The sequence below is a fragment of the Mandrillus leucophaeus genome, unplaced genomic scaffold, assembly GCF_000951045.1.
Source record: "Mandrillus leucophaeus isolate KB7577 unplaced genomic scaffold, Mleu.le_1.0 Scaffold2406, whole genome shotgun sequence".
NCBI lineage: Eukaryota > Metazoa > Chordata > Mammalia > Primates > Cercopithecidae > Mandrillus > Mandrillus leucophaeus.
Window position 1 is genome coordinate 1 of NW_012102484.1, and position 65,919 is coordinate 65,919.

Genomic DNA, 65,919 nt, shown 5'->3' on the forward strand with positions numbered 1-65,919 from the left:
AAAAAAAAAAAAAAAAATAGAAAGAAAAAGAAAAAGAATGTAATAGTCCATCCTCCCAGGCTTCAAGGAGCCATGCCTGGAGGGAGAATGGAGTGAGGACGCACAGTCTTCACCAGGTTATTGACACCCATTGTCATTTCCAGAAACTTCTAGTGCTGGGTTAGGCATTTGCAAAAATATTTTTAAATTTACTTATTTCATCATCCCAGAAGGAAAAGTGTTATTAACCACCTTTTACATTTAAGGCAACTGAAACTTAGACACCTGCCACAAAGTTTATAAGTAGCAGAGAGGTTTTGAAATCTGGTCTCCTTAATTCTTTAACTCATTATTTATGCCAGAGAACAGAAAAATGATCGTAATTCCTGTGTACGCTTGTTCATGAGAGCAACATTTTTACAGATAACACTTGTAATCTTTTGACTTCAAATTGAGATTTACAGTTTAGAAATGTTTCCATATACAGTATCTCATTGACCCTCTGTATGATAACCCCGTGTGGTAAGTAGTACAGCTGTTATTATCTTACTTTATAGATAAGGAAAATAATGATAAGGCCCTGTGATTTGTCCAAGTTTACATGGAATTTGTTATTCACTGTTTATATTAGATGGCGGTGTTTTCTAAAGCCAACAGAGAAAGTAGCAGGAAAAGTCTATTACACATAAGCAAAATGGTTGTGCAATATTCTTTGGATTAGAATAAGACCATTTCTGGACTTTGGCACAAAGTGATGCCATCATATTATTGTGCAGTTTTTCCTTTCTTTCCTGCTTTGATATGAAGCAAGAGAGACCTGGGAGTAGGGGCAAGCAAATAAAGCAGGCATTTATCTGACAAGAAAAGCTAGGAAGATTTAACAAGGTTATCCTTCTTCTTAGCTGACAGACAAGTATTTCCCAAGACAGCTCCGTAATTGAGTGGACAATGCATTTGATGGATTTGTGTATTGTGGTGTAAGTGAAGTGGCAGCTGATGGGCTTTCAGATAGGTAGATAAATGGGCTTTCAGATAGATCACCATTACAATCTCAGTTCAGACGTGTGATCTTGGAGGAGCTATAGAAATTATAAAAATGCTAGAAGAAAACCTCGGGATGACTCTCCAGGATAATGCTCTGGGAAAAGATTTTATTGCTAAGACCCCAAAAGCACAGGAAACAAAACCCAAAAATAGATAAATGAGACTAGATTAAACTAAAGAGTTTCTGTGAGGCAAGGGAAACACTCAACAGAGTGAAGAAACAACCCACAGTATGGGAATATGGCCATTGTAGAATGGCTGTTATTACAAAGACCAAAAATAACAGATGTTGGCAAGTATGTGGAGAGAAAAGAACTCTTATACATTCAGTAAACGGTGCTGGGAAAACTGGATGTCCGCATGCAGAAGAATGAAATTAGACCCTTTTATTACAACATATACAAAAATCAACTAAAAATGGATTAAACACTTACATGTAAGACCTGACACCATAAATCTACTAGAAGAAAACATATGGTATAACTCTATGATATTCGTCTATACAATTACTTTTTGGATATGATCCAAAAGTATAAGCAACGGAAGAAAAAATAGGTAAATGAAATTACATCAAACTGAAAAGCTTCTGGCACAGCAAAGGAAACAAAAGAATGAAGAGACAATCTGCAGAATGGGAGAAAGTATTTGCAAACTATACGTCTGATAAGGGGTTAATATCTAAAATATTTGAGGAACTCAAACAACTCAATAGTAAGAAAACAAATAACGTGATTTAAAAATGGGAAAAGGATCTGGATCGACATTTCTCAAAAGAAGACATACAAATGGCCAACAGGTATATGAAAAAGTGCTCAACATCACTAATAATCAGATAAATTCAAATTAAAACCACCACGAGATATCACCTCATACTCCTTAGGATGGCTATTATTAAAAGGACAAAAGATAACAATGTTGATGAGGATGTGGAGATAAGTGAACCCTTGCACACTGTTGGTGGGATTGTGAATTAGTACAGCCATTATGGAAAACAATATGGAGGTTTCTAAAAAAAAAAAAACTAAAAGCAGAACTACTACATCATCCGGCAATCTCACCACTGGGTGTATACCCAAAGGAAATGAAATCAGTATGTCTGAGAGATATCTTCCATGTTCTTTGCAGAAATATTCACAGTAGCCAAGATATAAAATCAATCTAGGCAGAATACATGGGAGAGTATATACAGAAAATGTGGTATGTATAAAAAGTGGAATACTATTCATCCTTGAAAAAGAAGAAAGTCCTGTCATTTGTGACAACATGGATGAACCTGGAGAACATTAAGTGAAAATAAGCCAGGCACAGAAATATGAGTACTGCATGATCTCACTCATATGTGTAATGAAAAGAAAAGTTGATATCATAGAAATAGAGAGCAGAATGGTGGGTACCAGAGGCTGGTGGGTTGTGGAGTAGTGGTTGGGGATATGCTGCTCAAAGGATACATAATTTTAGATCAGAGGAATAAGTTCAAGTGATCTATTTTTCAACATGGTGACTATAGTTAATAACAGTGTATTGTAATTTGAAAATTTCTAAGAAACAATCAATCAATGGAGTGAAGAGGTAACTCGCAGAATGTGAGAAAATGTTTGCAAACTATGCATCTACAAGAGATTAATGCCCAGAATATATAAGGAGCTCAAACTCAATAACCAAAAAAGACATAATCCCTTAAAAATGGACAAAAGTTCTGAATAGACATTTCTCAAAAGAAGGCAGACAAATGGCAAATGGGTATATTTTTAAACGCTCCATATCACTAATCGTTAGGGAAATGCAAATCAAAACCACAATATCACCTCACCCCAGTTACAAAGGCTATCATTAAAAAGACAAAAAATAGGCTGAAAGTCAGGATGGCTAATATGTACAAACACAGAGAGAATGAATAAGATCTAGTATTTGGCAGCACAATAGGGCAACTATAGTTAACAATAACTTATTGTATATTTAAAAATAACTAAGAGAGTAGAATTGGAGTGTTCCCAACACAAAGAAATAATAAAGGCTTGAAATGATAGATACCCCAATTATCCTGATTTGATCATTACATATTGTATGCCTGTATCAAAACATCACATGCACTCCATAAATATATGCAACTATTATTTACCCATAATAATTAAAAATTTTTAAATTAAAATTCAATAAAATAAAATATAATAAAGTGATCTTAAAATAAATTTGCCCGTGGTTAGATATTACTTATTTGTTACACTTTAATTGATGATTTCTATTATAATTTCATAGTACTTAGAATATATATATATATTAGAAAATATCATCTATAGGATTTTTGCTTTCATGAAGGTAATGATACTTTAAGCCTAAAACATTAGAATTTTCAATTATTTTCTCTAGTGTTTGGAAATAATTTTAATCCTCTGTTTAGTGCTCAAAAATGCTGTTCATTTGTGACTGATTAAACTTTCCAATAAAGTGATTTTATACTCTTTATGTTAAAGAAACAACAAATGCTGGTGAAGATGTGTAGAAGGGGAAACCTTATACATTGTTGATGGGAAAGTAAACTAGTATAGGCAATATGGACAACAGTACTGAGGTTCCTCAAAAAACTAAAAATAGAACTAGCATATGATCCAAAGCACTCACTACTGGGTATATTAAAAGGAAATGAAATCAGTATGTTGGAGAGATACCTGCACTCTCATTGTGATGGTTCAGTTTACGGGTCAGCTTGACTGGACTGAGGGATGCCAACATGGCTGTTGAAGCATTGTTCCCTGGGTGTGTCTGTGAGGGTGCTTCCAGGGGAGCTTGGTGTGTGAGACAGTGGACTGCAACACTTAAGATCCACTTTCAATGTGGGCAGGCACTGTCCTATTAGCTGGGAGCCTGGTTGGGACAAATAGGCAGAAGAGGAAGAACTCTCTGTCTCTGCTCATTCTATCTCCCTTCTGGAGCCAGATGCCTTTCCTCCTCCTGCCCTTGGGCATCAGACTGCAGTTTCTTCCACTTTTGCACTCTGGGACTTGCATCAACAGCCTCCTGTGGGCTCTTAGGCCTTTGGCCTCAGACTGGGGTCTGTACTGTCAGCTTCCCTAGTTCTGAGGCTTCCAGACTTGGAGTGAATCATGCTACCAGCTTCTTCGGTTCTCCAGCTTGCAGATGGCCTATTGTGGGACTTCTCCACCTCTATAATCAGCTGAACCAATTACACCTCATAAATCCTCTCTCATACATCCTATCGGTTCTGTCTCTCTGGAGAACCTTGACTAACACACCCATGTTTATTGCAGCACTATTCACAATAGCCAAGATATGGAATCAACCTAAGTGTCCATCAACAGATGAATGGATAAAGAAAATGTGGTGCATATGCACAATGGAGTACTATTCAGCCATAAAAAATAATGAGATCCTGTCATGTGTGACAACATGGATAAGCCTGTAGGACATTACATTAGGGGAAATAAGCCAGGCACAGAAAGACAAACTTTGCATGTTCTCACTTATTTGTGTGAGCTAAAAATTAAGTAATTGAAATGAAGATAGAGAGTAGAAGGGAGGCTGGGAAGGTTAGTGGGAATGTGGGGAGGAAATGGGGAAGGTTAATGGGTACAAAAAACAGAAAGAATGAATAAGGTCTAGTATTTGCTAGCACAACAGGGAGACTACAGTAAAAAAATAATTTAATCGTACTTCTAAAATAACCAAAAGAGCATAATTTGGTTGTTGTAATACAAAGATAAATGCTTGAGGTGATGGATACCCCATTTACTCTGATGTGATTATTACATACTGCATACCTATATTAGAACATCTCGTGTAACCCATAAATATATACACCTATTATGTAACCACAAAAATAAAAAAATAAAATAAATATAAATTTAAAAGCTGATGTTATAGAGGTAGAAATTAGAACAGTGGTTACCAGAGGCAGGGGAGGGGAGGAGGGAAGGAGAGATGGGAAGAGGTTGGTCATTGGGTACAAAGTTACAGTTATAGTTAGATAGGAGGAGGGTGACAATAGTCAACAATAATATGCTGTATAGTTCAAAATAGCTAGAAAAGATGATTTTGAATGTTCTCACTAAAAGAATAAGAGGGGGAATACTACAATCAATCTATGCCTATATATTTGATAACTTATATGAACCAATTTCTTAAACACACATGATAAAAAAACTAATTCAAAGAAAAGTAGATAATCTGAATAGCCTGACATGTATTAAAGAAACTGAATCTGTAATTTAAAACTTTTCAAAAAAGAGAACTCCAGGCCAGACAATTTCACTCATGAATTCTATCCAACATTTAAGTAAGATGTAATACAAATTTTACAGTCTCTTTCAGAAAATTAAGGAGAGAAAATGACCCCACTCATATTATGAGGATAGCATCATCCTAATACCAAACTCAGACAAAGATATTACAAGAAAAAAACTAAATAGCAATATCTCACATAAACATAGGTACAAATATTCTTACTAAGATATTAGCCAATCACCTCTAGCAATGTATCAAAAAGATAATAATACATCAAGATCAAGTGGAGTTTATCCCAGGTATTCAAAGTTGGTTCAACATTCAAAAATCAATCAATGTATTTTATTATATTGTCATACTAAATAAGAAACATCAGATGATCGTATGAATAAGTGCAGAAAAGGCATTCAACAAAATTCAATATTAATTAATGATAAAATTCCCAACATGTTAGGAATAGAAGGAAATTTCCTTATTCTAAAAAAGGGTATCCATGGAAAACCTACAGTGAACCACTGAGTAATTTTCCCCTAAAATCAGAAATAAGTCAAGGATGTCCTTTCTCGCCACTACTATTCACTGTTAGTCCTGGAAGTCCCAGCTAGTGCAATAACACGTGCACACACACACACACACACACACACACACACACACGCAAGCAGAGAGAGAGAGAAGTGAAAGGCATACATATTATAAGGGAGAAAAAATACCCCATTATGTTGAAAACCCCAAATAATGTACAATAAAACTCCTAAAGACCCTTCCAGAAGACTCCTAGACTTGATAAAGAACTTCAGTAAAGTTTCAGGACACAAAATCAATGTACAAAGCACAGTAGCATTTCTCTACACCAATATCATTCAAGCTAAGAACCAAATGAAGAACCCATTTACAACAACCACAAAAAATAAAACACCTGGGAATACGTTTAATCGAGGAGGTGAAAGATCTCTACAAGAGGAACTACAAAACACTGATGAAAAGATTGTGTATGACACAAATAAATGAAAAAGCATCCCATGCTCATGGATCAAAAGAATCAATATTATTAAAATGACCACACCGCTCACAGCAATTTACAGATTTAATGCAATCTCTATCAAATTACCAACACATTTTTTCACATAATTAAAAAAACGTAAAATTCATATGAAACCCAAAGAAGAGACTGAATAGCCAAACCAATCCTAAGCAAAAAGAACAAAGCTTGAAGTATTACATTCTGACTTTGAATTATACTACAAGGCTATAGCAACCAAAACATCATGATATTGGTATAAAAATAGACATATAGACCAATGGAACAGAATAGTGAACCCAGAAATAAAGTACCTATTAACAACTGATCTTCTGTAACATCGACGAAATTAAACAATAGGGAAAGAATACCCTATTCAATATATGGTGCTAGGAAAACGGGCTAGCCATATGCAGAAGAATGAAACTGGACCCCTATCTCTCACCATATACATGAATTAACTCGAGATGGATTAAAGATTTATATTTTAGACATGAAACTGTAAAATCCTGTAAGAAATTTTTCCTGTAGGAAAAATTCTTCTGGACATTGGCCTGGCTTAGGCAAAGAATTTATGACCAGGTCCTCCAAAGCAAATGCAACACAAACAAAAATAAACAGATGGGACTCAGTTAAGCTAAAAACCTTCCACACAGCAAAAGAAACAATCAACAGAGTAAACCTACCTAATGAGAAAAAATATTTCCAAATTATGTATCTAACAAAGGCTAATATCCAGAATCTGCAAGAAACTCCAACAACTCAACAAGAAAAAAAAGAAAAAACAAAAAAACAAGTAACGCCATTAAAAAGTAGGCAAAGGGCCACGAATGGGTGTTTTTTGAAAGACATACAAGTGGCCAACAAACATGTAAAAGATGCTCAATATCACTAATTATCAGAGAAATGCAAATTAAAACCACACAATACTATCTTACACCAGTCAGAATAGCTATTATTTAAAAATCAAAAAACAACAGATGTTGGTGAGGATGTGGAGAAAAAAGTAATGCTTATGCACTGTTAGTGGGAATGTAAATTATCACAACATTTATGGAAAAAAGTATGGAGATTTCGCAAAGAACTAAAAATAGAACTACCATTTGATCCAGCAATCTCACTACTGGGCATCTACCCATCTACATTTTACATATACATGGAATACTATGCAGCCATAAAAAATAATGAAGTCATGTGTTCCACAGTAACATGAGTGGAACTGGAGTACATTATCTTAAGTAATTCAGAAACAGAAAGTCAAATATCACGTATTCTCACTTGTAAGTGAGAGCTTAACAATGGGTACACATGGACATATAGAATAATAGACATTGGAGACTACAAAAGGTGGAGGGTGGGAAGTTGACAAGGGTTGAAAAATTACCTATTGGGTGCAATGTTCACTATTCAGGTGGATGGTACACTAAAAGCCCAGACTCCACTACGATGCAATATATGCATGTAAGAAATCTGCACTTGTACCCTCTAAATCCATTTTTAAAATGGAAAAAAAAATCACCGTAGGATACCACTTCATAGCCGCTGGAATGACTATTATAAGCAAACAAAGCAAAGAGCAAGCAAGTTTTCGTAGGGCCCTGGTGGGAGGTGTTTTCATCACTGGGGCAGGTCCCTCATGGGTGGTTTGGTGCCGCTCTCATAGTAATGAGTGAGTTCTCCCTCTGAATTCATGCAAGAGCTGGTTGTTTAAAAGACTGTGGCATGTCCTTTGAGCAGCTACAATTCATACATTGTTGATGATGGTCTAAAATAGTACAACTACTTTGGTAAAACTTGTTGCAGTTGTTTATGAAACTAAGCACTCACCTACTCTATGACCCAGCAGTTCCACTCCTAAGTATCTACCTTAGTGAAATGAAAATGAAAACATACCAAAAAAAACACTTTTACATGAATGTTCATAGCAACTTTATTCATAATTACCTGAAACTGGAAAGAGTCCAGGTGTCTATTCATAAAAGAAGAAATAAACAGAACAGGCAAAAATCTAATCTATAGTGGTAAAAAAATAATTCAAACTATGGGTTCCTCTGAGATGTATGTGCAGGAGTATAAGAGTACTTTCTGTAGTGATAGTAATATTTTATATCTTGATAAGGGTTTGGGTTACATAGGTATATGTATTTGTCAAAACTCAGTGAGTGTATATTTAATATTTTAAACATCAGTACATATATATTGTAACTTTAAAAAACTGTAAGCAAATATTGTACGCTACTTAATGATACAAATGTTGAAGTATTTTAGGGAGATATGTACTGATATCTGTAATGTATTATACTTTAAAATTCACTGAAAATAAGATTAACTGATGAATGGATAGATGGGAAGATTGGTGATAAAGCAAGTATAGAAATATCTTAATGGCAGAATCTAGATGTAAGTCTATGGGTTTTCTATGTGAAATGTTTTCAACTTTTCTATATGTTTAGAAATATTCATAATAAAATGTTGGGAAAATAATGAGTTACTACTCATTGTTTTAGGCACTTAGATATATGAGAGGTAACAGAGCGAGAGTTTCCCAGAGGAACTTATCCGAGGGAAGTAAATTAATATTTACACAGTTCCTACTACAAGCCAGGGGTAAAGGTAAGGATAACAATTTATTTTTATCTTCACAACAAGTGGGCACAGAAGGTATTATTATTGTAACTGGAAACTCATGACTAGCAGGTTAAGTGACTTGTCCAAGGCCAAAATCAATAAGTGGCAGTCAGGATTTCACACTGAACTCCTTCTGATTACAAAGCCTGTACTCTTTGTAGTATGTCAAGTTTTGCGGCTATCTTCACCCTGCCTCTTCACCCCGTATCTCTTTCCCTGCTCTTTTGTTTTTCCCTAGTACTTATCACCATTTGATATATTACATATTTGCTTATTTATTTTTAATTACTCTCTCTTGTCACTATAATGAGAATTCCAAGAGGGCCAGGAATTTTTGTCTGTTGTGCTTACAGTTTCATCTCCAGTGTCAAGAACAGAGCATCACTCTTGGTAGATGCTCATGGAATATTTGCTGAGTAAACTGAATTAATGCACAGTAACAGTTTGCTTGGAATAAGCAGAAGCAGGAGGGGTAATCCATCTGCAAAAAAAAAGCATAGTAAAAAGCTTGGCTGCAAGATGCAAAATAATTGGCTCCAGAAACCCAAAGTAGTTTGGTATAGCTAGGGCAGAATGTATGGAAAACATGAATCATATGCTAGAAGAGGAAGAAGGGATCAGATCATACAGAACCTTAAAAGCCATAAGGAAGGACTCTAGTCTTTCTCTGAAAGACACTGGGGAGGTTTAGAAGGATCTTAAAATGGGAGCAAAAGATAAGACTTGTATTTCAGAAAGGATGTTCTAGCTACAGCATGAGAAATTAATAGAAGAGGGCTCATGGTGGAAGCAAGGACATCAGTTATAACTTTAGCCATGGGACAGAAGAGTAGTCTCACTGCAAGAAGAGGCATTGTAGATAGAAAGCAGGGGATAGTTGGAGAAAAATATAGGAGGTTGAGTTGATAAGACTGGTTATGTAATATAAGGGAGAGGGAAAAATTAAATATGATGTTTATGGCTTGGGAAACTTAGTGGATGGTGGTGCCATTCAATGAAAATGGGAAAACAAGTGGAGAAGTAGGTTTAAAGTGAGTAGAAGTGATGAATTCAGGTTTGAATATGATATGTTTTATATTCTACAAAATATGCAAGTTGTGATATCAGTAGTCAATTGAATACACTGGTGAAGAGCTTTGCATAAATCTGGGCTAGAGACATAAATGTTGTTGGGAAACCTAGCTGTTTGGTCACTGAGGATAATTTAATAACTGTTTTTCATTTTAATAATGTTTCATTTAAAAAATACTACCTCTAATATTTGACCCCACCTCCAAAATAAATCTAGTATTCTTTGGTTGATGGCTATTTATTATTCCATGGGAATTATAAGAAGAATACAAACTGTTTGATAATAAAAAGCTATGGAATAGCAAGATTAAAATGTAGCAGATATAAGAATCTTAGGGATTTTTGTTACATTAGAAGGCTAACCTTTGGCAAACATATTACAATTGGGGATAGTTCTTTGATACTTACCTGATCAAATACAGCTCTTTATTCCATGGGTAAATATTTAACACTGGCCCAACCCCAATCATGTGGTTGTGACATTCTCCAACATCTTCAATATATTCATGCTTCAACGGCACTTTACTGAGGAGTTCAAATTCCTCAGGTGCCTTTTGAAGTACCTGTTCTGCTGCATAGAATCCATCTACTAGCAGTGTCCTGCCACCAGTTCCTTCATGTTTAAGACAATGAAACACTTGAATGCTAAAGAGAGAAAAGAAAATTCTTCTGTTCAGTGGAAGAGAGAACATATCAAAATTCTAGAAATTATATATAAAATGATTACTGAACCTACTTGTCCTTTTCTTTTCATTTCCTAATTGGAAATCTCATTTCCTAATTGTTTTCCCCTCATAGGCAGTTGTACTTTTTTGTGTTTTGAAATATTAATGCCACTAGAGGTTTCTTCTAAACATATCTAACATATATTGAAGCTTATATGTGCTGGGCCCTGGGAATACAGGCATGAATAATATATAACCTATATTTTCAAGAAGCTCATAGTCTAGTAAGAAGAGATAAAGTAAATAAATACCAAATAAAATATGATAGGTACTATAATAAAGTTGCATACAAGATATAGTGGGGTCATAAACAAAGGAGCGATCTGTTCTAGTGGGGTGTTGTATAAAGAAATGTTTTGGAGAATGGAAATTGTTTTGACTAATCTTAAAGAATGAGCAAAAATTGGAGAAGAAGGAGATTTGAGATGAGGAGAAGGCATTCCAGGCAGAGAGAAAGCATGACCAAAGATACCAATGTAAAACAAGGTATATTTAAGGAAGAGAGTAAGAAGTTCCTATTGGCATAGCACAGAGTACCACAAAATGATTTTAAACTGTGAAACTCTACAACCATATCAATATTTTAAGGAGTCCATTATGTTGATAGTGTGGAACATGGACTGGTGAGAAGCAGTGTGACAAAAAAACTTGGAAGACAACTTGAATAACTGAAATAGTAAAGAAAAATATTGAGAGCTTGAACTCAGAAAGGGGCATTATAGAGAAGAAGACACGCCTGAGAGATACTGAGGTAGAAGTAGCAGAATTTGATAACTGAAGGACAGGCAAGAATCTAGAATAACTCCAGGTTTCTCGCTTGGGCACCTGAAAAATGATAATGTTGTTCACTAAGACCGAGATTACAGGCAAATATGCTATTGAATGATAATAAGGAAGTATGAGAGGTTGAGGAAGGAGTCCAGTTTAGAGGCATGTTAGAACAGCTAATCATATATGTCTGAATATGTTAACAGGGAAAGGTAAGGTGACTATTAATTGACCAGAAAACTAAGGTAGAATTTTCAAATTAATGAGGGGAAATAAAATTAATAGTAATTTAGTCAAATAAGCAAAACTAAGAAAAAGTAAACAGCAAATTAAAATAAGAAATAAACAAAAAGATAGAGTAAAATCAAGGACAATCTAATGTAATATAAATACAATTAAAAAGAGAAAGGTAAGCCTGGCTATATTGAAATTTCTGTGAAACTTCTAGGTCAGGGTTTTTTAGTTACCAGTTAAGATGTTTAAGGAAGAGAGGTGGATTTTGTTACAAGTGATAGCTAAAGCCAAGAGCATGGAAGAGGTCATTTGGGGAGATCATTTCAGGTAAGAAAAGAGGGATAAGGAGAAAACCTTGAGGAAGGATAATATTTAGGAAATAGACAAAAGAAGTCAGCAAAGGAGGCTAAGGAAAAATGGTCAGATATATAGGAGGGAAACTAGGAAAGAAGGAATATTTAAGAAACTTAGTAGTGGTTAACAGTATGTCTCAGGAGTCAAGTAAGATGACAGTACACACTGGATATCACAATTAGTTAGTTGCTGCTGATGTTAGAGAGAGTAACTTTAATTGCGGTGAGGGGTGGGTTGGGAAAACTAGATGCCTATGGGTTTGAGGAGTAAATGGGAAGTGAGAATGAAAATATATTGAATGTAGCTATTATTCTTTTAATAATCTTAGCCATGAAGTGGAAGAGAAAAACATGGCTGTAGCTAGACAGAGGTAGAGTCCAAGGAAGTACAAAAATAGAGAATTAAGATATGGGAGGCTGGTAGGAAGGAGTCAATAGGTATGGAAAGGCTGAAGATAGAGGAGAGAGAAATCCCCAGGAAGCTGGAAAGGATGAGATCCAGAGCAAAGGTAGCTTTAGAGAGAGCAAAGCATATAACAATGAAGATGGTGATTAAAATGAATAAAATGATGAAAATTATACCTAATATTTATTGAACACTTAGTTTGTGTCAGGCAGTATGATCATATAATTTAATTCCTTAGCAATGCTAATGGATAGGTTTTATTACTAGTCCCATTTTACAGATGAGGAAACTGAAGCACAGAGAAATTAAGTTACTTGTTCAAGATCACAAATTTAATACATGTTCAGGCTGGGATGCAAATCTGGGTCTGGTTGATGACATAGCCTGAACTCTTAACTGCTATTACCACACTGCTAATCTACTTGGTCCTTGCCATTGATTACAAACAATTAAATTGAAGCCACCAACAGTTGTTTATCTCTGGTGTTGGTCATAAAGGGAAGAGCTAGTCAGTATTTGAACCTCAACCCCTGTACAGCTGCTTCTTATCCCATTTCCTCTTTTTTCCTTCTGTATCCACTAGAATGAGGATGCAGGGCTGTTGATCTCTCCATATATTGATAACATTCAGCAGGATATCTAAAAGCTGCTTTGTTCTTCCTTCCCTGAATCAAACATTCTTAAGTTACAAACCCTTAAAGGAAATCAGTGTAACCATGAGCAATTGCATATTATCATCCTCATATAGTCTCCATAAATCTATGTGCACTCATTTTACTCATATCTTTGTGTCTCAGGCTTCTCATCTATATGCAGAAGCGAGATGAACAACAACAGAATAACCACAGAGGTGCCTCTACTGGGAGCAAATGGTAGGAAAATTGAGTATAGTATGTATCATCTTTGGCTCAAAAGCATCTTATTCCATGTGAAAAAGTTATTCTTCCATCATTCCTCCTCTCCAACTTCTTGTAAATCAGATTCAAATTCTTCTTAATGCCATACTCAAAGCAGCTGTGTTTGCATGACGACACTTTTCCAATATGTTAATAACTAAATGCAAGAAATCTGTACAAATTTCAAAACTAATGGTTAGGCAATACTTTTTTGGGGGATAATTTATAATTACTTTGAAAAATGTAAAATTACATTTTAATAATTAACAAAATTAGGACTCCATTTATATAGTAAGATGAATTTTCCATCACTTAAAAATATTTTATTCCTAGGAGTCTGATATAGTTTGAATATTTATCCCCACCAAAATCTCATGTTGAATTGTAATCTCCAATGCTGGAAGTAGGGCCTGGTGGGAAGTGTTTGGGTCATAGAGGTGGATCCCTCATGGCTTGATGCTGTCTTCAGATAGTGAGTGAGTTCCTGTGACAGCTGGCTGTTTAAAAGTGTGTGGCACCTCCTCCATGACTCTCTCTCACTTGCTCCTGTTTTTGCCATGTGAACTGTTTGCTCCCCACTCACCTTCCACCATGATTGGAAGTTCCCTGAGGCCTCCCCAGAAGCAGATGCTGTTATGCTTTCTGTATAGCTTGCAGAACCATGAGACAATTAAATCTCTTTTTTTAATAAATTACCCAGTCTCAGGTATTTATTTATAGCAATGCAAGAATGGCCTAATACAGAATCTAAAATCTGAGTTAAGGTATTTCAAAATGATCATGTTTCTAGGGGAAGAGAAAGAAAGTCATACAAATCCCCAGCAGCAGATACGATCTTGGTTCAAATAGAATGGAAAATAATTAAGAAACCACTCAAGACTATCACATATAAAGACCTTACACTGTAAAAATCTAATCCACCTACCCACAGGGCTCTTGAAAATAGGTAGTGTCAGTGTGCCGATCCAGAGCTAGCTTGGTGTATGCAGTGTCACCTCTGGAAAAGTCTGAAGTGAAATACCACATCCTCCCATAAATGGTTTCTCTGTTAGATGAAATAAAGAAAGACCTGTTAGCTAAAATGTTCATTCTTGTCTTTCAAAACTCTTTCCAATACCTTCTTTAGTTACTCACAAATAACAATAGATTTTTTTGGTTCCAGAATTTCATCCATAAGGTGAAATTCAACTGTTTCATAAGGTGAAACAGTTGAACACGCTAGTCTTGACAATTCTGTCATTTATTAACATTCTAGAAAATTGGGGAGAAAACTGTGGAAGCATCATATTGTATTATGAAAGCTTAGAGAATTATCTCACTCTGATTATGTGCCCAGTTTTCATAGCCTTCATAAATTCAAGGTTCTTTTCTATGCTCACCATTCTTTCACAGAAAAAGATGATGTAGCTGCTTCTAGAAGTGATTTTTTTAACTTTATTTACTATTTTTATAGCTGTTGTCTTTCATTAGTACCATTTTTTCAATAATGGTGGTCATTTCCTAGTATTTGGTATAATCCAATTTGCAAGGATGACTGAAGAGTTCTCATATTCTTTATAAGACACAGAAGTGATTAATGTAGATCCTCACTCATCTTTTGGACATGGAGGAATAAGGAAAAGAGAACAGGATAGTTTCTGTTAGCAAGTATTTGGTGAGACTTGCTGTACCATTGTTGTTGTGCCTCTCCTTGAAGTATACATCATATATTTTGATTTTGTAATTATTTTCCTGGTGGGCTCAAATCTGACTAAAGGTCACTTTAATTCTTTAGCTTTCAAAGTTCATCTTATTTTCCGAACCCTTGAAATTCAAATAGGAAATGCTCTTCCTTTTGAACTATCATCCCTAAAGCTGTCTCAATTTATTGCTTACCAACACAGTTTCTTTCACTTGAAAATTCTCAAACTGTGATTCAAATTGAGGGCTCACAGATGCTGTTAATTATGCTCTACCAGCATAGGGCAGAAGACCCAGCATACTATCTACTACAGAATGAGCTATATCTGGATCTTATTAAGTAAAAGGAAAGTAACAATTATAATAAAGTAGGTTGACATCACACTTAATACTATAGAAGATTAATCTATATACCACCCAGAAGTGTGGAATGGTAATGAAAAGAACAATGTATTTAAGATTAGGAAACCTGGGCTATTTGAATTCAAGTTCTATTGTTTACTAGTAGAGTGCTCCTGGGCAAGACACTTGGTATATTGGAGTGTCAGTGCCTCATCAGCAAAACGGGGACAAAACACACTGATCAGGATTACTAATAATGCATGGGAATGTGCTGGCTGAATGCTATATAGCCTTCTAAGGCAGTGTTATTAACAGTCAGTCTCTGAATCAAGCCATAGGAATCCCAGAAGGTCAAATTGAACAGATGGGAAAATAGAGGACAGCGGGGGTTGAGTGTGTGTGTGTGTAATGGATACGCCTATGGTCACACAACTACTTGATGGTAGAACTCAGACTACTATCCAGTTCTCCTTACAGTCAGTGTTTTTTTCCAGTGTACAATAATACCTGTCACTTGGGATCACTGGATTAGAAACATATTACCAACGACTCTGTAGTCATCATTATATTTTACACGTAAGTGTATTTAGAGATTAGAAATCCAGACTTCAAATAAAGCACTGCAAGTGGGAGTCCCCTTATTCATGCTACAAAATATTCTGGATTGAAAACAAGGGTGACCATACCTGTTACATTTATTTATTGGTGCTCATGCTCTGGAAATTAATTATAGTACTGTGGATTTTTGGAAAGAAATGCATTACCTGATTAAGCTGATCCTTTCTGCCAACTTCTCTGTGTGCTCTTGAGTGGGAGGGACATTTTCTACAAATGCAATTCCATAGAGCAGAAAGTTTTGCAGAAACTTCTTCAGTCCCTCGTTGGTTTCTAAGAAGCTCTGGCAATCTACAGATGGAACTTGGGCTTGCTGGTAGATTTCAGCATTCCATAGTATTCTAGGCTGGATGACTTTTTGTTTCTGCCCTTCATAGCTGTTTTTCACCAGCCAATTCAAATCATATTTAGTCACATGACCATCTGGCCCTTTTAAGGGGAAAAATAAAAGGCACTGAAATAATAATTACAAATAATGTCAATATTTGTAATTGGTTACAAATTATAATTGGTTACAACTAGTTAAGAATCTTTTTCTTAGCAATCAGTTATCCAGTACTATATTGTTTATGAAACCAAATTAAAATGAGTGCCTAGAATGTTTCTGAGACAGAAATATGTGTGGTTTGAGTGGTATGCATGAATAAATGAATGAACAAATAAATCTTCCCAGAGGCTAAATAAATTTACAGAATTATAGTTACATAGTAAAAGACCTTCTGGAAAATCCATCAAGTCATCAAAGAATGATAATCCAAGTAGGCTTTTACAAATCTACTTGGCACTCTCTCCCCTTGCCCCAATCCCTGTCTTCCATCTATATAGGAACTGAGAATGTTTGAGGTAGAAGGGGCTAATCTTTATTTTAAAGATGGAGAAAAAGTCAGTGACTCACTCAGGATCACACAACTAAGTACTATAGGTGGTACTAGACCCTCAACTTCTTGCTGCTAGAAGTTCAATACTGCCTTCCTCTTCTACATGATATAGGACATTGCTGTCTAATTATATGACATCAACACAATACAGTAAAATGACTTTGTAAGTGGCTTCACCTGCTGTGCACCCCCCACCCCAAAAAAGTTGAAAACCAACCCCAAAATGCTTTAGAAAATCTTCAGGATAAGCAAAGGAAGCAGCAGAAGGAGTGAAAGGCTATGTTGACAACTTGTCTCTCCTTTTTACTTCTCTCTCTCTTTTCCTCCCTCCCCTTGATAAAAAAAAAGTATCACACTTTGGATAATTTGGAAAGCATAAAAAAGTATGAGGAAATTAAAAGTCACCATGTTTATCATTCTATCACCCAGATGAAACTATGATTGACATCCTGGCATCATTCCTTCCAGTTTTTCTATATATTCTCCTATTTTATGTAATTTATATATATATAAATATAGTTTATGTAATTTACATATATATAAAATTTGGGACTCTGCCATTGTCGCTTAACATTTTCACAATTTTTAAAATTAAATTTTATCATTTTAAAAATTCAACCTTCATTAAAATTAATTTTTAAAGCTTACAAAATGTACACTACCAAGATTTACCTAACCAATCTATTCTTCTGCGTATGTACATTTATTTTTAAAATTTTCCTATTATTTATTAGTGATCATCTTTAACCATATTTCTAATAATTTAGAAATAGAACGTGTATTACATTTCTTCAAAGTTTGTATCTTTGTATTTAGAAATTTCAAAGATATAAACTTTTAAGAGTTCTGATACACATAATCAAATTACTTTGTAGCAAGTCTACTTATCTTCATTCCATCCAACAGCACATATTGTGTCCATCAAAATGGAGTATTCTTATACTTAAAATATATTTTTTTCTAATTTGGTAACTAAAGTAGAACTGCTATCTTGTAATAATTTTAACTTATTTGCTTACTAATAAGGCTAATAAGAATACTTTTTATATTTGTTAGACATCTATGTTTCTTTAATGCAGGGGCTACCAAACTATGGTTTATGAGTCAAATCTGGTGCTTGGTTTTGTAATGCCTGTTTCAGAACACATCTGTCCATTTTGTTACATATTGTTTATAGCTCCATTCACTCACATAGCCCACAAAGTTTAAAAATATTTACCATCTGGCTCTTTACAGAAAATGTTTGCTGACTCCTGCTTTAATGATTTGTCCGTTCAGTCCTTTCTCACATTTTTCTATTGGAATACTTGTACTTTTCTTACAATTTAGCAATAGCACCTTACATATTAAGGATTTGTAGTCTTTGGCATACATTTTGCTAATATTTTGCCTGTTTTTAAATAAACCTTTCTATGGCATTTTTTTCTATCGTACATAAATTAGTAGTCAATGCATGCATTGTAAGCATGTTTTTCCTCCAATGCTTTTTCTTTTAACTTTTTTATTTGGAGATAATAGATTCATAGGATGTTGAAAAGAAATGTGTAGGAAAGTCCCATGAGCTCTTCCCCAAGACTTCCTTGATGTTAACATGTTATACAGCCACACTACAATACCCAAACCAAGAAAGTGGTATTGGTACAATCCATTGGGCTTATTCAGATTTAACCAGTTAAACATATGTTCATTTGTGTGCATAGCTCTTTGCAGTGTAATTACATGTGTAACTTTGTGTAACCACTACCACAATCAAGATACTCAACCATGACTCCTTCGTGTTACCCTTTTATAGCTATATCTGCCACCTCCTACCCCTGCATCTCTAACTTCTGGCAACCAATAATCTGTTCTCTATAATTATGTTATTTCATGACTGTTACATAAATGAAATAATGCAGATTGGCTTTTTCACTTCAGCATAATTTAACTGAGGTTCTTCCAAGTTGTGTGTCATTAGTTCGTTCCTTTTCATTGCTGTAAGTAGCATTTTATTATATGGATGGTTTATTTAACCATTCAACCATTGGGTAGTTTCCAATTCTTGGTTGTTACAAATAATGCTGATGTGAACATTAATGTACAGGGTTTTATGTGAACGTAAGTTTTCATTTATTTGGGATAAATGCCCAGAAGTGTGATTTCTGGGTTGCATGTCTGGTTTTTTTGTAAGAAATTACCAAACTGTTTTCTAGAGTGTACCATTTTACATTCCTATAAGCAATATATGAGTGATAGAATTTCTCTGCATCTTCTCTAGTATTTGGTGTAGTTGTTGTTTTTTAATTTAGTCATTCTGATAGGTATGTAGTGCAATCTCATTGTGATATTAACTTTCATTTCTCTAACAGCTAATAATGTTGAACATCTTTTCATACGTTTATTTGCCATCTGTATATCCTATTCAGGAAAATGTCTGAGCATATCTTTTATCCATTTTAAAATTGTATTGCTTGTTTTCTATGCTGAGTTTTAAGAGTTTAGTCCTAGTGCAAGTCAGGACCTTAAGATGTTCTCATATGTTCTTTTCTTGAAGTTTTATAGGTTTATGTTTTACATTTACGTCCACAATCTACTATGAGTTGGTTTTTATATAAGGTGTGAGACTTGGGTTGAGGTTCTTTTATTTTTTGATTATGGACATCCAATTGCTCCGGCACCAATTATTGAAAAGACTATCCTTCCTCCATTGAATGGCTTTTGCACTTTTGCCAAAGATAAGTTGACTATATTTCTGTGGATCTATTTCTGGGTTCTCTATTCTATTCCGTTGATCTATGTATCTGTCCCTCCACCAATACCACATTGTCTTGATTACTGCAGTCTTAACATCAGGAAGTGATTTCTTCCTACTTAATTCTTCATTTTAAAAATTGTGTTGGCTTTCCTAGGGCCTGTATATTTCCATTTAAATTTTAGAGGAAGCTTGTTTATAATTATTAAAAAATCTTGCTTATATTTTGACAGGAATTACATTAAAACTATACATCAATTTGGAGAAAACTGACATCATTACTATGTTGAGTCTTCCAATCCATGAACATGATTTGCTTCTCCATGTATTTATGTCTTCTTTGATTTCTTTCATCAGCATTTAATAATTTTTATAATATAGATCCTATACATATTTTGTTAGATGATACCTAAATATTTAAATTTATTTGAAGCTACTGAAATGGTCATTTTTCATTTCAGTTTCTGCATGTTTAAGTATATAGAAATATGATTGATTTTTGTGTGTTGATCTTGTGTCCTGTGACCTTACTGAACTTATTTATTAGTTTTCATAGTTTTATTACAGATTACTTGAGGTAGTTTATGTTAGGCTATCATGTATCTGCAAATAAAGAGTTTTGTGTACAAATTTTATTAATTTTTCTTGACTTACTGTAATATAATTTTCAGTACTATGATAAATAAGAGTGGTGAGAGCGGATGTTAAATAATAGTGGTAAGAGTGGGCATCCTTGCCATGTTCCCTGTCTTAGAGGGAAAGCATTCAGTCTCACCATTAAGTATAATGTTAGCTGTGGATTGTAACAATTTTATATGAAGATAAAAATGTTTCAAAAAATCCTTCCAAAACAAGAAAAAAAGAAAAATAACTATTAACCTATTTTTGAAAGGAACAAACCATTTTCCACAAAATAACTGTCCTTCAGAAGAGTACCCCCAAAGAAGATCAAGTCTCCTGTCCACTCACAAGTAAAGAAGAGTGTGGTCTCGTCCAGACGAATGTTCTTTGGCTTGATACATAAATCCACACTGGCAGTATCCAGGCTGCGCTGGTGAGTCTTAGAGTTGTAGCACGATGCTGAGCGGCAGTGGTCTCGAAGCCAGACATAATCAAAGCGCATCACGGTATTAGCATATTTCAGCTCTAGGGAAAAGATCACGTTCATCAGAAATCAGCATCCAGAAAACTTCCTTCTAAAAGTCTTCTACCAAGAAATAAGCAAGAGCAATAAGGGTTGAGGGGAGGGACTTGCCCCTTACCAGATATTAAAATATACTGTAGAACTTCTATAATTAAAATGGTGTAATGTTGTATTTAAATAGATAAAATGATGGAAGAGTAGAAAAAGCCCAGAAATATACCCAAATGCATATGGAAATCTGATATGTAATAAAGTGACAGCAAAAGTCATTGAGGAAAAGATGAATTTTTAAATAAATGGTGTTGGGACAACTAGATAGAACTTGGGAAAAGATAAATTTGTGTCTATATGTCATGTTGTCAGAAGGTCATCAAGATAAACTCAAAATATATAAGTACTAAATTTAGAATATGAAACCATTCAAGTATCAAAAGAAGGAAGCATAGGTGTGTAGAGGATATATAGGAGGTGATATGGTTTGGCTCTGTGTCTCCACCCAAATTTTATGTTGAATTATAATCCCCAATGTTAGGGGAGGGACCTAGTGGGAGGTGATCGGATCATGGGGGTGAATTCCCCTTTGCTGTTCTCCTGAAAGTGACTGAGCTCTCACAAGATCTGGTTGTTTAAAAGTGTGTGGCACTTTCGCCTTCACTTTCTCCTGCTTTGCCATGGTAAGATGTGCTTGCTTCCCCTCACTTTCCACCATGATTGTAAGTTTCCTGAGGCCTCCCAGCCATGCTTCCTGTACAGCCTGCAGAACTGTGAGTCAATTAAACCTCTTTTCTTCATAAAGTACCCAGTTTCAGGTAGTTCTTTATAGCCAAGTGAGAACAAACAAACACAGAAAATTGTTACCAGGGAAGTGGGGCATTGCTATAAAGATACATGAAAATGTGGAAGCAACTTTGGAACTGGGTAACAGGCAGAGATTGGAACAGTTTGGAGGGCTCAGAAGAAGACAGAATGGTGAGGGAAAGTTAGGAACTTCCTAGAGACTTCTTGAATAGTTTTGACCAAAATGCTGATAGTGATGTGAACAGTGAAGTCCATACTGAGGTGGTCTCAGATGGAGATGAGGAACTTATTGGGAACTGGAGTAATGGTCACTCTCGCTATGCTTTATCAGAGACTGGCAGCATTGTGGCCCTGCTCTAGGGATTTGTGGAACTTTCAACTTGAGAGAGATGATTTAGGGTATCTGGCAGAAGAAATGTCTAATCAGCAAAGTGTTCAAGATGTGGCCTGGCTGCTTCTAACAGTGTACGCTCATATGCATTTGCAAAGAGATGGTCTGAAATTGGAACTTATAGTTAAAAGGGAAACAGTATAAAAGGTTGGAAAATTTGCAGTGAGACCATGTGGTGGGAAACAAACCATTTTCTGGAAGGAATTCAAGGCTGCAGAAATTTCCATAAGCAAAGAGAAGCCAAATGTTAATATCCAAGACAATGGGGGGAAATGTCTCCAGGGCATGTCAGAGACCTTTGCAGCAGCCCCTCCTATTACAGGCCCTGAGGCCAAGAGGGAAAAAAGAGTTTTGTGGGCCATGCCTAGGGCCCTACTGCTCTATGTAGCCTTGGGACACGGCCCCCATGTCCCTTGGCTCTATGTCTCAGCTGCTTCAGCTCTAGCCATGGCTAAAAGGGACCAAGGAACAGCTTGGGCCATTGCTTCAGAGGATGCAAGCCCCAAGCCTTGGTGGCTTCCATGTGTTATTGGGCCTATGGGTGCCCAGAAGACAAGAGTTGAGGCTTGGGAGCCTCTGCATAGATTTCAGAGGATGGATGGAAATGCCTGGATATCCAGGCAGAAGTCTACTGCAGGGGCAGAGCCCTCATGAAGAACCTCTCCTAGGGCAGTGTGGAGGAGAAATGTGGGGTTGAAGGCCCCACACAGAGTCCCCACTAGGGCACTGCCTAGTGGAACTATGAGAAGAGGGCCACCGTCCTCCAGACCCCAGAATGGTAGATCCACCAATAACTTGCACTGTGCACCTGGAAAAGCCACAGCCACTCAATGCCAGCCTGTGAAAGCACTCCCAGACGCTGTACCCTGCAAAGCCAGAGGGGCATAGCTGCCCAAGGCCATGGGAACCCACCCCTTGAATCAGCATGCCCTGGATGTGAGACATGGTATCAAAGGAGATTATTTTGGAGCTTTAAGATTTAATGACTGCCCTGTTGGGTTTTGAACTTTCATGGGGCCTGTAGCCCCTTGGCTTTGGCCAATTTCTCCCATTTGGAATGGGAGCATTTACCCAATGCCTGTACCCCCATTGTATCTTGGAAGTAACAAACTTGTTTCTGATTTTACAAGCTCATAGGTGGAAGAGACTAGCCTTGTCTCAGATGAGACTTTGAACTTGAACTTCTGAGTTAGTGCTGGAGTGAGTTAAGACTTTAGGAGACTGTTGGAAGATGTGATTGGTTTTGAAATGTGAAAAGACATAAGATTTGGGAGGGGCTAGGAGTGAAATGGTGGAATGATATGGTTTGTCTCTTTGTCCCCACCCAAATCTCATGTTGAATTGTAATCCCCAATGTTGGGGGAGGGACCTGGTGGGAGGTGATTGGATCATGGGGGCAAATTCCCCCCTTGCTGCTCTCATGATAGTGAGTTCTCATGAGATCTGGTTGTTTAAAAGTGTGTAGCACTTCCCCCTTTGCTGTCTCTCTCCCCTGCTCCACCATGCTTGCTTCCCCTTTACCGTCTACCAAGATTTTAAGTTTCCTGAGGCCTCCTAGCCATGCTTCCTGTACAGCCTATGGAATTGTGAGTTAATTAAATTTCTTTTCTTCATAAATTAACCATTCTCTGGGAGTTCTTTATGGCAGTGTGAGAACAGACTAATACAGGAGGTCCTTGTACTATTTTAGCAACTAACCTTCTGTTAATTTGAAGTTATAGCAAAATTAAAAAATTACAAAAAAACAAAGACTTTCTATACATTAGGTTACTCATTTAGAAAAGGTAAATAAAGTGTGTGACCCAATTTACAAAAGAAAAGAAAAAATAAGTTATGTCTTCATATAATTCAAAAAAATAAATTTCTGATGGATTAAAGTACAAAAAATTAAAACTGTGAAACATTAAATATTGACAACCTTGAGGTAAGAAAGGTTGTTTTAATATGACACAAAAGGCATAGAGATAAATTTGTCTATATTAAAATAAATACCTTCTGTTCTGCAAACAATATAAAAGCAAAGTTAAAAGACAAGTAACAGGAAAAAGTATTTGTAACATAAAAGGATTAATATCCAGCATATAGAATAAACCTCTGAGATCATTAAAGATAAAAACCCAACAGAAAAATAGGTAAAGGATATCACTAAGGAAAGTCACCAGAAGTGACCGGTATACATATGAACTGCCCCCAGCCTTGTTAATAATCAAAGAAATGGGTATTTAAACCAAAATGTGATACCATTTTATACCAATCAGAGCAACAAAAATTTTAAAGGCTGATTAAAATGTGTTTTAAAGGATGTGGGGAAAAATGCATACTTGCAAACATTGGTAGTAGGAGTAAATATTGTTAAAGTTATACTATATGGCATCAGCAAGTTTCTATGAAAATAATTTAAAATGTGCATATTTGACCTAGAAATTCACCTCTCAGTATTTACCTTTTTTACTCTTGTACTTTATTTATTTATTTTATCTTTTAATATATATTTTTTTATTTCATAGCTTCTGGGGCTCAAGTGGTTTTTGGTTACATGGATGAATTGTATATTAGCGAAGTCAGAGATTTCAGTGCACCCATCACCTGAGTAGTAGTGTACACTGAAACTGATAGGTAGTTTTTTATTCCTTATCCCCCTCCTTCCCTCTCCCCTTCTGAGTCTCCAATGTCCATTATACCACTCTGTATGCCTTTGCATAACATAGCTTAGCTCCCACTTATAAGTAAGAACATACTGTATTTGGTTTTTTATTCCTGAGTTACTTCACTTAGAATAATGGTCTCAAGCTCCATCCAAGTTGCTGCAAAATACATTATTTCATTCTTTATTATGGCTGAGTAGTATTCCATGGTGTATATATACATTTTCTTTATCTACTTATTGGTTGATGGGTACTGAGGTTGGTTCCATATCTTTGCCATTGTAAATTGTGCTGTGATGAACATACACATACAGGTGTCTTTTTGATATAATGATTTCTTTTCCTTTGGGCAAATAGTAGTTCACCTCTCAGTATTTATCTTATAGAAAGTGTCACACATGTGGAGCAGCATATAAGGATATTCATAATAGTGATGGTTATAATAGTAAAAATAATTAGAAAAAAGACTAAATGTCTATCAGTGGGGAAGTGGAAGAATCGCTGAATAAACTGTGGTTTATCCACATTTTAAGATATTAAGCAATAGTTTTTAAAAACTGCTATACCTGTACCTCTCACATTCACTTTCATTGGTATTATCATTCTCATTTTAAGGACAACTAATTAAAGCTCAGAGATGCTAAGTAACTTTGTAAGAATATAATCATTAGGTGGTAGAGCTAGGACATGAACCCAAGTCGTGCAACCCCACAGCCTAGTACACTAATGTGTCTCAAAGTACAGCCTTGGGAGTCTGGAGGTGAGACTTCTTTTAGAAAAACACAATGAGGAGCTTGGCAAATTCTCTCCCCCAAAAGTATTGATAAAACTGGCCAAAATTTAAAAAGAACCATTTTAAGACTCAGGAAATTGTCCAAAGGTATACAGCAAATTGAGAAGTATTTATTCTATTTTTAATTTCTTTAGTAATAATACTGTTTCCTGTAATTGCTATACCAATCTACATTCCCACCAACAGTGTACAAAAGTTCCTTTTTCTCCACACCCTTTCCAACACCTGTTATCTCTTGTCTTTTTGACAATAGGTATTCTAATGGGTGTCAGGTGGTATATCAGAGTAGTTTTGATTTGTATTTCTCTTATAATTAGTGATGTTGAGCATCTTATCATATAGGTGTTGGTCATTTGTATGTCTTCTTTGGGGAAATGTCTATTCAGATTCATTGACCATTTTTTAATTGGGTTATGTGTTCTGTTGCTATTGAGTTGTATGAATTCTTTATAAATTTTTGGATATTAATCCCTTATCACAAATACAGTTTGCAAATATTTTTTCCTAATCCCCAGGATATCTTTTCATTTTGTTGATTGTTTTCCTTTGCTGTGCATAAGCTGGTTAGTTTGATGCTGTCTCATTTATTTATTTTGGTTTCTGTAGCCTAAGCAGTTGGTGTGAGATCCAAAAAAATAATTGCCAAGGCCAATGTCAAGGAGCTTTACAACATGTTTTCTTCTAGGAGTTTTATGGTTTCAGGTCTTATCCTTGTTTAAGTCTTTATCCATTTTGAGCTGATTTGTGTGTAGGATGATAAAGGTCCAATTTCATTCTTTTGCCTTCTGAGTATATGCCCAAAGGAAATGAAAGTACTACCTCATAAAGATACCTGCACTTCCATGTTCATTGCAGCATTATTCATGAAAGCCAAGGTATGGAAACAACCTAAATGTCTGTTGATGGATGAATGTAAAAAAAACTGTGGTATATATAGACAATGGAATATCATTCAGCTTTTTAAAAAGGAGATCTTGCCATTTGTCATAATATGGATGAACCTGGAGGACATTATGCTAAGTGAAATAAACCAGATACAGAAAAAAAATTTGCATGATCTCACTTGTATCTGGAATCTTAAAAAAAAGTCAATTAAATATATAGAGAGAATAAAACAGTGGTTACCAGGGCCAAGGGTAGGGGCATGGGTGAGGAAATGGGAGATGTATGGCTAAGGACACAAAGTAGCAGATATGTAGAATGAACAGATCTAGATATCTGTTACACAACAACATGAAGACTATAGTTTATAATAGTGCAATGTGTTTTGGATTTTTTCTAAATGAGTTAATTGTAGCTGTTCTTGCCACAAAAAATGGGTAACTATGTGAGATGATTGATATGTTAATTGCTTCATTATAGTAACAATTTTACTATCTATATGTATCTCATAATATCATGTCATATATTTTAAACATACACAATGCAATTTCTTTTAAAAAGCAAGTATTTATTTACAAAAAACTACTGAACCTTGGGTAAAAACAGTGGGAATCTGTGGTGTATTTTAGCATGGGGTGCTCCCACTCCTATTCCTCCACCCCTAGCTTCAATCAGCAGTAGTTCCACGAAGGTGGGCTAAACCAAGAAAACCGGCAGCTTTGCTGTCAAAGATGACTAACGTGATTTGGAGCAGAGCATTCATAAAACCCCTATGCACCTGGGTGTTATCAAAAACAATTACGGAAGCCATACTGGTTGGAGCAAACAACAGACCCGAAGAACAGCCAGAAATCTAACCAGGCTATATAGGGAGTGAGAAAGCTATAATGGGCCTTGAAAAGCTCCCACACATCCCTAGTATTTGGAAGGTTGCATATGCATGCACTGCTGTGTGCACACTGAAGAGAGACTGGAAATGGCCCTAGTTATGTACATGTCTCTGGATGAAAATGAGGGTTTTTGTAGGAAACATGAGAATGACAGAAAGTAAAAACCAGGACAAACTTCTTGGGTTAGTCTGTTTGCATCATTATAGAGAAGTATCTGGGGCTAGGTAACTCGTAAAGAAAAGAGGTTTATTTGGCTCATGGTTCTGCAGGCTGTACAGAAAGCATAGTGCTGGCATCTGCTTCTGGTGAGGGCCTCAGGAAGCTCATAATCATGGCAGAAGGTGAAGGGGAGCTAGCACGACACATAGTGAGAGAGGGAGCGAGAGAGAGGGAAGAAGTGCCAGGCTCTTTTAAACAATTGGATCTTGTCTGAACTCATTACTGAGGGGCAGGCACCAAGCCATTCATGAGGGATTTGCCCTCATGACCCAAATAACTCCCATCAGGCCCCATTTCCAACACTGGAGATCACATTTCAACATGAGATTTGGAGGAGACAAACATCCAAACCATATTACTTGTAAATAGCTCAAACTTTGAGTGTATGCCTCAAACAACACACAGATCCTCTGGCAAAGGGTGGAAGCCTTATTAGATTAAGTTTTTTAAGCATAACCTCTGATCAATAGTTGGCTGGCCTCTAAACTATATCAGGAATTCTCAACCTGATGCTTCAAGTAGGCCTATGGACATCTGGGCCAGATAGTCTTTTTGTCACCAGGTGTCAGCAGCGTCTTCCTCTCCAGTTGTGACAACAAAAAATGTCTCCAGACAATGCCAAAGGTCCCCTGGGGGGCAAAATAGACCCCAATTGAGAGCCACTGGGCTATGGTGATCCCAGTGCAATGCTTAGGAAACCACAGTTAAAAATTAAAATAAGAAGTAAAAATAAAACCTGAGCAGAGACATCAGTGGCTACACACTGCAGGGGACAAAGACTCCACAGAATTACCACAGACAACAAAAAATACACAAAACAAACAAATACACAAAATACAAACAAATACACAAAAATATGCAACAATTACACTGCAGGGGACAAAGACTCCACAGAATTACCACAGACAACAAAAAAACACACAAAACAAACAAATACACAAAATACAAACAAATACACAAAAATATGCAACAATTACTCTGGGGACGTCAGAACTCAGTTTCCACAAAATGTTATCTAAAATGTTCCAGATTTTCAACAACAAGAAAAGATCATGAGATATGTGTAGAAACAGAAGGGTTACCTACACACGGAAAAAAACCCTCTGAGAATATTACAGAAAATCCTATTGCCTAAGTCAAATATGCAGATAGAAGGCAACTTATCTTCTGCAGAAAATGTCTTTCCCTTCTAATAGTCTTGAGCTTTACAGGAGAGAAGCAGAATGGACTATTGGGGCATCACCTCCATGTACCTATATTATTTCCTCATTATAAGCCAACACTTGTCTGTGATGGCAGGTATGCCTTATACAAGTGCTTTCAAGGTATACCCCAACTAGATGCTTGAAAATCCATAGCTACTGCATTTAATTGAAAGACTGTCTGATACAACTGATACTCTGAAATAGGGCTATTCATTTGGTGGTGCCCTACAGTTGGAGTTCTTGTCCTAGGGTGTGTGGAATAATATGCAAAATTTGTGTGTGTGTGTGTGTGTGTGTGTAGAATTCTATAGGGTCTATAACCTAAAAACATTGAGAACCCTTTCCTTACAGTGACAAAAGTGAGTACCACTAACCCTTATTCAGTTTGGTCATTGCAGTGAGATGATGCACAGTTCAACAAACTATAGCTTATGGGTCAAATATAGTGTGTGACCTATTTTGTTTGGCTTGCAAGATAAAAAATGGATTTTACACTTTAAAAGTGTAATAAAACAAAAACAAAACAAAGAAAATCACTGTAATGGTTAATTCTATGTGTCAATTTGACTGTACCATGGGGCGCCCAGATACGGGGCTAAACATTAATTCTGGGTGTATCTGTGAGAGTGTTTCTGGAAGAAATTAGCATTTAAATCAATAAACTGAGTAGAGTACATTGCCTTCTGCAATGCGGGGATAATTCTGTCTGCCTGCTTGAGCTGGGATATTGGTCTTTTCCTGTACTTGGACTGAAACTTACATCATCAACCTTCCATTTTAGGCCTTTGAACTTCGACTAGAACTTAGATTGATTCTCCTGGTTCTTTTTTTAAAAATGTTTTTATTATACTTTAAGTTCTAGGGTACATGTGCACAACATGCAGATTTGTTACATCTGTATACATGTGCCATGTTGTTTCTCTGGAGAATACTGACTAATATAGATATTGGTACTGAGAAGTAGGGTACTGCTCTAACAAATACCTAAAACTGTGGAAGCAGCTTTGGAAATGAGTAATGGGGGAGACGCTGTAAGAGTTTTGAGGTACATGCTAGAAAAAAGCCTAGATTACTGTGAAGGGATTGCTAATGGTATTTCTGGTAAGAGGTCAGAAAAAAAAGAGGACAGCTGGAGAGAAAGCCTCCATGTTCCTAGAGAATATAAATAATTGTAAACAGAATGCTGGTAGAAATATGAATGGTAAAGGCCATTCTGATGAGGTCTCAGATGGAAAAGAGGAACATGCTACTGGACAATGGAAAAAAAAAGTGACACTTTTTATAAAGTGGCAAAAAACTTAGCTGCAAAGTGATCAGAGAGCAGTTGGTTCCTTCTGACTGCTTATAGTAAAATGTGAGAAGAGATAAATGAATTGAAGAAGGAACTGTTAAACAAAAAGGAACCAGGACTTAAGAGATTTAGAAAACTCTCAGTTTATCCATATTGCAAAGAATGAGAGAGTATGTTTGAAAGGGAATACTAAGGGTGTGGCTGATCCACATTTGATAAGGAGATAAGTGTGTGCATGAACCATGGTCCTACTCAGCCATCTCAACAGAAGCCATAAACAGAGATGGGATTATACCAGCAGAAAAACTGCCAGCTGGGACCAAAAAGAACAGAGAAAATGGAACAAAATTGAGAGAGTTGTGCATATGCTATTTATTCCTCAAGAAAAGGGAAGAGTGAGGCTAAAGGCAATTTAGAGATCATCAGGGCACCATTCCCACCACAGGCCCAAGGGGCAGGGCTAGTTCTTCCTCAGTTTCAAAAGGCGTAGTCACCTCAAAGAGTCTCAAGGGCAGGGCTGCTGCTAAATTTTGGGCTTAGCTGGGACCCATCACTTTTTCCTTCCTTCTCATTTCTCCCCCGTCCCTGCCCGTTTTTTTTTTTTTTTTGAGACAGAGTCTCACTCTGTCGCCTAGGCTAGAGTGCAGTGGTATGATCTCAGCTTACTGCAGCCTCCACCTCCTGGGTTCAAGCGATTCTCCTGCCTCCACCTCCCTGGTAGCTAGGACTACAGGTGCCCACCACCACGCCCAGCTAATTTTTGTATTTTTAGTAGAAACGAGGTTTTGCTGTGTTGGTCAGGCTGGTCTTGAACTCCTGACCTCAAGTGATCTGCCTGCCTCAGCCTTCCAAAGTGCTGGTATTACAGGCATGAGCCACCTGGCACCCGGCCTTATTTCTCTCTGTTTGGAATGGGAATGTCTCTATTGTGCCTGTCCCACCATCCTATTTTGGAAGCACATACTTATCTGGTTTCACAGGAGAAGAAATTTTGCCTCAGGATAAATTGTACCTCAAGTCTCACCCATATCTAATTTAGATGAGATTTAGTTGAGACTTTGGAATTTTCATCTTTAGAGTGGATGCTGGAATGAGTTAAGACTTGGGGTTGTTGGGATGGAATGTATATATTTTATGTGAGAAGAATATGAATTTGGGGAATCTAGGGGTGGAATGTAATAGACTGAATTGAGTCTCCCCTAAGTCCATATGTTAAAGTTCTAATCCCCAATGTGATGGTATCTGGAGATGGAGACTTTAGGAGATAATTAGGCCATGAGGGTAGATTCCTAATGATAGTATTAGTGCTCTTATAACAAGGGATGAGATGGAGCCCTTTATCTCTCCACCATGTGAAGATCCAGCAAGAAGGCAGAAGGCAGCCATCTGCAAGCCAGGAAGAGAGTCCTCACCAGAACTTGACTATGCTGGTGCCCTGATGTTGGATTTCATAGCCTCCAGAACTGTGAGAAATAAATGTCTGTTGTTTAAGCCACCTAGGCTATGGTATTTTATTAAAACAGCCTGAGCCAACTAAGACAACCATGGGACAGAGATTGTACATGGCCCCAGAAAAGCCTAAAATATTTACTATCTGGCTGTGTTAGTCAGTTCAGGCTGCTATAACAAAATTACAATAGACTGGGTAGCTTAAACAACAGATATTTATTTCTCACTGTCTGGAAGCTGGGAAGTCTAAGATGAGGGTTCCAGGCCATTTGGTTCCTGGTGAGGGCCCTCTTCTCGGTTTGCAGATGGCTACCTTGTTGCTATATCCTCAAATGATAGAGAGAGAATGTGCTCTCTCTTATAATGGCACTAATTCCATCATGAGGACTCCACCCTAATAACCTAATTAGCTCCCAAAGGTTCCATCTTCAAGTACCATCACATTGGGAGTTAGGGCTTCAACATATAAATTTGTAGAAAACACATTCAGTCCATAGCACTGGTCCTTTACAGATAAAAGTCTGCTGACCTCTGAGATAAACTGTAGCAGAAACTCTTTTGTTCATCCCCTCCTCCACTTCTAGTGAGCTGGCAAGAGTAGCTAATACTACCACCTTAATAGCATTTGAAACTTAACTAACACCTGTCTCCATTTAAGCGCCATACATCAGTCAAAATACTCTTTCCAATGAAATTTAGCTTAGAATCTCTTAAGTAGTTCCCCATTACAATAGGGTAAAGACCAATCTCCTCAAGATTGCCTACAAGGGTGTGCACAATGTGGCCCTGGCTAACCTCTGTAGCCTCTTTTATCAACCCTTCCTTGCACTTGACATAGCAGTCCATGTAGGCCAATATGACATATTCTCTGTAGCCCAACTCTTATACATATAGTTCCCTCTAACTGAAACATTCTTATTCACTGCCTCATCCCTCTTGCCCTGCCTAGTTCATATTCAATACTCATGACTTAGCTTAGTAGTTGTGCCCTGCAGGCAGTCATTCATAACTCTCCAGGTTGGATTAAGTACCTTTCCTCTTTGTTCTTACAGCACCCTATGCATTGCCTAAAAGAATTTCTCATGTTGTCTTATGCTTATCATTGCCACAAGACTGTGAGTATCTTGAGGATAGGGAATGTGTCTTCATCTCTGCATGCTTTGCACTTAGGACAATGTCTGAATCCTGGTAGGTATACATTAAATGTTTGTTGAATAAATCAATGGTAAATCAAGCAGTGGTGCAGCTGCCTTACTGGTAACTCCAATACAGGTCACATATCTACAAATGATCTTCTCCTGCTCTACTAGATACCTAGTAATCCTGACTATATGCTATATTCCATTTTCATGTTAAGAGTTGCTAGTTATCTAAGCAGTATAGTAGTGGAATAAACTACTGTGTGGCTAGACTTGCCTTTTAGTAGGCTTCAATATATCCCTTCATTTTTGTTAAGTTGGTATGCTTACTGTCCTTTTGCTGACTGGAGTCCATTCTTGCCTTTTCACTTGTAATTTTTCTCCTTGAAATCACAGGAGAAATTAATTAAAGGACCATCTGATTAAATGACTACCTTCTCCTTCAAAATATAGCTAAAAATTCATTTATTCAAGGCAGCTTCTTTGAATAATCTATTTCCTCTTTGAAATTAAATATTTGGTAGGTATCAACTCAATTTACATTTGTGTCTGGCATAAGCTAATTATGCTTCTCATATTTATTTACTTATTTTATTCGTTTCAGGGACTCTACATCTTACACTAAGAAAAGGAATCTTCCATCTTTGGTTCTCTAACAGTTCTCAGCTCAGTTAATAAAATTAACACTCAGCAAATGCTTATTAATTAGATCTTATCAAAATTTTAATACAGAAAAGAAACTTGAAACTCACCTCGATTCATCTTTTATAACTCACGTTTAATCAATCACCAAGGTCTGTTGATTCCACTTCCTAAATCTTTCTGAAATACATATAACCTCTCCATTTACACTCCTTTCTCCTGACACATTCAGGTATTCATCATCTATAGACAGTGGGACTCTATAAAAGGATTTTAAAAATCAAGGTAGTAAAATCAGATTGTAGTTTAGAAAGAGCACTCTAGTTTCAGGATGGATAATGGATCATCAGGAGAGCAAGACAAGGCTGCAGTAATCCTGTTAAGATAGTTACCTCCTTGCTTCTCAATGTTGTTTTTGGACCACTTTTTCTACCTCCTTCCTCTAAAACCCAAGCTTCTTTGAAGATCATGCTTTCTTAATTATTCTAATCAAATACCTCTTGAGTCACTCTCCATTTTTAATGAAGTCCAGTTTACTGTTGTCCACTTTACCCTTTCCCTGTCATCCTTGGCAACTTCATCATCATTAATTACAGTACTCCCAACATTTTCATTTAAAACATTCCATACTCTAGCCACCTCTTGTTACCATTCCAGTTCAATTATTCTGGCACTCCTCACTACAATAATCCTTCCACTCTCTGTCATCTTGTTTCCTTTAATGTCCTCACTTCCCTCCTTACAGAGCCCATATTCCATGGTCCATCATTTTAATCAATTCCTTGCAAACAGTCTTAACTTCCTTGTCCCCTCTCTCTGTGCCATACTTCCCTGACAAAGCCCCAACCATGATAAACTCAAATTCCTACTTCCTGTGCAGCCAAGCAGCTGAACATTGCTGGAGAAAAAATTTTCTTTTATGTTTTATTTTTTTAATTGACGAATAATGTGTGTTGTTATCTTGTAAACATGATGTTTTAAAGTATATATACATTTTGGAATGGCTAAATCTAATCAATTAATAAATGGAACACTTCACATAGTTATTATTTTTGTGGTGCTAATATGTAACATCAACTCTGTTTTTTTTTTTTTTAATTATACTTTAAGTTCTAGGGTACATGTGCACAACGTGCAGGTTTGTTACATATGTATATTTGTGCCATGTTGGTGTGCTGCACCCAAGAATATAGTATCATCATTAACTATAGTCATTTTGCTATATGATAGATCTCTTGAAATTTATTCCTCCTATCTAACTCTAATTATGTATCCTCTGACCAACATGTCTCTATCTTCCCTCCCCGCAATCACCCTAGCCTCTGATAACCACCATTCTACTCACTTCTATGAGATCAAATTTTTTAGATTCCACGTATGAGTGAGATAATGCAGTATTTGTCTTCCTGTGCCTGGCTTATTTCCTTCAACATAAATTCCTCCAGGCTCATTCATGTTGCTGTAAATGACAGGATTTGATTCTTTTTATGGCTGAGTAGTGTTACATTGTGTATGTATACTTCACTTTCTTCATCCATTCATCCATTGATGGACACTTACGATAGAGAAAATTTTAAAAACTGTACTACCTAGTATCATTTTAAACTCATCATGAAAAATCTCAAATTAGTACTCAATACAGCCAAACAATTCTTGCATAATTTCCTAGTAAAATCACTCACTCTCTAAGAAGACTGTGTCATACCATCTCCCCTATCCTCAAACTGCCAACACCTCCTCACCCTTCACACTTTCAACTGACGACCTTGCTTCTTCCTTCAAAGAAAATGTAGAAGCAGTAAGAGAATCTTCACAAACTGATGCCCCATATCCAATCACTTACCTGCATCTGTGCCCACATATCCCACCTTTCTTTCTGTTATAATCGTTGAAATAATTTGTGTAAATATTCAAGGTCAATACTACCATTTATGAACTAGATTCTATCTCTTCTTTCCTACTTAGGGACTATGCTCCCGAAGCAGTTCTATTCTTCTCTTTTGCATCACCAAATTTTCCTTCCCTATTGGATCATCCTCATTTAGCAAACATGTAATATCTCCCATATTAAAATAATATTCCAGGAGTGCCATCAGCAAGATGGCAAATAGAAAACAAAAGACCCTCCTTCCCCCATGGATTGAATAACAATTTATGGAACAATTGCCTTTATGACAAATTCAGAAATGAGTTAAAAGGTTGCTGTACTCCAAGCAAGTGCAAAGTCAACCTCACCAAAACCCAGTAGGAAAATTCATGGCATTTCTTCACCAGAGACACTTCTCCCAGCTTGGTACATTGTAACTGAGAGGAAACCCCTACCTCTTGACTTACCCTAGTGGGGAAAAGAAGCTGAATGTCCAACATTCTAACTTTTCAGGGTGTTATCTAAAAGACTGGTTTCTGTCTTGCCTGAATCTAAGAACTGACAGCAATGGGATGCCAGGTTGGGGGCTTGCTGAGAACAAAAGTGATCTATGTGGCTTGGCTTGGCACCAGAGTCTGTAGACTATAGACAGACATTATGTGGAGCTCCAATACCCTAGTTTACTACAGAAACAGAGTGATGGCAGTATCAAGGGGAACTCCTGAATGGAAACTGATAAATCTCTTCAATTAGATGTTTATATGCACAATCCCAGAAGAGTATGCATTCCCAGGAAAGGATTAGGAGGTCTCTAGAGTCTTTAACTGGGCTAATTGGAGAATGTCCTCCTTGTATGCAACCAGACCACAAAGACTGAGAAAGGTAGCTGAGCTTTCAAATGTTAGTCTCAACAAGATATAATAAGACATATGAAGAAACAAAGAAATGTGGACTATTCAAAGGAATAATTTAAACCTCCAGAAAGCACCCCTAAAGACATATATAAATTACTAGACAAAAACTCAAAATAAGCATCACCAGAATAATTGAAGAATTTAAAAAGAACACAGGCAACTAAACAAAATTAGGAAACCGACATATAAACAAAATGAGAATATCAACAAATAAATAAAACTATAAAAATGAATCAAACAGAAATTCTGGAAATGAAGTATCTAATAATTGAATTGGAGAAATTCACTGGAGGGATTCAATAGCAGAATTGACCAGGCAGAAAAAAGAATTAGTAAACTCAATGATAGGACTTTGAAATTATTGAGAAAGAGAAGAAAAAAAAAAACAAAGTGAAGAAAAATGAGGAGAACCTAAGGGATTTATGGGGCACCAACAAGCAGAACAACATATGCATGATGGAAATCACAAAAGGAGAAAAGAGAAATGAGTAGAGAGCTTATTTGAAGAAATGATGGCTGAAAACTCTCCAAATCTGATGAGAGAAAAGGACACACAAATTCAATAAACAACTCCAGTTGGAATAAATCTAAAGAGACCTACACTGAGACCCATCAAAATCAAACTGTCAAAAGTCACACAGACAGAATCTTGAAAGTGGCAGGAAAAAATGACTCATCACATACAAGGGAGCTTCTATTAAACTATCAGCTGGTTTCTTAGCAAAACCTTGCAGGCTAGAAAGGAGTGAAATAATATATTCAATTACTGAAGAACAAAACCTGCCCAAGAAGAACATTATATTTTATAAAACTGTCCTTCTAAAATGAAGGAGAGATTAAGACTTCCCAGATAAACAAAAGGAGAGGAAGTTGATCGCCACTCAATCTGCCCCACAAGAAATGCTGAAGGGATCCTTCAACTTGAAGAAAAAGGATGATAAATAGCAACACAAAATCATATGAAAATATAAACCTTCTGGTAAAGGTTTATTGTGTAGTATTGTAATATAAGTGTGTAAATCACTTTTAAATATGGTATAAATTTTAAACACAAAAGTAACAAATAATTATAGATCTATGTTAATGGATGCACACTATAAGGAAAGGATGCCCACCCTCAATATTACTATTGTTGAAGTACTGGGATTCCTAGCTAGAAAAATTAGACAAGAAAGAGAAGTAACAGAAATCTAAACTGGAAAAGATGAAGTAAAATTGTTTCTATTCACAGATGACATGATCTTATATGTAGAAAACCCTAAAGATTCCATATGCAATAAAAAGTATTATAACTAATAAATGATGTCAGAAAATTTGCAGGATTTCCAAAAGCAATACATAAAATCCATTGCATTTCTACATATTAATGGTGACCAATCTAAGAAGAAAAATTAAGAAAAAAATTCCATTTATTTATTTAATTTTATTTTTTATTATACTTTAAGTTCTGGGATACATGTGTAGAATATGCAGGTTTGTTACATAGGTATACATGTGCCATGGTGGTTTGCTGCACCCATCAACCTGTCATCTACATTAGGTATTTCTCCTAATGCTATCCCTCCCCTAGACTCCACTCCCCGACAGACCCTGGTGTGTGATATTCCCCTCCTTGTGTTCATGTGTCCTCATTGTTCAACTCCCACTTATGAGTGAGAACATGCGGTGTTTGGTTTTCTATTCTTGTGTTAGTTTGCTGAGAATGATGGTCTCCAGCATCATCCATGTCCCTGCAAAGGACATGAACTCATCCTTTTTTATGGCTGCATAGTATTCCATGGTGTATATGTGCCACATTTTCTTTATCCAGTCTATTATTGATTGGCGTTTGGGTTGTTTCCAAGTCTTTGCAATTGTGAACAGTGCTGCAATAAACATAAGTGTGCATGTGTCTTTATCATAGAATGATTTATAATCCTCTGGGTATATACCCGTAATGGGATTGCTGGGTCAAATGGTATTTCTAGTTCTAGATCCTTGAGGAATCGCCACACTGTCTTCCACAATGGTTGAACTAATTTACACTCCCACCAACAGTGTAAAAGCGTTACTATTTCTCCACATCCTCTCCAGCATCTGTTGTTTCCTGACTTCTTAATGATTGACATTCTAATTGGTGTGAGATGATTTTGATTTGCATTTCTCTGATGACCAGTGACGATGAGCTTTTTTCATATGTTTGTTGCCTGCATAAATGTCTTCTTTTGAGAAGTGTCTGTTCATATCCTTTGCCCACTTTTTGATGGGGTTGTTTTGTTTTCATGTAAATTTGTTTAAGTTCTTTGTAGATTCTGAATATTAGCCCTTTGTCAGATGGATAGATTGCAAAACTTTTCTCCCATTCTGTAGGTTGCCTATTCACTCTGATGGTAGTTTCTTTTGCTGTGGAGAAGCTATTTCGTTTAATCAGATCCCATTTCTCTATTTTGGCTTTTGTTGCCATTGCTTTTGGTGTTTTAGTCATGAAGTGTTTGCCCATGCCTATGTCCTGAATGGTATTGCCTAGGTTTTCTTCTAGGGTTTTTATGGTTTTAGGTCTTATGTTTAAGTCTTTAATCTATCTTGAGTTAATTTTTGTATAAGGTGTAAGGAAGGGATCTAGTTTCAGCTTTCTGCATATGGCATCAAAAAGGATGAAATACTTAGGAATAAACTTAACCAAGTTAGAGAAACACTTTTACAGTGAAAACTACAAAATGTTGCTAAGAGAAATCAAAGAAAGGTACAAATAAATGGAAAGGCATCTCATGCTCATGGATTGGAAGGCTTAGTGTTGTTAAAATGCCCATACTACCCAATGTGATCTACAGATTAAATGCAATACCTATCAAAACTCCAATGGAATTTGTTGTAGAAACAGAAAAAAACCTTCCTAAAAGTCATAGGGAATCTCAAGGGACCCCGAATAGTCAAAATAATCTTGAAAAATGAGAACAAAATTGGAGGTCTTACAAAGTGACAGTAATCAAAATAGTATTGATGTATGAAAAAGTCTTTATCTTTCACTTTTGAAGGATCATTTTGCTGGATATATAATTCTACATTGGTAGTTTTCCCCCCTTTATCACTTAAGTTTGTCATTCCATTGTGTTCTTGCTTGCACAGTTCCTGATGAGAAGTCCACTGCAATTCTTATCTTTGTTTCTCTGTAGGTAAGGTGTTTTTCTCCCCACTAGGCTGCCTCCAAGAATGTCTCTTTGTCTTTGGTTTTCTGCAGTTTTAATATAATATGCCTACGTGTGAGGTCTTGCTTGTTTATTTTAAGATGTGTATGTGTATTTATAATGAATTTGTTAATGTGTCTATTTTTATGCCAGTACTATATTGTTTTGATTACTATTGCTTTGTAATATATTTTGAAATCACGTAGTATGATGCCTCCAGCTTTGTTCTTTTTGCTCAAGATTGCTTTAGCCATTCGGTGTCTTAAGTTGAAAACTTTTCCTTTCAGATCAGGAACAAGACAATGATGCTTACTCTTCCTACTCTTACTCTACATACTACTGAAAGTCATAGCCAGAGTAATTAGGCAAGGAAAAGAAATAAAAGACATGCAAATAGGAAAGAAAGAGATGAATTTGTCTCTGTTCACTGATGAAATAATCTTATATATAGAAAACCCTAAAGAGACCACCAAAAAACTGTTAGACTTAATGAATTCAGTAAAACCAACATACAAAAATCAGTAATGCTTCTATACCCTAACAATGAACTAACTGAAAAAGAAATCAAGAAAACAATCCTATTTATAATAGTTGCAAAAAATACTTAGGAATAAATTTAACCAAGGAGATTAATAATCTCTACACTCAAAACTATAAAATATTGATTAAATAAATTGGAGAACACATAAATAAATGAAAAAATATTCTATCTTCATGGATTGGAAGAATTAATATTGTCAAAATATCTATACTATTCAAAGTGATCTACAGATTCAATGCAGCTCCTGTCAAAATTTCAATTACATTTTTCACAGAAATACAAAAAAGTCCTAAAATTCTGACTGATAATTTCAACACCTGTGTCATATGTAAGTCTGGTTCTGATATTGCTTTGCCTCTTCAAATTGTGTTATTTCTTGCCTTAGCAAGTTTTGTAATTCTGTTATTGTTAAAAGCCAGACATCTTGTATAGAGCAATAGCTACTGAGGTAAATAGGATTTTACCATGAATATATATATTAATCTGGCCCAGAGTTAGGTTGTGTTTGATGTTTGTTGTCTCTGTGGGTACCAGAAGCATTAAATTTCTCTAGTGATTTTGCTTTTGTCTTCTCTCTTGGCCTTGGCCCTTCCCTTTGTGCTGTACCTCAGAGACAGGTTGTCTCTTGCAGCTCTTCCAGCTGTAATCCATTGTCATTTTAACTGGAGGCTTATTAGCTTGTTGTAGGGTGTGGGGGGATGAGGGCATTCTACAATCTTCAGATTCTCAGTCTCTGGAGTGCATAGTGGGCCTGTGTCTTGGAAGTGTGACTTTCACAATTGTTTTTGTTTCTCTTCCAGGGTGTGGTAGATTGAACTGTAACCCCCCAAAAGATACGTTGAAGTCCGAATCCCTGGTACCTGTGAACGTAACCTTATTTAGAAAGCGTCTTTGCAGATGTAATCAAGTTAAAATGAGGTCACACTGGATTAGGGTGGGCTCTAAATCCAATGACTGCTATCTTTATAAAGAGAGAAATATTTGAAGACAGAGATTAGGCATTGTGAAGAAGGCCCTGTGAATATGAAAGCAGAGATTGGAGTAATGCTGGCACAAGCAAAGTAATGCCAAGGATTGCCAGCAACCATAAGAAACTAGAAAAGGCAAGGAAAAACTCTCTCCCAAAGCCTTTGGAGGGAGCATGGCCTTACCAACCCTCCAAGACTATGAGAAAATAAACTGTTGTTTTAAACCACCTAGTTTGTGTAATTTGTTATGGCAGCCTTAGAAGACTCATACACATAGGTAATGAGTCTTCTAAGGCTGCCATAACAAATTACACAAACTAATACTTTCTGTGGTTGTAACATTCCTAGTCTATGTCTTTGAAACCCGCTCCCTTGTATATTAAGGCTTTCTTTTCTTTCTTTCTTTTTTTTTCCCTTAGGTAAGACAGGGAGATGGAGTGGGGCTGGAACAGGCTGAGTTGCCTTCCCCTAGTTGAGAAGGGATTTTGCTATTGCCTTCTGTTATTTTTGTCTTTCTCCCAACTTGTAGGCTAATCTTAAAAATAAATGGCTAGAGGTCCTGTCAACTCCACAAAAAGTATTTTCAGACCACACAGAAGGTATTTATCATTGCATAACAATGTGAATTGTACACTTAAAATGGTTAAGAGAATAAATTTTATACTGTGTGTTTTCTTACCACAATTTTGTCATTCCAATTTTTGATATATGTGCTGCCAAAGCAAATATTTCTTACCACAAGTTTTAAAAAGTATCTGTCTTCACACATCTCTTACCAAAATGATCTTCATGTTGCTGCCAAGCACAAGTCAGAGACTTGGAGACTGTATGGTGCCAATGGACAGCTAAAGGAAGTAAGCTTTTGAAGTTGGGCTGTGAAAGGGCTGGATATATGACTCCTCCCTTCAGCAAGTCCTGAAGCCTGCTTTGTAGGTGGGACAATCTGTGGTACCACATCCTAGAAGATTGGATAATAACAAGTTAGTAGTAATATAAAACAACTTTTATGAGGCTGTAGGAATAACATTACAGATATAATTATGTAAAATGATAGATTTAATGATCTCAATACAGAGGATTAAACAAAGGAGAAATTGTGAAAAGCTAAGCATAAGTGATCTATAACCATTACTTACATTTTCTCATTAGCCACTCTTATTGTATGTCATACAGTATTCAGTACAGTCACATGCTATGCAGGTTTGTAGCCTAGGAGCAACAGGCTATATACATAGATATATATATATCTGGGTTTGTTTACACTCTAAGATGTTCATACAACCATGAAATTGCTGAATGAGGCATTTCTCAGAATGTATCCATCATCATCCTGTCAACTGACCCATAATTGTAAAAGGATTATTTTTCATGTCTCATCCTTCTGGGTCTCTCTGCTTGTGATACTATTAATCACCCCTATTCTGACTATGTGAAAGTTTCTTCTCCGCTGTGGGCAAGTTACTTAAACCCTCAGTGACTCTATTTCTTCCTTTGTAAAATGAAGTTGATAATAGTATTTATCTCATGGCTTTCCTGTGAGGACTAAAATACTTAGAATTATATGTTCCATACTAAGCCCTACATATGTATTGCTGCTATTATTATCATTATTATGGCTGTTAGGAATAAACTGTATCTGTTGAGAAAATGCCTGGATAAACGTGCTTGGAGGTGGTGATGCCGAGTAGCATAGTTTTAGAAAAGTTAATAAAACAACACCATTTGCATAAGGTCTTAAGAGGAATTAATTTGTCCTGTGGTGGAAGACTGAGAGAGCTATGTGATTGCAGATAGGCTGTGTGGTTCTCAATGTGAACCTTCTCAATTACACCCTCAAATATGCAGTAATGTAACTAAATCCACAAAATGCTTCTCCTGAGTGAACTAGTGAGTCCCTCTGTGTGTGTGTGTGTGTGTGTGCACATGCATATGTGTGGGTATGTGAGTTGTAAGCTGATGAAAGGACTGAACTTCATGTTGATATGGGATGAAAGCAATCATATACACTAAAGCCACAGCTAGAGATATAGTAGAATTTACTAATCACTAGGGAGCAGTCTGTAATTACAGGATAGAGAATGGAAGGCTAAAGTCAACTTTATTGAGATTTTGTGGCTGAGGGCAAGGAGGAGAGCACAGAAAGTCCTCTGCTGATATCTGGGTTACATTTATTTCTTCACTGTCTCTTGTTTCCAACCTCCTACCTATAGGTACTGTCTAAAACAGGGGTTGGCAATCTGTGACCCACAAACTGAAATGGATTTTGTATTTTTTAAGGAGTTGTAAAGAAAAACAAAGATGAGTATAAGACCAAGACTCCAGACGAAAACCAGACTAGAATTTCTCATTTGTAGTCTATGAAGTCTACAACACATGCTATCTGGATCTTGAAAGAAAAGAAATTTCCAACTCGTAGTCAAATATTCAATTCTTAATCAAACAGTCTTCTCCCACTACATCGAATAATCTCCCCAAAATCTGCTCTTAATCAAGTATATTCACTCACTTCATGATTTCACAAAATAAATATTACTAAGCAGGTTTATAATAGGTACTTTATTTTTTATTTTTTTATTTTTTTGAGACGGAGTCTCGCTCTGTCACCCAGGCTGGAGTGCAGTGGCCGGATCTCAGCTCACTGCAAGCTCCGCCTCCCGGGTTCCCGCCATTCTCCTGCCTCAGCCTCCCGAGTAGCTGGGACTACAGGCGCCCGCCACCTCGCCCGGCTAATGTTTTTTGTATTTTTTAGTAGAGACGGGATTTCACCGTGTTAGCCAGGATGGTCTCGATCTCCTGACCTCGTGATCCACCCGTCTCGGCCTCCCAAAGTGCTGGGATTACAGGCTTGAGCCACCGCGCCCGGCCCTAACAAGGGATTATTAATCAAGCAATTTGCAAACTGGCAGCAGGTATCTGAAATTCATACAACTGACAAAGTATTAATATCAAGAATGTTTAAAGACATCCTACAGGCTGGGCATGGTGGCTCACGCCTGAAATCCCAGCACTTTGGGAGGCCGAGGCGGGTGGATCATATTGTCAGGAGTTCGAGACCAGCCTGACCAACATGGTGAAACCCCATCTCTACTAAAAAATACAAAAATTAGCTGGGTGTGGTGGCACGCACCTGTAATCCCAGCTACTCAGGAGGCTGAGGCAAGAGAATCACTTGAACCCAGGAGGCGAAGGTTGCAGTGAGCTGAGATTGTGCCACTGCACTCCAGTCTGGTGACAGAGTGAGACTCTGTCTCAGAAAAAAAAAAAAAAGGACATCATACAAATCAATGGGAAAAGCAAACAATATGTGAGCAAATAGTATGAACACACATTTCTAAGAGAAAACACATATGGTCAATATGGTCAATAAATTCATGAAGAGATGTTCAACATCATTAATGATTAGGGAATTGTAATCTAGCCACAGTAAGATATGATATAACAATTTGATCGGCAAAAATGAAGATGTCTGACAATAACAAGTATAGAGGTCTTGCACATCTTTCATTGAATTCATTCCTAAGTGATTTATTGTGCTATTACAAGCAGCATTTTAAAATTTCAATTTGCAATTGCTAACAGTATACACAATGCAACTGATCTTTATATTCTGACCTGGAATGCTGTAATCTTATTAAAAACAATTATTACTTCCAGTAAGTGTTTTGGAAATTTCTCAGGATTTTTTGCTGCATTGCACTCACTAGTTAGGAGGAGTGAGCATGGACAACCTTGCTTTGTTCCTGATCTTAGGAGAAAACATTCTAGTTTCATGATTAAGTATGTTGTTAGCCATGTTTTTTGATTTTTTTGTTACTGTTATTAATGGCCTTTTTCTGGTTGGGGAGGTTTCCTTCAATTCCTAGTTTTCTGAGAGTATTTATCAGGAATATGAGTTGAATTTTAGTAAATGTACTTTCTACATCTATTGAGATTATTTTATGGCTTGTTGCTTTATTCTAGTAAAGTGGTTAATAATTCTGATTGACTTCCTATGTCAAAACAACCTTGCATTTCTGAAATAAACCCCATTTGATTATGTGATACATGAGAAATACATGGTCTCGTGTGTGTAGGTGTCTGTGACATCTTTATCAGGTATTTTATCTGATTTATGCTGGGTTTTTAAAATTGTATTTTAAGTTATGGGATACATGTGCAGAACGTGCAGGTTTGTTACATAGGTAACACGTGCCATGGTGATTTGCTGCACCCATCAACCTGTCACCTACATTAGGTATTTCTCCTAATGCTATCTCTCACCTAGCCCCCACCCCCCAACAGGCCCCAGTGGGTGATGTTCCCCTCCCTGTGCCCATGTGTTCTCATTGTTCAACTCCCACTTATGAGTGAGAACACGCGGTGTTTGGTTTTCTGTTCCTGTGTTAGTTTGCTGAGAATGATGGTTTCCAGCTTCATCCACGCCCCTACAAAGGACATGAACTCATCCTTTTTATGGCTACATAGTATTCCATGGTATATATGTGCCACATTTTCTTTATCCAGTCTGTCACTGATGGGCATTTGGGTTGTTTCCAAGTCTTTGCTATTGTGAATAGTGCCGCAATAAACATAAGTGCTCATGTGTCTTTATCATAGAATGATTTATAATCTTTTGGTTATATACCCAGTAATGGGATTGCTGGGTCAAATGGTATTTCTAGTTCTGGATCCTTGAGGAATCGCCAAACTGTCTTCCACAATGGTTGAACTAATTTACACTACCACCAACAGTGTAAAAGTGTTCCTATTTCTCCACATCCTCTCCAGCATCTGTTGTTTCTTGACTTTTTAATGATCACAAAATAAGTTAGGAAATGTTACCTCCACTTTACTCTTCAGTTCTAGTATTTCCACTTGGTCCTTATTTAGAAATTCTGTTTATCCTCTAAAGTTTTCCATCTGTTCCTTCATTTCACTCATTTGCTCCTGTAAGTTCTCTAATATATTTACAGTAACAGTTTTAATGTCCTGGTCAGAAAACACCAATATCTGGGTTATCTGTGAGTCTGCCTTTATTGACTATTGTCCTCCCTCCTTACTATGACTATTTACCCATTTTGTTATATATGTAGTATTTTTTTGAATGTTGGATATTGTGGGTGGCATGTTGTAGATGGTTTTGTAAATAACCTTTATCAGAAGTTACTTTTTATTCCTAGTTTGCTAAAATATTTTTTTCTCTCATAAATGGATGTTGAATTTTAGGGTTTTTTTTTTTTTGCATTTATTGATTTGACTATATGATTTTTCTCCTTTGTTTCTGTGGTGAGTTACCTTGATTCACTTTCAAAATGTAAACCAACTTTGCAACGTTGGCATAAACCAAACTACAATAGGGTATATTATCCTTTTAATACACCACTGGTTACAATTTTCTAATAGTTTGTTAGAAATTTTGCATCTATATTAATGTCTAAAATTAGCCCCAAATTTTCCTTTCTCATATGTTCCTTATAATATTTTAGTTACAGGGTTATTCTAACTTTATAAAAAGAGTTGTAAAGACCTCCACTTTCTTCTGTTCTCTGGAAAATGTCATGCGAGATTGGTATTATTTCTTTCTTAAATTTTGATAGAATTACTCAGTGAAGGCATCTGAGTCTTGGCTTTACTTTGTGAGATGGGTTTGAGTTACTTAATAGTTATAGATCAGTGCAGAAATTTGTCTTCTTGTGTTCTTTTTGGTAAGTTATGTTTCCTAGGAATCTATGTATTTTATTTAAATTTTTAGTACACTGACTTAAAATTATTTACCATATCCAACTGTAACTGTTCTGTTTTATGATATACAATGATAGCTCGTCTCATTCCTAATATTGGTTATTTATGCTTTCTCTCTCTCCTTTTGTTTCTTTATCCATATTTCTAGTGGTATTATCAATTTTATTAGTCTTTTCATAAAAGAAACTTTCGGTTTCGATAATGCTGTCTATCAAATATGTCTTTCTTACAGGAAATTCTGTTCTTATCTTTGCTTCCTTCTACATTCTTTAGGATTAATTTTCTATTGTTTTTCCAATTTCCTGAGATGGATCCATATGTCATTGATTTTTAGCTTTTCCTCTTTTGTGGAATATACATTTTAAGGCCACAAATTTCCCTTACAGTAAGGGTTTAACAGTATCCCTTTGAATTTTGATATGCTATATTTCCATTTCTCAGTCAGCTCAACATACTTTCTATTTTCCATTACAATTTTTAAAAATTTGGCCCACAGGTTATTTTAAAGTATACTACTAATTTTAGGGAGATTTTCTAATTTGTTTCTTGTTTTCTAACTTAATGTCAGTGTGGTCAAAAAATACTATAATTGTTTAAAGTTTTTGAGATTTGCTTTATGAGTCAACACATCACGTATTATTCTATGTGCAGAAAAGAATATGTATTCTGCAATTGTTGCATGTGGTTGTCTATATATGTCAATTAGGTCAAGTTTGTTAATATTACTGTCCAACTCTTCTATATAGTTACTGATTTTCTCTTTTTTGTCTGATATTCTATCAGTTACTGAGGGATATATTTTAAGATCTCTGATTGTGATTATGAATTTATTTATTGGGCATCAGAAAATTTTTGCTTTGCCTATTTTGAGTGTTAAGTGTATACAAATCAGAATAATTGTATCTTCTTGGTGGATTGCCCCTGTTATCATTATAAAATAGCTCTATATTTAGTAAATATTTCTACCTTAAAGTCACCTTTGTCTGGTATTAACATAGCTATATCAGTTTTCTTTTGGGTAGTATCTGCATCTATACTTCTTCCATCCTCTTACTTTCAACCTTCCTATATCTTTACATTTTATATATGTCTCATAAACAAGATGTAGATTTTGTATTTTTTAACCATTCTAATAATCTTTGTCATTTAACTGAGGTATTCAGTCCATTTACATTTACTATAATTACTGATATATTTAACTCCACTATATCACTATTTACTTTCTGTTTGTCTTGCCTATTCTGTTATCTTTTCTCTTCTTGCTTTGTTTTGTACTAATATGGTAATTTGTATTATTCAATTTACTCCTTGTCTAATTGTTACACATTCTTTTACTGTTTTTAGTGATTATTCTATGAATAATAACATATATATTTGACTTACTAAAGTATAACACAAATTAGAGGGTTTATGTTAACTCCATTTATCTTCCTCCCTCAATTGCTATTATTATGTATTTTAATTGCATACACACACACGCCACATGACATTACTATTTTTATTTATTCATTCATTCATTCATTCATTTATAGATTCAAGCCTCGCTCTGTCACCCAGGCTGGAGTGCAGTGGCATGATTATGGCACACTGCAGCCTCAAACTCCTAGGCTCAAGATCCTCACCTCAGCCTCTCGAGTAGCTGGGACTACAGGTATGCACTACCTTGCTTTGCCAATACATTACTATTTTTTAAAATATGATCAATGGACATTCAGATCCACCCACATATTTAACCTCCCCCCTGCACTTCATTCATTATATATTTCCAAGATTTCATTTAGGATCAGTTTATTTCTGCCTGAAGATCCTTAATATTTCCTTTGATTTTTGGTGACAGGTTCCCTAAGTTATGGACCATCTAAAAACATCTATTTTACTTCCATTTTAAAAGGCTGGATATAGAATTCACCAGATACAATTTTAGGTTGACAGCTACTTTTGTCAGCATTTTAAAAATGTAATTCTATTATCTTCATGTTGTTTTTGTTGAAAACTCAAAGTCAATCTAATTGCTATTCCTTGTAAGGTAATACTTTTTTTTTTCTCCAAATGCTTTTAAGACTTTTTTTTCTTTATTTTTTTTTTTGGCAGTTCTTACTAAAATACACCTAGATGAGGGTTTTTTATTTATTTATTCTGCTTTGGGTTATGGTACTTTTTGAATCCACGAACTGATGCTTGTGACAGGCAGATTTCTAAGATGACCTCTAGTTGTCCTTGCTGTTGTAAAATCCTTTCCCCTGGAGTGTGAGAGGGATTATGAATATGATAAGGTTTCACTTGCATTATTAGGTAATGTATATGGGACAGCTGACTTTAAGAAAGGGGAATAGCCCTTCGTTGGGATGACCTAATCCAGCAATCCTTTAAAAGAGGCTGGTCTCTCTTTTTTTTTTTTTTTAATTATACTTTAAGTTCTGGGGTACATGTGCACAACGTGCAGGTTTGATACATATGTATACATGTGCCATGTTGGTTTGCTGCACCCATCAACTCATCATTTACATTAGGTATTTCTCTTAATGCTATCCCTCCCCCAGCCTCCCACCCCACGACAGGCCCCAGTGTGTGATGTTCCCCTTCTTGTGTACAAGTATTCTCATTGTTCAATTCCCACCTATGAGTGAGAACGTGCGGTGTTGATTTTCTGTCCTTTTGATAGTTTGCTGAGAATGATAGTTTCCAGCTTCATCCATGTCCCTACAAAGGACATGAACTCATCCTTTTTTATGGCTGCATAGTATTCCATGGTGTATATGTGCCACATTTTCTTAATCCAGTCTGTCATTGATGGACATTTGGGTTGGTTCCAAGTCTTTGCTATTGTGAATAGTTCCACAATAAACACGTATACATGTGTCTTTATAGCAGCATGACTTATAATCCTCTGGGTATATACCCAGTAATGAGATTGCTGGGTCAAATGGTAATTCTAGTTCTAGATCCTTGAGGAATCGCCACACTGTCTTTCACAATGGTTGAACTAGTTTACACTCCCACCAACAGTGTAAAAGCATTCCTATCTCTCCACATCCTCTCCAGCATCTGTTGCTTCCTGACTTTTTAATGATTGCCATTCTAACTGGCATGAGATGGTATCTCATTGTGGTTTTGATTTGCATTTCTCTGATGACCAGTGATGATGAGCATTCTTTCACAGGTCTGTTGGCTGCATAAATGTCTTCTTTTGAGAAGTGTCTGTTATATCCTTTGCCCACTTTTTGATGGGGTTGTTTTTTTCTTGTAAATTTGTTTGAGTTCTTTGTAGATTCTGGATATCAGCCCTTTGTCAGATGGGTAGATTGCAAAAATTTTTTCCCATTCTGTAGGTTGCCTGTTCACTCTGATGGTAGTTTCCTTTGCTGTGCAGAGAAGCTCTTTAGTTTAATTAGATCCCATTTGTCAATTTTGGCTTTTGTTGCCATTGCTTTTGGTGTTTTAGTCATGAAGTCCTTGCCCATACCTATGTCCTGAATGGTACTGCCTAGGTTTTCTTCTAGGGTTTTTATGGTTTTAGGTCTAACATTTAAGTCTTTAATCCATCTTGAATTGGTCTCTTCTTAGTGAAAGAGACTTGAAGCAAGAAACGGAGTTGATGCCAGGAAGATTTTTCATTGGCTTTGAAGATGGAGATAACTACGTGGCAAGTAAGACAGGCAGTCTCTAGAAGATGAGAGTGAGTCACAGCCGACATGTGGCAATGAAACAGGGACTTCAGTCCTATGGCTACAAGGAACTGAATTCAGCCAACCTGAATGAGGCTACATGTGAATTGTTAGCCATAGCTTCCAGAAAGGAATGTAGCCTGGCCAACATTGGGATTTCAGCCTTTAATACCATGACCAGAGAACTCTGTCATGCCACACCTGGACTTCTGATCTATAGAACTGTTAGCTAATAAATGGATGTTGTTTTAAACCACTAAGTTTGTGGTAATTTGATATGCAGCTATAGAAAAATAATGCAAAGCTTTTATTACTTTTCAAAAATTCCTCATCATCATATCTTTAAATATTGCTTCTGTACCATTCTCTCTCCTTTTGTTCTAGGACTCCTATTGCAAATATATCAGACCTTTATACATACTAGGTGCCAGACACTGTTAAAGGTGCTGAAAATATATCAGCAATCAAAAATATTCCTATCCTTATGAAGCACCTTTTAATGACATCCTGATCTCCCCTACACCTAAACTGTCTCCTCCCACAGAGTTCCTCCTCACAGTAAATTCTAGTCTCATTCAACCAGTTGAGTAACTCAAAAATCAGTGCCTCAAACTCGATACCTCATTAAAAAAAGTTTTCCCCCCTAGCCAATTATCAAGTCATGATAAATTTTATCCCCTAAATGATTCTCAAACTTCACCCACCGTAGTGTCTCTCTACTTGCCAACATGCCTGTCCAGGCCCATCATTATTTCTCACTTAAAGACTGCAACAGCCTTCTAATTGACCTATCTACTCTTGCCCTCCCTTCAAACTTTTTGCACATGGTAGGAAGAGTTAACTCAAATGTGTCAGTTTGTCACTCCATTTGAATGTCTCCCTAGGCTTTTCAATGTAAAATCCAATGTCCTTAATGTAATGCCTTCTACTACCTGGTTCTGAGCTACCTCTCAGCCTAACTTCCTGCTACTTGCTTCCTTGTACATTATTGACTGAGTCAATCCAAAGGTAGAGTATACAGCAGATCATCAAAAAATTCATCCTTTGCCTATGATCTGTTAATCAGCACTCTTTGAATATGGTGATTTAATTAATTAATACATAATTATATTAATTTTATAACCCATATTATCTTGTCCAGAAGGTTATCATAAATGACTTGTTAGTCTTGCTGAAGTTTCATTCATTCATTTAAGATATGTAATTATGTCTGCCATATTTCCATAAACGACCTCTAATAGCCTTGTCAGAAATAAGAACCAGGTTTCTGTTGAATGGCTTTGTTGACAACTGTAATTTTTTAAGTACTCACTTATTTGAAAATTTGTTTTAGAAGCTAACTTAAGAGACATTTAGTTCACTGATTAGAAGATTGAAGAGACCCCCTTTTTCTTTGTTAGACTCAGTAATATATTCATATAAATCCAATCTTAAAGCACCTTTCCTATTTTCCTTAATGCCTTTGATTACTGAGAGTAGTTTAGTAATATCAAGTGAGTTATAATTTACCCATTCCAGGACACATGTACTTTTTCTTTCTGAGAGTATAGTTAAAATATTGTTCTTGATGTCTTTACAAATATGCATTTCTACAAGCCTGAGGTAATTTTGGACCTTATCCTTCCAATACTAACCCTTTAGGCACGTGTCACCAGTTATATTTATCCTTGCGTATGTGCCCTTTTTCCTATTTCTTATATATTATCTTTTTAAAAAAAGAAAGTATGAGCTCATTGTAAAACTTCCTACATGGCCCGATGGTTTTCCTCTTTTCTCCTTTAATAGAATAATTTGCTGTTTCATAGTCAAAATTATGTTTTTGAGAGCTTCCCAACCTTTAGAGTCTAAAGCCATCTTAATGTAAATTAAGGTCCAACAAGTATCAATCATAATAACAGAAACTTTTGGAGAACAGCCATAGCTAGAAATTCTAGTCAGAGTAGGCAATTACATAATAGGTCAATCTGAATCTTTTCATGGTTATTACTAAGGAAGAAGCATTACCTCCTGAAAGGCTTAAAGCCAAGAGTGCATTTAGCTCCTGTCAATTTTTCCTTCCAAATGTCTTTCAGATTTGTCCTTCTCTTTCCATTCCTATAGATTCCTTCATCACCTCATACCTGGCCTATTGCCATAGACTAGATGGTTTCCTTGCCTTCAGTCCATCCATATTCCAATCCATTGTCCATACTATTGCCAGATTAATCTTCTTAAAACACTTTCATCATGCCACTCTCCTGCCTGAGACTTAGCTCAAATGTCACCTTCTTTGTAAAATATTCCCAGCTCCCTTAGGAAGAGTTAGTAACTGCCTACTCAATGTTTTCACAGGTCTCTGTGCATAACTTTATTAGTGCACTTAAAACATGTATGACAATCATTTCTTTAATTATTTTTCTTACCTCACTTGCTATGAGCTCCTTGAGGGGAGGCAAAGGTTTGAGCAGTCTCTTTACAATTGTACTCAGAGCGTTACATAATCTATCTTGCCCCACCCACGTCAGGACCATCACATATATTGCCTTCTGTGCTTACCATGCTCTCCCCTTTGTTCTTCCTGCTTATTCCTTGGGTCTCAGATTAAATATCAATTCATTGAGAAACCTTCACTCACACTCTTATTAACTAATTAATTAGTTAATCATTTGAACAAATATTTGTTGGGTATCTACTTTGTGCTAGACATTGTTTTAGGCACTAGGTATATACCAGTGAACAAAGAAGACAAAAAGTCTTGCTTTCAAGTTTATCTTCTAGTGGGAGAAGGTAGATAACTAAACATAATAAGTTATATATAGTAAGCTATAAAAAATAGCAGGATAAAGCAGTGTGCTGGAAGTTGGACTTTGAAACATGGTGGTCAGGGTAGGCCTCATTAAGAAAGATGACATTTGATCAAAGTAGGAGTTAGTCATAAGGATATCTGGGGTAAAGTAGGCTAGGCAGAGGGGATAGCCAATGTAAAGGCTCTAAGTTGTGATTATATCTGTTGTGGCCAAAAGAAAAAAAAGCAGCAAAAAAAGAAAAAAAAGAAAAAAAAAACATTGTAGCTGGAGTTCACTAAGCAAGAAGTAAAATAATAGGAGATGAAGTGAGAAAGGTAGGAATAAATAGATCAGGTCAAATCATGTAGGGCCTTATGAGCTAATATATAAAAACTTTAGTTTTTAGTCTGATAGAAATGATGAACCATTGTAGGGTTTTAAAACTACCAGGTAACATGATGACACATTTTAAATGAACTGTTCTGGCTTCTGTATTGAGAATAAACTGTAAATGGGCCAAGGAAAGGAGGGATACCTGTTAGTAGGCTATTACAGTACTGGATTTATTGAAGTAATCCAGGCAAGAAATGATCGTGACTTAGACTAAGGAAGTAGCAGTGAAGGTAGTGAAAAAGGGTCAGAGTCTGTTTTTTTGAAGGCACAAACAACAGATTTGCTGATGAATTGAATATGGGGTGTGAGATAAAGAGGAATGTATTAGTCCATTTTCACACTGCTATAAAGGACTACCTGAAACTGGGTAATTTATAAAGAAAAGACATTTAATTGACTCACAGTTCTACATGGTTGGAGAGGCCTCAGGAATGTTACAATCATAGCAGAAGGTGAAGGGAAAGCAAGGCATGTCTTACATGATGGCAGGAGTCAGGGGGAACTGCCACACTTTTAAACCATCAGATCTCATGAGAACTCACTCACAATAATGAGAACAGCAAGGGGGAAATCCACCACTATGATTCAATCACTTCCCACCAGGCCCCTCCTCCAACATTGGGGATTACAATTAAACATGAGATTTGGGTGGGGACACAGAGCCAAACCATATTATTCCACCCCTGGTCCCTCACAAATCTCATGTCCTTTTCACATTTCAAACCCAATCATGCCTTCCCAACAGCCCCCAAAGTCTTAACTCATTTCAGCACTAACTAAAAATTCCAAGTCCAAAGTCTTATCTGACACAAGGCAAGTTCCTTCCGCTGTGATCTCATAAAATCAAAAACAAGTTAGTCACTTCCAAGATACAATGGGGGTAAAGGCATTGGATAAATGCTCCCATTCCAAATGGGAGAAATTGGCCAAAATGAAGGGGCTACAGGCCCCACACACGTTCAAAATCCAACAGGGGAGCCTTTAAATCTTAAAGCTCCAAAATAATCTCCTTTGACTCCATTTCTCATATCCACAGCATGCTGATGCAAGGGATGGGCTCCCACAGCTTTGAGCAGTTCTGCCCCTGTGGCTTAGCAGGGTACAGCCACTGAGGCTGCGTTCATAAGCTGGCATTGAGTGCCTGTGGCTTTTCCAGGTGCACAGTGCAAGCTGTTAGTGGATCTACCATTCTGGGGTCTGGAGGATGGTGACCCTCTTCTCACGGCTCCACTAGGCAGTACCCCAGTGTGGACTCTGTGTGGGGCCTCTAATACCACATTTCCCCTCTGCACTGCCCTAGTACAGGTTCTCCATGAGGGTTCTGCCCCTGCAACAGACTTCTGCCTGGACATCCAGGTGTTTCCATACATCCTCTGAAATCTAGGCAGAGATTCCCAAACCTCAATTCTTGCCTTCTGTGCACCCACAGGCCCAACACCACATGGAAGCTACCAAGGCTTGGGGCTCACATCCTCTGAAGCAATGTACCATGGCCCCTTTAAGCCACAGTTGGAGCTGGAGTGGCTGGGATGCAGGGCACCATTTCCCAAGGCTGCACAGAGCAGGGAGGCCCTGAGCTTGGCCCATGAAACCTTTATTTTTCTCCTAGGCCTCTGGGCCTGTAGTGGGAGGGGCTGCCGCAAAGGTCTCAGACATGCCCTGGAGACATTTTCTCCATTGTTTTGACTATTAACATTTGGCTTCTCTTTACTTATGCAAATTTCTGCAGCAGGCTTAAATTTCTCCCCAGAAAATGGGTTTTTTGGGTTTTTTTTTCGATCACATATTCAGGCTGCGAATTTGCCAAACTTCTATGCTCTGCTTCCCTTTTACATATAAGTTCCAATTTCAGACCATTTCTTTGTGAATGCACATGACAGTATGCTGTTAGGAACAGTCAGATTACTTCTTGAACACTTTGCTGCTTAGAAATTTCTTCCACCAGATACCCTAAATCATCTCCCTCAAGTTCAAAGTTCCACAGACCTCTAGGGCAGGAGCACAATGCTGCCAGTCTCTTTGCTAAAGCATAGCAAGAGTGGCCTTTACTCCAGTTCCCATTAAGTTCCTCAGTTTCATCTGAGATCATCTCAGCCTGGATTTCATTGTCCAAATCACTATCAGCATTTTGGTCAAAACCCTTCAACAAGTCTCTAGGAAGTTCCAAACTTTCCCACATCTTCCTGTCTGTTTCTGAACCCTCTAAACTGTTCCAACCTCTGCCCATTAGCCAGTTTCAAAGTCACTTCCACATTTTCAGTTATCTTTATAGCAATGCCCCACTCAACTGGTACCAATTTTCTGTATTAGTCCATTTTCACACTGCTATAAAGAACTACCTGAGACTGGGTGATTTGTAAAACAAAGAGGTTTAACTGACTCACAGTTCTGCATGGCTGCAAGGCCTCATGAAACTTAAAATTATGGCAGAAGGTAAAGGGGAAGCAATGCACACCTTACATGGTAGCAGGAGACAGAGCAAAAGGGGAAGTTCCACACTTTTAGGCCATCAGATCTCCTGAGAATTCACTCACAATCATGAGAACAGCAAGGAGGAAGTCCACCCCCATGATTCAATCACTTTCCATCAGGCCCCTCCACTGACACGTGGGGATTACAATTCAAGATGAGATTGCAGGAGGGGGGAACAGAGCCAAAGTATATCAAGGAATGAATGATAACCCAACGTATTTGAACTGAAAAACTGAAAGGATGCGGAAGACTGCTGGAGGATGTTTGGAAAAACAGATTAGAACTTTAGTTTTGGATCTGTTAAATTTGAAATGTCTATTAGATTTTTAGGTGGAAGTATCAGAGAGGCAGCTGGATACATGAGTCTTGAGTTCAGGGGAGAGATATGAGCTGGAGATACAAATTTGGTAGTTGTTCCAAAGTTGGTATTTAAAGTCAGGAGACTGGATGAGACTACCAAAGGAACTGGTGTAGGCACGGAAAAGAAGATTAACATTTGTTAGTTTCTCATAGATCCTTTTATTCTTCAGTGCACTTATTACAACTTGTAATTATTGTTTATTTGTTTTTATTTCTGTGATTGTTTAGCCAATGTCTGGTTGCCTTATTACAAGAAAAAGTTCCAATGAGAGAAAGGTCTATACCATTTTCTCCATCACAATCAGCAAAATAATATGTTGGACTGCATGAATTAAAAGAATGTTTCTTTTTTTCAAGGACTCAAAATTGAATGCTCACAAGGGCTAGGCAAGTAACATAAATAAGTCGAGCATAAGAGACAATGTGTTGTAGAGATAGGGGTGAACTGAAGTGTCCAAAAATCATAGCCACTACTTAGTTCCAGCTGATTATGGACAGATAGGCCTAGTGTTGTAATCTTCAGAATTTTTTAAATGAGCCAGATATACAGATTATATATGAAATCTCCCAAAGTGTAATACCAACAACTGTATCAATTCAGGTCTTCTAAAAAAGCAGATGCCATGATAAAAATAGATGTGCAAGTAATTTACTGGGGAAAATACATGTGAGGGGAAGTGGGAAGAGTGTCTAAACTTGGAGGGTCATCAGACCATGGTACAGGTCCTATTCCTGTGGAAGACAGAAGGAAGGAAGCGCAGTCTCAGACTGCAATGCAGATCTAAGAAAATTTCAGGAAGGCTACTGGGGAATACTCAAGCCAAAGGTGGCCATTAAAGGAGTCTGGGTCTCCAAGGAATGGGCTTTCATCAGTATTCTTGCCATGGTCATTCAGTAGTTTGGAACAGTGTATGGGAAGTGTAGCCTTGGCAGAAAGAAACAATGATGGATGATAGAACACAGCAGCTGGGCCCTCAGTAGGTGATACGAGTGGCACATTGTAGTGGGCATCACAATGACTAAATTCAACAATGCCTCAACAGTATGAGCCAAAAACACATCTTCAAGCCATATTCATCCCCAGTGTGGACAGTTGTCAACCTCTGCTCTAGTCGCTAACATATACTTCACCGTCAATGGGCTACTTATGTATAGATCCTAACACAGGCCAAAATGGATTGCCAATAGCATCTAGGTAGTACAGTTTAAGGTACCAGGTGAGAACATGAAAAGCATTAGCCAAGGTGGGTTTAAAATCTGCTGCCAGAATAGAGGTAGTTTCAGAGTATGGAGGAGCAAAAACTACAATCCAAAAGGAAAAGGTATGAGTTAAAGCAAAGTGTCTACAAGCATTATAGGAACATAAACAGTGAAGAAAAAAGGCAGAAATAGTTTATAATAGTTGACCAAGCAGAGCATTTCAGACCTTTTGTATGTGAAAGGAGAATAAGCACCGTTATATGTATTTAGTGTCAACAGTATGCTGTGAGAGGAAAGGAAAGACCTTAAAGAATTTGGAGTCTGAAAGGCAGTGACAACTGTGGCCTTTGGTGAGAGACAGTAATATCAGGCAGAGCACAGCCAATTACATCAGTGTATCTACCCTAATGGGTATGGCTTGTGGTACTGAAAAGCAGGGCAGGACAAGGTTGAGGTAAAGTTTATGACAAACAAGGGTGGTCTAGGGTCAAGAGTAGGTGAAACTATCCCTTGGGTTTCCTGGTACATCCTTTGTTCCAGTGCATGGACTTCATGTTTCCATTTACCACAAGACATTATATCAGATGCACTGCCATGAAAGGTCTTAAAAGGACTTCTAGGGGCCGCAGAGGCATGGGGTGGCATTATAATATGGGCAGAAAACTACAGCTTGGACTTAGCCCATCAAGACTTACAAATGGCAGTGAAAGTTCAGTTCCTCCAATCCATAGTCACACACACACCTCATTCACACATTTCTTTGCCAGGTGCTAAGTAAGGTTTTTCTGAATGTCCACCACGCTCTGCTGAGCACAGGTGTTGGTATGCTGTTGCTTCTGAATGAAATCTACTGATTCTACTGCTAGGTGGAAGAGGTACCTCGATACTCTGGAGATACTGACTTGAAAATGGGGACCACCAACTTGCCCTTTGTGGGTAGCCTTTGGCTGCTGTGAGTTTGTAGTGAAAGTATGGGCAGGGCACCCCATCATCCCTGTGGGGGTCTCCTGCATTGCTCTGTTGGAAAAGTCCCTTTCTCAGATGCATAGATGATGTGGGATAAGATACGGTATAAATGAAGAGCCCCCTGAATGCCTTCGGTTGCTTTGAAAACCTAGGGACCATTATGAATCTGAGACACTATGATGAATAGCTAGAAAAAAAATGTTCCAACAGAAGCAATGCTGTATGGTTAACACCTTTAAAGTAAAGCCTGAACCAAGGCTATGTGCATGTGTGTGTTTTCCAGGGAGAGTAGATGGAGCAAAGTGACTTCAAGGTTAGTGATTATACTCCTGGATTCTGTTATCTGGCCAGTTAGCATTCTTAATTTGAAGAAATACAGTTTCTTTTCTCTGGGCCATACTTTCCAGCTATATTGTCTACTGGGGCACCATTGTCTCCTCCAAGGGTATACTATGTTGCCACTAGAATCATTGTGTCAAGGATATATTTTTCTAAGAGGCAGATGTCACAACCCAAGAAGGATTTCTTCCAGTCTAAGCAGTAAAGTTGTGAGCAATGTTAAAACCAGGAAATAAACCATCAAGGACTGTCCAAGGATGACCTACTAACATGGCAATATAAGATTGTAGTCAGGAAGAACAGAAGGTAACAATGAGTGTTCAACATGAAGGATAAGGCAGATATACAACAGAAGAACAGATGGCAAAGTTGGTTTCTGGGAGAGTCAAGTAAGAGATGGGCCAATGTTAGATTGAATGGTTCATGATTTCCCTGTGAATGGCCACTTAAGGTACCAGAATTCCCTTTTTATGGGTTGAGAGAGTAGGTATATGTGACTAAAAGAGAAACACTAACCTAGTCAGGAGATGTCAATGGTCCTGATCATGGTGTTGCTCATAATACTTCAACCTGGGATCCTCTCTTCACTCTTGGTGGGACTGTAAACTAGTTCAACCATTGTGGAAGACAGTGTGACGATTCCTCAAGGATCTAGAACTAGAAATACCATTTGACCCAGCCATCCCATTACTGGGTATATACCCAAAGGATTATAAATCATTGCACACGTATGTTTATTGCGGCACTATTCACAATAGCAAAGACTTGGAATCAACCCAAATGTCCATCAGTGACAGACTGCATTAAGAAAATGGGGCACATACACACCATGGAATACTATGCAGCCATAAAAAAGGGTGAGTTTGTGTCCTTTGTAGGGACATGGATGCAGCTGGAAACCATCATTCTCAGCAAACTATTGCAAGAACAGAAAACCAAACACCGCATGTTCTCACTCATAGGTGGGAATTGAACAATGAGAACACTTGGACACAGGAAGGGAAACATCACACACCAGGGCCTACTGTGGGGAGGGGGAAGGGGGGAGGGATGGCACTGGGAGTTATACCTGATGTAAATGATGAGTTGATGGGTGCTGACGAGTTGATGGGTGCAGCACACCAACATGGCACATGTATACATATGTAACAAACCTGCACGTTGTGCACATGTACCCTACAACTTAAAGTATAATTTAAAAAAAGAACATAAAAAAAACTCTTCCTTCTTCAAAGACCATTTCAAAATCTGTTCATTCAAATAACTCTTCCTCACTTCCTTTGGATTACACAGATTTCTATCTTTCCTGATGGCCAGTGATGCATACTATTTGAACCAAACGTGCTGGTGTTGTCTTGATTTTAACTGTCCTCCTAATTGATTTATCAAGTCTGTAATCTTTGATTCTCTAGCTAGGCTGCAAATCCCATGAATTTAGAGAATAAATTTACTTGTAACCTCCACAGTGTCAAACATATACTAAGGACTTAATACATTTTTATGTGAATTAACAAATCAAGATCCAACAATCTTTGGTTGCAGAATAATAAGAAATTTCTGGGGAATGGCCGCAGTTAGAAATTCTAGTCAGAGCAGCAACTGCATATGGGCCAACTTCGATATCTTTATGGTTACTACAAAGAAAGAAACAGTATCTCCTGAAAGGCTGCAAGCCAACAGCTAGAGCATTTTACTTCCTGAATGACTGGCAGTTACATCTGAACATAATGACTGCATTAGGAATTGAAATAAAAACAATTTTTCCTATACTTTTTGTGCAGTACAAGAATCAATCTAAGAACTTGAAATCCCAAATGTCTATTTCTCTCAAATTACAAAATAAAACAAAACAAGCTATCCAATTGGAAAAAATAAATCACCCATAATAGATGCCTAAAATAAATACAGGGGACACAGGAATAGCTGAGTGAGGAGTTCAGTAAAGTTATTTAAAATGCAAAAATAAACTGGACAAAGTTGTCAAAAACAACCACATCATGACTCTGGAAACCGACAAAAATCATACAACAAATTGAGAAGTATTAATTCAAGAAAAACTATTGAATCTTGAGTACGAATGGTAGAAATCTATGGCATTTTAACCTGGGGTCATTCCCATTCCTTCCACCAGTTCTGTGGCATTGTCACTTTAAATGTGCTCTGGAAGCCCTAAGAACTGAAAGCTCCACTGATGGAGGGTGCTGCCATCATTTGTAGAAAATCACAATAAAACCCATATCCAGTGGCATTGATGAAAACAATAGCAAAATCAGTGGCAAGCAATCAAGGAAGGCCGATACCACAGCTAGCCTAAAGCCTCCATAATGGTTGTAGAGAGACACAGGCCAGAAGGCTGGCCAGCAAGCAATTTAACAGGGATATCCACCTAATGAGACAGCCAAAGTAGGCCTTGAAAAGTTCTCACATATCACTGGGGGTTTGGTAAGACTATGTATATTTACAAACTGCACACTTGCTTACGAAAGGTCAAAGGGGATCCTAGATATGTGCTTGTGCCTGGGAGAACATGAGTCCTTGTCCACACAAAAAGTAAGAGTGAGACAGGCTTGTAAACAGCCTGAACTTTGAATTTGTTTCCCATCCCACATGCAGATCCGCTTTTCAAAGGGTAGAAACTTAGCCTTACTGGTTAAAGATTTTAACTGCAATCTCTGACCAACCATTAACTGACCACTAAGCTATGCTGATACAGAGGTAATATTATCTAAAATGTCTAATTTTCCTTAAAAAAATTAGACATGAGAATAGAAAAGAATGTGTAATCCATACATGGGGTGAAAATAGCAGTCAACAAAAACCATTTCTAGGGGCTCAGATGTTGCACACAGCAGACAAGGACAAAAAAATATGCTCAAAGAACAAAAGAACAAAATAAACAATTTTTAATGAATTAAAGGAAATTAGGAGAACAATTACTTAGCACACAGAACATCAACGAAGAGACAGAAATTATATTAAAAAAAAGAATCAAGTGGAAACTCTAGAATTGAAAGGTATAATAACTAAAATTCACAACCTTGATCTGACAGAAGACGGAATCAACAAGCTTCAAGATAGATTAATAGAGATGACTTGATCTGTAGAACAGAAAGAAAAAAACTAAGAAAAATTAACAGAGCTACAGAGACCTGGGGGATAGCACCAAACACAACAACCTGTATTAGTTTACTAAGGCTACCATAACAAAGTGCCACAAACTGGGTGGCTTAACCATCAGAAACATATAATCTCATAGTTCTGGAGGCCAGAAGTCTGAGACCATGCGTTGGTAATGTTGGTTCCTTCTAAGGGCTATGAGGGAAAGATATGTTCCAGACCTCTTTCCTTGGCTTGTGGATAGCCATCTTCTCCCTGTGTCTTCACATCATTTCCCCTCTGCATGTATCTGTCTCCAAATTTTCCTTTTTTATAAGAATATAAGTTAAATAATCTCATTTTAATTTGATTACCTCTGTAAAGACCTTATCTTCAAATAAGGTTACATTCTCAGATATAGAGGGTTATGACTTCAACATATGAATTTTAGAGGGACAAAATTCAATGCATATCATAACATATGAGTCATTGGAGTCCAAGAAAAAGCAGAGAGACAAAAAGGGACAGACAAAATATTTGAAAATATGATTATCAGATATTTCCCAAACTTGATGAAAAATATTAACCTACACATCCAAGGATCTCAAAGAACCCTAAGTATGATAAACACAAAGAAATCTACGTACTGAAAAATCACAATAGGCTGTTGAAAGCCAAAGAAAATAAGCAAGTTTCAAAGAAACAAAAGAAAAAATGAGCAAACCAAATCCAGCAGCACAATAAAAAGCTAATCCACTGCAATCAAATAGACTTTAACCCTGGGATGCAAGTTTGGTTCAACATATGCAAATCAATAAATGTGATTCATCATATAAACAGAACTAAAAACAAAAACTACATGATCATTTCAATAGAAGCAGAAAAGGCTTTTGATAAAATTCACCATCTGTTCATGTTAAAACAAACTAGGCACTGGAGGAACATGCCTCAAAATAGTTAACGGCCATCTATGACAAACCCACAGCCAACATCATACTGAATGAGCAAAAGCTGGAAGCATTCCCCTTAAGAACCAGAACAAGACAAGGATGTCCAGTCTCACCACTCCTATTCAACATAGTACTGGGAGTCTTGGTCAGAGCAGTGAGGCAAGAGTAAGAGATAAAAGGCATCCAAATAGGAAGAGAGGAAGTCAAACTATCTCTGTTTGCAGATTATATAATTCTATACCTAGAAAACCCCATTGTCTCTGCCAAAACCTCCTAGATCTGATTTTAAAAAATCAGCACTTCAGCAAAGTTTCAGGATACAAAACTCAATGCACAAAAAACAGTAGCATTTCTATACACCAACAACATCTAAGCTGAGAGCCAAATCAAGAGTGCAGTCCCACTCACAATAGCCATAAGAAGAATAAAATACCTGGGAATACAGCTAGCCAGGAAGGTAAAAAATATCTACAATGAGAATTACAAAACGCTGCTCAAAGAAATCATAGATGACACCAACAAATGGGAAAACATTCCATGTTCATGGATAAGAAGAGTCAATATTGTTAAAATGGCCATACTACCCAAAGCATTTTACAGATTCAATGCTATTCCTATCAAAATACCAATGACATTCCTCACATAATTAGAAAAAAAATCTAAAATGCATATGAAACCAAAAAGTAGCCTGACTAGCCAAAACAATCATAAGGAAAAAGATCAAAGCTGGAGGAATCACATTAATTGACTTTATACTTCAAGGGTACTGTAAGCAAAGGAGCATGGTACTGGTACAAAAACAGAGATATAGACCAATGGAACAGAATGGAGAGCTCAGAAATAAAGTTGTGCACCTACAACCATCTGATCTTCAATGAAGTTGACAAAAACAAGCAATGGAGAAAGGATTCCCTATTCAATAAATGGTGCTGGGATAACTGCTAGCCATATACAGAAGATTAAAACTGGACCCCTTCCTTATACCATATACAAAAATCAACTCAAGATGGTTTCAAGACTTATAAATATAAAGCCTAAAACTACAAAACCCCTGGAAGATAACCTAAGAAACACCATTCTGGACACAAGCCCAGTGAAAGATTTCATAACGAAGACATCAAAAGCAATTGCAATGACAACAAAATTTGACAAATGGGACCTAATTAAACTAAAGAGCTTTTGCACAGCAAAAGAAACTATCAACAGAGTAAACACACAACACACAGAATGGGAGCAAATATTTGCAAGCTATGCATCTGACAAAGGTCTAATATCCAGAAGCTATAAGGCACTTAAATTAACAAGCAAAAACCAAACAACCCCATTAAAGAGTGGGCAAAAGACATGAACAGACACTTTTCAAAAGAAGACATACACGTGGCCAACAAGCACATTAAAAAATGCTAAAGATCACCAAATCATTAGAAAAATGTAAATTAAGGCCGGGCGCAGTGGCTCACACCTATAATCCTAGCACTTATGGGAGAACGAGGCGGGTGGATTGCCTGAGCTCAGGAGTTTGAGACCAGGCTGGGCAATATGGTGAAACCCCATCTCTACTAAAAATAAAAAAAATTAGTTGGCCATGGTGGTGTGCACCTGTAGTCCCAGATACTCAGGGAGGCTGAGGCACAAGAGTTGCTTAAACCAAGGAGGCAGAGACTGCAGTGAGCTGAGATCGCACCACGGTGCTCCAACCTGGGCAACAAAGCGAGACTCTGTCTCAAAAAAGAAAAATGACTCAACATATATTAAAAAACTACAATAAGATTAAAATTTTACTTCTCATCAGAAACAATGGAGGCCAGAGGCAGTGGAATACTATAACCAAAATGCTGAAATAAAAATAAACTGTCAAGTTGAGTGCTGGCTGCTGAGAACTGGGTTCATAATGGCTTAGATGTAGCTAGTATATGCCCCTTCCATGGAGAGGAACTAAAACAGCAAGTAGATATTCACACTGTTACTAGATTGTCTAAGAGAGAACATTGGGATTCAACCAAGAAGTGATGGGAAGCACCAAAAGCAATTAACAAGATGGAAGCAAGGCAACCTGCTTGGCCAGGATCAGCTGGGAGCCAGGAGAAGCTCCCAGACATGAGGGAAAGGTAAGTGAAAGACCCCAAGAGACCCACCATAGACTTTTAAAATCCTAGCCACAGGAGAGCTCTCTGACCCTTGCAAGCCTTGAGACTAACATAGGGAGCTGCCTAAAGACTGTGCAGAGTCATTGCTTCAGAGAGGGCGCACATGCTGTGACTCATAGGCTCCTGAGCCATGAACAGCTACAGCATGGCATAATACTGACAGCCCAGCTCTCAAAGAATTATCAGGTTGGTGCAAAAGTAATTGCAGTTTTTGCCTTAACACATCCAGTCCCGGTGCCACTGCCACTGATGCCACCACTGGCCAAGGAGGGAAAGAAGAGATCAGACACTTTCACACACCCCGAGGACGAATCCCATTTCTGCTGCTGCTGCAGGCTGCTGTGAAATGAAAGCGAAAGAAAACCAGGTACCACACCGGTGCCTGCCTATGTTGCTCCCACTGATAGTGGTCCCACCCTATAAGGTGACAGGACTACAGCTAGCACCGTTGAGAGTCCAGCCCCCAAAGAACTGCACCCTGCCCTGGGGCTAATGCTGCCACTGCCACCATCAGGCCCACAAGAGAGATGGGGGAGGCCTGGCACTTTTACATGCCCCCAAGGAAAAGTTATACTGCTGCTGCTGTAGACCTCTTCCCAGGGTCTGAAGTTGGGCTGACCCAACATAACAATACCACCACTGCTGGCAAACACCAATACACATCACCTGTGTGCCAGGGGATTGGTCCACCCAACCCATTGCTGCCACGGCAAAGACGAGCTTCAACCACTTAGTTGTAGGAGGATGCCCCATCAATGCTATTGCCATTGCCCACATCATGCCCACTGCACAGGAGCCTGAGAACCTGCCTATAAACCCGGCCCAACATTGTCACTGCTGACTTCTGAACAAGCCACCCAGAGGCCCAAGAATTGGCCTGCCTTCACCTGTTAACACCAGAGCCAGAATACATGGCTCTGGGGTTCAAGGACAGGCAAGCTCAGCCCACTGCTGCCACCACTGGGGCCCCAAAACGGGCATACTTCACATCCCAGCCCCAGAAAAACTTCACCCTAGAAAACCCTAAAGACTTTCTCCAAAAAACTTGTAGATTTGATTTCAGTAAACTTTCAGGAAACAAAATCAATATAGATAAATTAGTAGCATTTCTATGTGCCAATAATGATCCAGCTGAGAAACAAATTAAGAAGGAAATCCCATTTACAATAGCTACAAAAAATAAAATACTAAGGAATATATTTAACCAAGAATCTCTACAAGGAAAACTACAAAACACTGGTGAAAGAAATTGTAGATGACACAAATGGAAAAACATCCCATACTCATGGGTCAAAA

The 65,919-nt window shown here is 37.2% G+C and overlaps 1 protein-coding gene across 1 annotated transcript; it reads right to left on the reverse strand.

Annotated features, from left to right (window-relative positions):
• Nucleotides 1-10,183: 10,183 nt before the first annotated feature.
• TMLHE (trimethyllysine hydroxylase, epsilon) lies at nt 10,184-41,506 on the reverse strand. Its single transcript, XM_011982661.1, has 5 exons — nt 41,326-41,506; nt 20,577-20,753; nt 16,148-16,427; nt 14,287-14,406; nt 10,184-10,624 (listed from the first exon to the last, which is right to left on the reverse strand). Exons 1-5 carry the CDS (start codon nt 41,504-41,506, stop codon nt 10,384-10,386), a joined length of 999 nt encoding a protein of 332 aa, XP_011838051.1. The 3' UTR covers nt 10,184-10,383.
• Between the last annotated feature and the right edge of the window lie 24,413 nt (nt 41,507-65,919).

What these genes read in the sequence shown, in the direction of transcription:
- TMLHE (XM_011982661.1), bottom strand. Translation starts at nt 41,506, where the DNA reads ATGTGGTACCACAGATTGTCCCACCTACAAAGCAGGCTTCAGGACTTG. An exon ending in GCAACATGAAGATCATTTTG is followed by an intron (nt 20,754 to 41,325) that starts GTAAGAGATGTG and finishes TCTTTTCCCTAG; the next exon opens with AGCTGAAATATGCTAATACC. An exon ending in GACCACACTCTTCTTTACTT is followed by an intron (nt 16,428 to 20,576) that starts GTGAGTGGACAG and finishes TCCCCTTAAAAG; the next exon opens with GGCCAGATGGTCATGTGACT.